The 72,089-nt window shown below is 37.8% G+C and overlaps 1 protein-coding gene, 2 long non-coding RNA genes and 1 pseudogene across 3 annotated transcripts; 3 read left to right on the forward strand and 1 right to left on the reverse strand.

Annotated features, from left to right (window-relative positions):
* The first annotated feature begins 2,363 nt into the window (after positions 1-2,363).
* LOC145822845 (uncharacterized) lies at positions 2,364-21,065 on the forward strand. The gene is made up of 3 exons (XR_014364668.1): positions 2,364-2,545; positions 11,447-11,499; positions 20,751-21,065. It is a non-coding gene; the product is annotated as an uncharacterized LOC145822845 (long non-coding RNA).
* A 1,010-nt stretch (positions 21,066-22,075) lies between these two features.
* LOC145822846 (uncharacterized) lies at positions 22,076-23,117 on the forward strand. Its single transcript, XR_014364669.1, has 3 exons — positions 22,076-22,151; positions 22,696-22,806; positions 23,085-23,117. It is a non-coding gene; the product is annotated as an uncharacterized LOC145822846 (long non-coding RNA).
* A 39,658-nt stretch (positions 23,118-62,775) lies between these two features.
* On the forward strand, positions 62,776-64,008 carry LOC145821952 (wall-associated receptor kinase 5 pseudogene; annotated as a pseudogene).
* Positions 64,009-64,786: 778 nt separating this feature from the next.
* Positions 64,787-65,767, reverse strand: LOC145821953 (uncharacterized). Its single transcript, XM_082918521.1, has one exon. The coding sequence runs from the start codon at positions 65,765-65,767 to the stop codon at positions 64,787-64,789; it is 981 nt and encodes a 326-aa protein (XP_082774647.1).
* Positions 65,768-72,089: the final 6,322 nt, after the last annotated feature.

The following is a 72,089-nucleotide window of genomic DNA, read 5'->3' on the forward strand; positions in this document are numbered from 1 at the left end:
TCACTTCCTAAAATGATCAACTTGATTCATTGAAGTGCACAAATAAAACGACGTCGTATCTCAGTGACATTATTCAAGATACTCAAATGACACATGGAGCCTACGAAATTTGTACTTATGCTGATTAACCATATCTAATTAATCAGATATGCATATTTGATTAATCGTATATCTGATTCATCGTATTGTTCCTTTGGACTTCATCTCGTGTAGTGTCCTTACTGTAGGCTCTACAAGTGTCATCTTTCATGGGGTCCACGTGTCATTTTGGTATCTTGAATAACGTTGTTGAGACGTTGTTTTATTTGTGCACTTCAATGGATCAAGTTGATCATTTTGGAAAGTGATTACCTACAACAATCCTATCATAGACTCTATGCGTGTCATTAACTGATTGACCATATTTGAAATTTGAACATAAATTTGGTTGAAATTTATGTGCCAAGAACATGTGGTGCCAAACTTTGTTTACGTTTTATTGATAATAGATGTTTGGTGCACTTATGATGGCCTTAGAATTGGACATTTCATTTTAAAAACCAAGATACTGTAATTTTGACTATAGAGGAATATGTATAAATTTACATTGTTTTGATTTTGTCATTGGATTCTAAGTTATTTTATTCAAACTTGTAATGTATTTATTGTGTGTAGTGTTGGGAAGTGTTTGATGAGCATCATGCAATGTTAGTGTCGGACATGGTGTTGGACATGACACTTTACCTTATTAGAAGTATCCATGTTACAATGCATAGCTCTAAATGAAATCGTGTTAACTATCATTCTAGAATTAAATAGAACAATGATATTTGAGCACAACATACCTTCACATATGGATATTTATCTATGATTTGAGGCACAAGATGCGATGATTTATGATGGATTAATCAAATGTAAATTGAAATGAAATATAAAGAAAATGGTTAATTAAAGTAATGAAATGAGAAAAGATTAGGATAATTAGAACATTGGATTTGTGATACTTATGCTCTATTAGATTTGGATCTCAACGGTTTCTTGCGTTTTGTTTTTATTTTATTTTTGATTCTTCTTGCAAAGGATCTTGGGCATTCTCTGGCTTGGAGATAAGGTGTTGTAGATAATTTTTTCATCAATATGGGATTTATATTTATTTATTTTATTTAAGGAAAGTGTTTTTTGATTTGAAACCATATGAAGAGTAGTCGTGGAATGTTGGTAGCATAATATAATTGATTATGCTTTAGAAACTTGAGTCTCTTTATTTTTTTTCATTAGTAGCTATTGTTTGTTTAATGAATAATTCTCTATAAGATAATCAAGAAAAGAAAATGGTAATAAGATTTTTTCCTAGTTTAGAACATTGGGATGCATGATAGTATGACTGTTTATAATTTTTATTGAACAATTGATTAATATTGGTCAATCCATCCGATAAATTGCACAATTGATTGGTGTGGAGAATCCTTCCAACTGATTCAATTGGACAATCGATTGGAGTGGCCAATTCTTCCAATCAATTAGTTAATCGATACTTTTGAAATCTGATATCTAATATTTGAAATGTGTATGAATTCCAGATATGAAGTTTTGTTAAGTACTTGGTATATTGTGGGATGAATGGTGATGCTAAACTCATGTAAGCACATTATAGCTCTGTAACTCATATTATCACATATGCAAGCAGTGGTGATTTGCAGAATGGTGGTGAGTTGTGGTGCATAGCTAGTGTGAGTAGTGGTTTGCATAGTAGTTTTTTTTTGTTTTTCTTTTTCTTTCTTTTTATTTATTTATTTATCTTTTTTATTTTTTATTTTTATTTTTTTTTTACTTCAAATGAGTTTTGTTATGGGGTAATGCTCTTCTTTGTCAAAAGTTGAGTATTATTTTTTATAGATTAGCCATGGAAAGTTAGTTTTCTTTTACATTTTTTAAGTGATCTCAGTAATGAGAATTGCCACTTTATCTTGCTATCCTTGAGAAGTGCTCTGACTATTGTGGATTTGGTGCTCCTTCATTTCTAAAGGACATATTTTGTGCTGGTGATTCTTTTGTTTTTGACTTCTTTTGGACATAGGAATTAACATTAAATGAGAATCTTTGGTTATGTAGAAATTAGTTTTTAAGTCATGTAGTAATTAATTGGCAAATTTGTAGCTAGCATCGACATTTGAAGAATGTCCTCATTATGCCTAGCTTTTTGTCCTTCTGCCTTTAGGTGATTCTTAGCAACTCAAGTTCTCTTTAATTTTCCTTCTCAAGTAAGCACCTAGGTTAGGAACTCTCTCCCTTACAATTGTTTATTAGCTCATCACTTTCTTTCTTGAAATGCAATGGGTTAATGAATATTAACAATGAACGGGCTAATGTTTTGAAAATTTCAGGAATATTTGTTTTCTAGACGAGCTTGGTACTATAAGTGGTTGGGCACAAAACGTATCCATATTGGAAGAGTACAGAGCAATTGATTGCACAATTGATTGTGTACCATTATCAGCCAAGTCTAAACTATACAAATCTGCTCCTAATCGATTGCACAATTGATTGTGAAATTGTAGTGTGAAAGGTATTGAATAATAGCATTTTTAGGATATATGAATTTAATGTCTGGGATTTATCTATTGGCCATGATTGAATTAGAAATAGAGGTTAAATTCCATGGTAGAAAGAGATAAAGTTTTGATAGGAGTTGTCATTTTTGTTTGCTGTCTATCTCTTGCTATGAAGCTGGTGAAGTATCATTGACATTTCTTTTTTAATTTTATCTGATTGTCACTTGGGATCTTTGGCTTCAAAGAAGTATTTTTGCTTGCTGGCTATCTCTTGCAATAAAGCTGGTAAAGATTAAAAATTGAGGCATTGAAACATTATCATTGACATTTCTTTTTTAATTGTATCTGATTTGATTGTCACTTGGGATTTTTGGCTTCGAAGTAGTTGTTTTCGTGTTTCTACTCTTTCAATAAGTACAATTTGTTTAACTATAAAAATTCATTGTCTTAGGCAGTTCGATGACTTGTGTTTCTTGAGTTCAATTTGTTATTTATTTTTTTTATTTTGTTTTTTCCTCTTTAATCAAAGAGGAAGAGTAATCCCAATTCAAAGATTTATTATTATTATTTTTTGTAATTGCAGTTAAAAAAAATTAAAAATTGGGCCGATATGTAATTATCGTGTTTACTTGCCATTTCTTGTGCATTTGCATTCGAACACTCGAACACTTATTCGGACCTTCTTGCATGATAGCAGATATGTAATTATGGTGTCCACTCGCCATTTCTCATGCGTTAGGGTTTAAACATTCGGGCACTTATTCGGTCCATCTTGCATAATGGCAGATATGTAATTATGGTTATAGCGATCCCGGTTATCCCTCTACTGTTCTGTTGTTTTCCGGATGCGGTCCCGTGGAGTTGGTAGTTGTACCTATCGTGTTGTCAACCTTTAAGCTCTTTTGTTTGAGTTTTAGAATGTGTTGGGCTCAGTTGTTGCAGGTTGGTAGAGCTTTAGCCCCCATTGTTGTTGCCCAGTTTTTGAACGGTCCGCTCGAGCGGGTCGTATTGCGCTCGAGCGGGGTTTTCACAGTTTCAGTATTTCGTGCCTCTGCAAAACTTCTGCAGAAGTGTTTTCTATGCTCGAGCTGGTTTCTTGTGCTTGAGCGAGTCGCGCTCGAGCGGGCTTGGCAGCGCTCGAGCGGGTAGTACCTTTTTGGTGTAAGTTCTGGGAGGGGAAAATCTACGCTCGAGCGGACTGGTTTTCACGCTCGAGCGGAGGTGCTTTATTCTTATGTCTTGGAGCTCGAGCGGGACTTTATGCGCTCGAGCGGACCTGGTTTTTGTTCTTGACGCTCGAGCGTTGTGTTCTCCGCTCGAGCGGGAGAGTCGTATATCAGTTGGCAGCTAGGCTATTTCGAATCACTTTTTACATCCGCACTCTCTCTCTTACTTTTCTAAAACCCATTTTTGAGAGCTCCTCTCTCTAGAATCTCCCTTCTCTCTAGGGTTTGATCTAGCTAGGGTGTTCTCCTTACCTTTGGTCTTTTTAAAAGTTGGATTGATCGTCGAGGGCTATCTTTTGATCCAAAAATCTTGGTCCTTGGAGCACTTTGGTTTTGGTCTCTTCTCCATCCGAGCTCTAACTTCGAGGTAGGGATAACCTACTCCATCTTATGAGCTTTGTCTTTGAATTTTAGCTTTTTGATATGTTGGGGGTTGTTGGGTAAATTTTGAGAAAGTTTGGGCCTTTGTGTAATTTTACAAAAGTTAGGGTTTTAAATATATAAACCTATATGCATGTTGGGCATAGAGAAATGAGATAAATGTTGGGACATTGATGGAAATGGAACCTTAGGGTTGTTTGTGAATTATGGTAATTTGCCCTAATTGGTTTAATTAATTAATGCATATAATTAATTGAGGAGAACGAAGAATTGAATTGAGAATGTTGAAATTGGGAATGTATGAGACTAAAGAGTGTAGTCGAATCTTTTATTGCTCATCTAGTTGAAATATTGATATATTATCAATGTGTGCATTTGTTTCCTGCTTAGAAATAATTGCTTTGGGCTACCGGTGGAGGGTAGTGTTGATTGTTGTAGACAATGCATGATGATTAGGCAAACTAAAACTCATTAATCGGATGTGTCATAGAGTATGACGGTTGATAGAATACATTAACTTTATGTATTGAACGATTGTGTATATGACCAATGTGTTTATATGCATTATGTGTAGACGGTTGGTAGAATACATTAACTTTATGTATTGATCGATTGTGTATATGATTCTGTGTTTATATGCATTGCTTGTGTAGAGGAGGAGATGGGGGATGTACTCCACGGTTTAGGGGAAGATGGGGGATGTACCTCTAAACCGAATAGGATTGGGAGGAGATGGGGGATGAACTCCGTAGATACAGCTTATATGCTTGTCTAGAGAAGTGAAGATACAACTCATATGCTTATCTTTGTGAAGTGTAGATACAGCTCATATGCTTGTCTAGAGAAGTGAAGATACAGCTCATATGCTTATCTTTGTGAAGTGTAGATACAGCTCATATGCTTGTCTAGTGAAGTGTAGATATAGCTCATATGCTTATCTGTTGTAGTATTGATATAGCTCATATGCTTATCTATTGGAACGTTGATATGGTTCATATGCTTATCTGTTGTGGTAGTGATATAGCTCATATGCTTATCCATTGAAAAGTTTGTTTGATTTGATATAGCATTAAAATGTATATCATCATCGTTTGTGAAGTATGGAAGTAGTTTATGTGTTATTGATACAGCACCAAAATGGGTATCCACCGTAAATTTTGAAAATGTTCTAGTGATGAACTGTAATCTCATCAAAATGTTTTGGCCAGAGTACTGAGCCCTGTTTTCAAACCCAAAGTTGAACAAGAAATGAAAAGTACCTTGTATCATAGACTTGGTTGTCATGGAATTGAAATAAGATGTAAATGGAGGTGTAAGTATCGACCATCTTTCAGTTGCTAATCTTTTAGGCATTGTTTATAGTTGGTTTAGTATATCTCTGCTGGGCTGTGGCTCACCCTATATGGGAACATCATTTTCAGGTACAGGTAGCATGCCACTTCTGGGGACATAGCTTGGGAGGCTAGGGGCAAACTTACTTTTGTTGCCTTATTCTTCCTTTTGATGTATTACTTGTAAATTCAAGCCAAGGGCTTAATGTGTAACCGGGTCAATACTCTCTTTTGTAACCAAGTGTTAACTTGGAAAGCTGTAAGCCCGTAGGGCATTCACTTTGTTGTTAACGTGTAATACTTTTGTAATGAAGCACTCTGATGAATTGAGGAAATGTGGATCTTTTGTATATAAATGAATATTTACATTGATGGTTTTAATGTTATTATTTTAAGGGCGTTACAATGGTGTTTACTTACGATCTCTCATGCATTGGGGTTCGAAATTCGGACACTTTTTTGGACCCTCTTGCACGATGGCAGATATGTAATTATGGTGCTTATTTGTCATTTCTCAAGCATTAGGGTGTAAAACACTCGGACACTTATTCGAACTATCTTACAAGATGGCATATATTTAATTATTGTGTTTACTTGCCATTTCTCGTGCATTAAGATTCGGACACTCGGGCACTTATTCGGACCCTCTTGCATGATGGGAGATATGTAATTATGGTGTTAACTACCATTTCTCATCCATTAGGGTTTAGACACTCGGACACTTATTCGGACCCTCTTGCATGATGGCAGATATGTAATTATGGCGTTTACTTACTATATCTCATGCATTAGGGTTCGAAATTCGGACACTTGTTAGGACCCCCTTCCATGATGGCAAATATGTAATTATGGTGTTTATTAGTCATTTCTCATGCAATAGGGTTTAAACACTTGGACACTTATTCGGACCCTCTTACATGATGGCAGATATGTAATTATGGTGTTTACTTACCATCTCTCATGCAGTAGGGTTCGAAATTCGGACAGTTTTTCGGACCCTCTTACATGATGGCAGATATGTAATTTTGGTGTTTACTTGTCATTTCTCATGCATTAGGGTTTACACACCCGGACAATTATTTGAACCCTCTTGCAAGATGCCAGATATGTAATTATGGTGTTTACTTGCCATTTCTCGTGCATTAGGATTCGAACACTCTGACACTTATTCGGACCCTCTTGCATAATGGCAAATATGTAGTTATGGTATTTACTTGCTACTTTTTCATGCATTAGGGTTTAGGAAATCAAACACTTATTCGGATCCTCTTGAATGATGGCAGATGTGTAATTATGGTATTTACTTACCATATCGCATGCGTTAGGGTTCGAAATTTGGACACTTATTCAGACCCTCTTGCATGATGCCAGATATGTAATTATGGTGTTTACTTCTCATTTCTCATGCATTAGGGTTTAAACACTCGGAAACTTATTCAAACCCTCTTGCATGATAACAAACATGTAATTATGGTGTTTACTTGCCATTTTTCGTGCATTAAGATTCGAACACTCGGACAGTTATTCGGACCTTCTCGCATGATGGCAGATAGGTAATTATGGTGCTTACTTGCCATTTCTCATGCATTAGGATTCGAACACTCGGACGCTTATTCAGACCCTCTTACATGATGGCAGATATGTAATTGTGGTGTATACTTGCCAATTCTCAAGCATTAGGGTTTAAACATTCGGGCACTTATTCGGTCCCTCTTGCATGATGGCAGATATGTAATTATGGTGTTTAGTTAAAATCTCTCATGCATTAGGGTTTAGACAATCGGACACTTATTCGGTCCCTTTTGCATGATGGCAGATGTGTAATTATGGTGTTTACTTACAATCTCTCATGCATTAGGGTTTAGACAATCGGACACTTATTCGGACCCTCTTGCATGATAGCAGATGTGTAATTATGGTGTCTACTTGCTGTTTCTCATGCATTAGTGTTTAAACATTCAGGCACTTATTTGGTCCCTCTTGTATGATGGCGGATATGTAATTGTGGTGTTTACTTACAATCTCTCATGCATTAGAGTTCAAAATTCTGACACTTTTTCGGACCCTCTTGCATCATGGCAGATATGTAATTACGGTGTTTACTTGTCATTTCTCATGTTTTAGGGTTTAAACACCAGGACACTTTTTCGAACCCCCTTGCATGATGGCCGTTATGTAATTGTGGTGTTTACTTGCCATTTCTCATGCATTAGGGTTTAGACGCTCGGACACTTATTCGGATCCTCTTGCATGATGACAGATATGTAATTATGGTATTTACTTACCATATCTCACGCATTAGGGTTCAAAATTATGACACTTATTCGTACCCTCTTTCATGATGGCAGATATGTAATTATGGTGTTTATTAGTCATTTCTCATGCATTAGGGATTAAAGACTCGGACACTTCCCTGGGCCCTATTGCATGATGGTAAATATGTAATTATGATGTTTACTTGCCATTTCTCGGGCGTTAGGATTCGAACACTCGAACACTTATACGGACCCTCTTGTATGATGGCAGATATGTAATTATGGTGTTTACTTGCTATTTATCGTGCATTAGGATTCGAACACTCAGACACTTATTCGGACCCTCTTGCATGATGGCCGATATGTAATTATCGTGTTTACTTGCCATTTCTCATGCATTTGGATTCGAACACTCGGACACTTATTCGGACCTTCTTGCATGATAGCAGATATGTAATTATGGTGTCCACTTGCCATTTCTCATGCGTTAGGATTTAAACATTCGGGCACTTATTCGGTCCATCTTGCATAATGGTAGATATGTAATTTTGGTGTCTTCTTACGATCTCTCATGCATTAGGCTTCGAAATTCGGACACTTTTTCGGACCCTCTTGCATGATGGCAGATATGTAATTATGGTGCTTATTTGTCATTTCTCAGGCATTAGGGTGTAAAACACTCGGACACTTATTTGAACCCTCTTACATGATGGCAGATATTTAATTATTGTGTTTACTTGCCATTTCTCGTGCATTAGGATTCGGACACTCGGGCACTTATTCGGACCCTCTTGCATGATGGCAGATATGTAATTATGGTGTTACTTGCCATTTCTCATCCATTAGGGTTTAGACACTCGGACACTTATTCGGACCCTCTTGCATGATGGCATATATGTAATTATGGCGTTTACTTACCATATCTCATGCATTAGGGTTCTAAATTCGGACACTTGTTAGGACCCTCTTCCATGATGGCAGATATGTAATTATGGTGTTTATTAGTCATTTCTCATGCATTAGGGTTTAAACACTCGGACACTTATCCGGACCCTATTGCATGATCGCAGATACGTAATTAGGGTGTTTACTTGCTATTTCTTGGGCGTTAGGATTCGAACACTCGGACACTTATTCGGACCCTCTGGCGTGATGGTAGATATGTAATTATGGTGTTTACTTGCCATTTCTCGTATATTAGGATCCGAACACTCGGACACTTATTCGGACCCTCTTGCATGATGGCAGGTATGTAATTATGGGATTTACTTGCCATTTCTCATGCATTACGGTTTTGACACTCGGACACTTATTCGGACCCTCTTGCATGTTGGCAGATATGTAGTTATGGTGTTTACTTACCATATGTCATGCATTACGATTCGAAACATAAGTTTTTTGTAATCTGGGTCCCATTATGAACTGATTATATATTTGGATTTTATCTTTTCAATGTTTGGTTGTTGAGTAAAAGTTGGAAAATGAGTCCCAACTGATGTATAGTGGCTAAAATAGTGGTTTAAGGTCCTCAAAACAAATATTACAAATCTGAGTTTTATTTAAATGTTGAAACAAAGTGACTAATATATGAAAGTTATTTACAAAATGGTAGTAGAATTGATGAAAGTTGCTGGGCATGGATATTCTAAGACCTTGGAGGAGGAGTGCCTTGGAGTGCAATACATACGCAAAAAGCGAACAGTAGTCGTGGAATGTTGGTAACAGAATATAATTGATTATACTTTAGAAAATTAAGTCTTTTTTTTATTTTTTTGTTAGTAGCTATTGTTTGTTCAATGAATAATTTGTTATCTAAGATAATGGAGAAAGGAAAATAGTAATAATATTTTTTTCCTGGTTTTAGAACATTGGGAGGCATGATAGCATGCTTGTTTACAATTTTTATTGAACAATTGATTAGTGTTAGCCAATCCATCCAATCAATAGCACAATTGATTGGTGGTGGACAATCCTTCCAATCGATTGGTGAAAGGATTAGTGGTGGCGAAACCATCCAATCAATTGGACAATCGATTGTAGTGGCCAATTCTTCCAATCGACTAGTTAATCGATGCTTTTGAAAAATTTCAGATGTGCAATCGATTAGTAAACTAATTTTGCTAACTTGTAGAAAAGTGATCTTGGATCTTTACAGTGCCTGTGGCTGCCAATATTATGATAAGATACATGACATTAGAATCCATGCATCATCTCTAATTCATGTATCATTACTTAACTAAGGTATATATTATGCCTTTTAAGCAGATTTTTATGAAAATTGTTAATCACAATTTACTAATTATCTAAGTGTTAATGTTGATTTTAATTAAAATTTGTCTTAAATGTAATAAGTATTAATTATTAAATATAAACTATTAAGAATATAGTAATCGTTATTTTAAAAGATAATTATTGAATTAAAAAAAAAAATCATTGGTTAAATTAGTGTGTTATCAAATATTAATATAATTTGTGTTAGTTTGAGAATTTTGGTTGTTCATTATATGCTATTATTTTAGCTTCCAATTACAGTAGAGAGTGAGCAAGCTCTTATAGTTTCATTGTACGGGAGATAATGTGAATCAATGAAGGTCCTGGTTTCTCTTCTTGTACATTTCTCATGAATAATAAATTAAATTGCATCTTTGGGATGTAAAGAATTCAATTAGAGTTCTACAAAAATGTCTTGATTTATATTATCATTGGTTAATTTACTTGTAGAATATGCTAGAATTTATGTTGGTATCTAACATAAATACTTTTTCAGTAGCTTTGAATTTAATTAGATGCATTTGATATGTTTTGTTCAGCCACTCTGGGCTTGAATGAACTGGGTTTGGAGACTGAACATGTTGAGATGTCAATTGGCAAATGGTGGATTATCATGGTATTATGCATTTAGCTCTTTTGTACTTGTACATGGAACCAGTATATTTAGCTATTGGATTCTTCAATTCCCATATCTACTCCTGTACTTGTATAATAAGTGAGGCCTTAACTTGTCTCATTTAGGCAGGATTCAGACTACATATATGAAATGTGATATTTGGTGATGGGGACGAGAGACTAGCTTGCTTAGAGAAATTTCAATGTAAACAGATACTCACATGCATGCATGTATAAATGTGCCTATAGATACACAAAGATAAAGAAATTAGTAGAATATTGATTGTTTGAAAAGCCATGCAAAGTTAGTAATTGAGTTAATCAGAAATTTAGGAAGTTTTCTCTTCAGAGCTTGCATGGATACAGTTCCAATAATAATATGGAAGGCAACTCTCCTTACTTCGTATGCAGGGGGGCAACTAAGGTAAAAGCAGCATGAATACCAATTCAAGGTCACAAAAGCTCCTTGATTAAATTGTGTTGTTTCAGAGCTTGCATGGATATATTGCTGTTTTCTTTGCTCATTTTTCATGACAATGGCTCTCATTTGGACTTTGAAAGCTCACCCCAGATAAAAAAGACAACCACATAGTGCAGGATTTTTCTTTAAGTAATAGGTCATTTGCCGTATGATCAATTGACATGGGATCAACTTTTATTATTCATCAAATTGGTTGGTTTGTTCTGTTATAAACTACATCATCAGACCTTAGAAAGTCAACCAAAGCTTCATGACGTTTTTCTAGATTCAAAATCAAATATTTGTTTTTAGATAATTTTTCATTTCTACTTGCATATCAAGTTCCTAAGATATTCAGGTCTTATTTTGATGATAGGACCTCCCTGATTATATCCCATCAGTACCCAATCCACTTCAGAAATTTCAGAGGTATTTGATTTGACTTTCTAATTTTTTGGCTCACCTTTATATTTCAATTGGCGTAATCAAGCGTGTATTAGAATTTAGCATGAACTTTATTCAACTGGATAAGTATTAATGCCATGTGTCCGCGTTGAATTGATGGGTGACAAATTATAGTGATGGTGAACAAGGTTCACAGACCTTGCTAATTTTAGTTGTTGCATTATGTTGGTACTACATTTCAAGTGTTGCTATACTAGAAGATTGTTTCTGGCATTATGTTTTTGATGCATTATAAGTCATTACTATTGTTGTATCATGGAGTTTTGGGTTTCAGTTGATGAATTAGAATAGGAGTGGCTTGCTTCCTTATGTCTTACTCTTGAATTAGAATATGTATTTCTTGGATGGCCCATCCAATCAGTCGACCAATCGATTGGTGATGGCCAATCAAATGGTCATTTGATTCCATTGGTCATTGTTATTTTGTATAGGATGCGGCCAATCAATTGTGTAATTGTGTATAATGCCCATTTTGTATAATTGATTACTAGTGGTAACCCGTGCTATGCACGGGCAAGTAACAAAAGGTGGTAAACAATACTAAATATGTTAAAAATTAATAACAAAATTCTATGATATTAACTTAGATAAGTACTTAAATAATAGATTTGATTGATCTCAACTAAAAAAAAAAAAGATCAGAGTGAGATTCTATAAATATAAGATAAAAATAAAAATAAATTAAGTTTGAATTTGAAGATAAACTATAAAAATATAGAAAGTGAAAATTAGATAAATCCTAAAAAAAGAATAAATTTAATTGAAAATCAAGAGTAAGAGTAGATCATGTAAATATAAGATAAAAATTAAAAAAAAAAATCAAGTATAAATGTGAAGACAAATTATAAGAATATAGAAAGAGAAATTTAGATAAATCCTAGAAAAATGAGATAGAGAGAAATTTAGTAAATATCAAATGAAGATTGAAAAAGAAAAAAAATCAAAGTTGAAATTTAAAAATTCAAAAATAAGATAAGATAAACTTGATAAGAAAAACAACAACTAATATAATTCTAATAATAGAAGAACTTGAGAGAATAGTAGTTTAAAAATTAGATAAGAGTAAAATGCCACCCATAATTTGTTAAAATTGGTAAAAAAAGAACTCAAAAATAAGAACTGTAGTAAGTTAACATTATATAAGAGTTAAATGCAATCTATAATTTTTTAAAATTTAAATTTTGTGTAGTTAAAAAATAAATATCTATGCTATTTTATTATACAAATTTTAACTCTATTTTTAACAGTTTTTGTATTTTAAAGCTATTTAATTACAAATAAAATTCAAGGATCACTTTTTTATTTTTTTAAAATTTGTTTTGTGTCTATAACCTATAAATTTCAACAACTTTCGTATTTTGAAGCTACTAAATAAGAAAAATAAAAAATAAAAAAATAGCATCACTTTTTTTTTAACATCTTAGTTTTATTTTTGCTTTTATGTTATACGATAATATAATCCTTAATTTTAAATAATAAAGTCTTAACTATAGAACGCGCATGACATAAATATTTCTATGGTAGTGACACGTGAATATAAAATTCAACAATCATAGAAAATAATTTCTTACCTATGATTTTTGTCTAAATACCTAAAACATATTTATTCAAATTAAATTTTAAAATTTTGATCATTAATATGTAATGTGTTTATAATTTCAACACAAACATAGTTGAATACTAATAATTTTGTTTATAAGAAATTAACCAAACTTTTATTGAAGTATTCCAATATTGAATCCAATCTGTTTAAAAATTACATGACATTCAATAATGTAATTGAAATTAACTATTAAATATTAATTAAGTAAAAAACATGTATATTGAGTTTTTGCTCTTCGAATGGATCCAAATGGCCTTATCTACAATTGGTTTTCGTTATATGTATATACAAAGAGTATTATGAGTTGAAAACAAAGTAATTTATTTGTATATTCATTGAGGATTTTGAAATCCAATCTTGTGCTTCAAATATTCCTTTATGCAGTTGACTTTTTACTGGAAAAGAAAAACTTATCATTTAAAAACTTAATCCTACTCACTACATATATGCAAAGAAACAAATTTAAACTCATGAAGATCTCAAATAAAAAAATAAAAATATAGGCAAAAATATTTTAGAGCTACTACATAATTAAGTTTATTTACATCCGAATTTAAATTGAGTGCTCTCCTTATATATTACAAAAAAATCAAACACACAAATTAATATAATTGAAGAACAAAATATAATAAAAAATAAATGAGATTGAATAAAAACTTCTTTCAATCTCGTGAATGTGTTCCAAATACTCTTCTCGATTGGCACAATTTTTCTTAAAAAAAATGGGTGAACTCCAATTGCATCACAAAACATCACTCTTTGTATTGGTCTTTTAGCCCTTTGTTGCCATTGCTACTTTTTTTTTGTGCGTTGCAGTTGTAAAATTTAAAAAAAATGAATAATACATTTTGGAGGTATAAGCGCATCTACTACGTTATTATAATTTCAACAACTAACTAAGATTATGAAGAAAAAAATTAAATACACCAAATAAACTAAAACTAAAACAAACAAAAAAAATCTGCAAAAGAAAAAATAGAGCAAAAAACATAATATGAGATTTCAAATATATATTTGTTTTCACATGAGAAAAATCTTGCATAATTGGTTAAATCACCTGTTTAATTTCTTTGCAGGGTTCTTCTCTTCTCCAATGTTTTTGCCCAATTTCATATTGTGATGGAAGTAAGGTTTTGAGATTTATAGCTTAATTTTTTTTTTTTTTTTGAAATATCTTTGAGTATGATATAAACTTGATGAAGGAATTTGAATTAGAGTCAAACTCATCTTTTATCTATAAATATTTTGAAAAAATCCTATCCATATTATATATATTCATGCCCTAAGTAATTAAAAGTGAAATAAAATATATTAAAAAAGTAGAAAAAATAGGAAAATAGAATGAGAGAAGAATAGATGTGCCACCTAGGAAATAGTTTAATGAGATGTTAGAATTGAGAATTTGGAGTTTTTTAAGAGATTTTTTCCTGTACGTTGTACTTGTAAAATTTTAAAAAAAAATGAATAATAAATTTTGGAGGCGTAAACGCATCTACTACATTATTATAATTTTAACAACTAACTTAGATTATGAAGGAAAAAATAAATAAATACACCAAATAAACTAAAACTAAAACAAACAAAAAAATCTGCAAAAGAAAAAATAGAGCAAAAAACATAATATGAGGTTTCAAATATATATTTCTTTTCACATAAGAAAAATCTTGCATAATTGATTAAATCACCTGTTTAATTTCTCTCCAGGGTTCTTCTGTTCTCCAATATTTTTGCCAAATTTTATATTGTCAAGTAAGGTTTTGAGATTTATAGTTTAATTTATTTTTTATTTTTTGAAATATCTTTGAGTAGGATATAAATTTGAAGAAGGAATTTGAATTAGAGTCAAACTCATCTTTTATCTATAAATATTTTGAAAAGATCCCATCCATATGATATTATATATATCCCTAAGTAATTAAAAAGTGAAATATATTAAAAAAAGGAAAAAAATAGGAAAATAGAATGAGAGAATAATAGATGTGCCACCTAGAAAAGAGTTTAACGAGATGTTAGAATTGAGAATTTGGAGTTTTTTAAGAGATTTTTTCCTGTATGTTGTAGTTGTAAAATTTTTAAAACATGAATAATAAATTTTGGAGGCACAAGTGCATCTGCTATATTATTATAATTTCAACAACTAACTTAGATTATGAAGGAAAAAAAAATTAAATACACCAAATAAACTAAAACTAAAACAAACAAAAAAATCTGCAAAAGAAAAAATAGAGCAAAAAACATAATATGAGATTTTAAATATATATTTCTTTTCACATAAAAAAAATCTTGCATGATTAGTTAAATCACCTGCAGGGTTCTCCTGTTCTCCAATATTTTTGTTCAATTTCATATTGTCATTATAGCGACCCCGGTCTTTTCCCATTTGATTATTATATCCGGACTTAGGTTCCGTAGACTCTGTCATTGTATAATTGTTGTTGTTGTCCTTTATTTTCTCATTTGGAGTCATAGGATGTGTTGGGCAGGTTTGTTTCAGGTTGGTTGGGTTTAGAAATCCAGTGTTGCTGCCCAGAATTTTGACTCTTCGCTCGAGCGATCTCTTTGTTTTGGTCCTTCGCTCGAGCCAGGATAGCTTCGATCGAGCGAGGGTTGCGTTTTGAGTTAGACCTGAGAGCTGAGGTTTTTGGCTCGAGCGAGCTTTTCTTCGCTCGAGCGAGTTAGTTCGTTCTTCGCTCGAGCGATAGTTCCTTAGCTCGAGCGTGTGTCTGATTGCAGACCTGTGGGTTTGAGTTCTTCGCTCGATCGAGTTTTCTTTCGCTCGAGCGAGCTTTTGTGTTGTTGGCTCGAGCAAGGCTCCCTTGGCTCGAGCGTAGATTTTCTGTGTCTGGTCGCTCGAGCGACCAAGTATTCGCTCGAGCGAGCCTGTCAGGTTTAAATAGGCAGCAGCGTGTTTCAGATCTGTTTTTCTTGCACTTTCATATTCCAAAACCCTAGTTACGAGTTCTCTCTCCCTCTACACACCTTCTCTCTTAGGATTGATCTACTTAGGGTGTGTTTCTACCCTAGATCCTTCATTAAAAAGATAGAGTGAGTCGAGGGCTTCCATTTAATCTGAATAGTTAGCGATTTGGAGCACTTTGGTATTTGGATATCATCTCTGTCTTCTCCATTTGGGTTGTTGTCTTCGAGGTAGGGATTTCCTACTCCATCTTATAAGTTTTGTTCTAAGTTTTAGTATTTTGATATGTTGGGGGCACTTTGGTAATTTTGGGGAAAACCCTAGTTGTATTAATTAATTAATTTGTATAATTAATTTAAGGGAATTGGGGAATTTATTGATTAAATGGTGTAGTTGGATAATTTAAATCACTCGCCTATGGAATTGTTGATATATTTATTTCCAAGTTTAGAAATAACTGTTTTGGGCTATCGGTGGAGGATAGTCGTGATTGTTGTAGACAATGCATGTGGATGAGGTATAACTGAAACTAATCACATTAGTTGAGTCATTAATTTTGACTGTTGAATTAATACAGACATTATGTGTATTGATTGTGTGATGTATATGTTATGTGTTTACATACTTTGTTTTGTGTGGGAGGAGATAGGGGATGTACTCCACGGTTTAGGGGAAGATAGGGGATGGACCTCTAAACCGGATTTTGTTTGGGAGGAGATAGGGGATGGACTCCATTAGCATCACTGTTATGTGTGCTTATCTATATTGAAGTGTTATAATGATACAGCACTAAAATGTGTATCAAACTGGAAGTATGAAGTGTTTTGATTTGAGCTTGAGTCTCATTTATTTGTTGATATTGGAGGAATGTGAATATGATATATATATAATTCACTGTGGTAAGTTTGGCCAGGTTCTGAGCCATGATGATAAAGTTGGAAAGTAAAACGTGTCTTAGACAATAGTGTCATGAGACTGTAAAATGGAATAATTGATTATCTTAGTTAACCATCTGTTGAATGCTATTGCTTTATTCATTGCTTATATGTGGTTTAGTATTTTTCTACTGGGCTGTGGCTCACCCTATATGGGAACATCATTTTCAGGTTCAGGTGATAAGCTACCTCCAAGGACGTAGCTTGGAAGGGACTTGGATTTCGAAGACTATCTTTAGTTAATTGTCTTTATTTATTAGTACATGTAAACATCCAAGCCAAGGGCTTTTCTTGTATTGAGTTAGAACTCATCTTTTTGTATCCAAGTGTTGGCTTGGAAAGATGTAAGCCTGTAGGGCATTTTATTCGATGTTACATGTAATGCTTTTATTTAGTAATACTCTGATGAATGAATTAATGAATTGTTTTCTTTAAATAGTGCATGTCAATGACATATATATAATGGGTTTATTTTGAGGGCGTTACAGTCATGGAAGTAAGGTTTTGAGATTTATAGTTTAATTTATTTTTTATTTTTTGAAATATCTTTGAGTAGGATATAAATTTAATGAATGAATTTGAATTAGAGTCAAACTCATCTTTTATCTATAATTATTTTGAAAAGATCATATTCATATGATATTATATATATCCCTAAGTAATTAAAAAGTGAAATATATTAAAAAAGAGGAAAAAAATAAGAAAATAGAATGAGAGAATAATAGATGTGCCACCATATTGTCATGGAAGTAAGGTTTTGAGATTTATGATTTAATTTATTTTTTATTTTTTGAAATATCTTTGAGTATGATATAAATTTGATGAAGAAATTTAAATTAGAGTCAAACTCATCTTTTATCTATAAATATTTTGAAAAGATCCTATCCATATGATATTATATGTATCCCTAAGTAGTTGAAAAGTGAAATATATTAAAAAATAGGAAAATAGAATGAGAGAAAAATAGATTTGCCACCTGGGAAAGAGTTTAATGAGATGTTAGGATTGAGAATTTAGAATATTTTAAGAAATCACTACATTTGGTTATATATATAGTATAGATTTATTGATGTTAATAGAATGAGTATGAGTAACTTGGTAAAGTGACTTGAAGGTTAATCCTTTTGATATCTAGTTTGAATTTCTAAGAGTGGCAAGTAACTGAATTTTACTTCAAAAATTTGCTCAATTTATTTGTTGGGTATCGAAATACCGTTGGGAGGTGTAGGGATTACCACTGGGAGGAGAGTAGTCCAGGGAGTGCTGGGTATCGGAGGGAGAGATAACAATTCAAAAATCTTAGATAATGATTGGTTCGAGAAACCATATTTGGAATAGGGAGATGTGAATCTTGATGATATACCAGTTGTTTTTGTTGGACAATCTTCACTGTATTTAATTAAATTAAATTCTGTTGTGTACTAAACAACAACCAGAATATAAATAAATAAAGAAAAGGAGAGAATTTTGTTTTGATTACAAAAATCAAACTCGAAATAAATTAAAAAAAAAATAAAAATAAAAACATATTTTATTTTGTTACAAAAAGAAAATTAAAATCTGATTTAAATAAATAAATAAAAACAGAATAAAAATTAAACAACTTACTTGGTTAATTTCTCTTGAATAACAATCTGATCAAGTCCAGTGTTTAACACTGTGTCCTTAAGACAGATTCGTCCTCTCCACGGTGCTTTCAGAATCTGGACGTCTATCTCCCAGGATAAAATGATCTATCAACGAATAAAAGCAGCATTACAATTTATTCGTTCGTCGAACACACTAAGTGTTTATACTCTCTGTAACAAGAACTTAATGCAAAATGAAGAATAAATTTATAACAGAAGATGGAGTACGAAAATTGGAGTATTTTTCCAAATGGGGGGGCTTAGTCTATTTATAGATGGATTGGTGGCTTTCCATTTTGAATTAAACAGGTACTGTACCTATTCAATTTGAATTAAACAGATACAAAACTGTTTAGGCACTGTTTGGTTTGAAATTCAAACAGATTTAGAGCTGTTGGGTTCAAAAACCGGAAGGGCCCTGTTTGGATGTACAGGAAAAAAAAACTCGGACCAGATTATTTCTGGTTAATTTGAATTATGGATTTTATTTTACCAAAAAATAAAAATAAATTCAAATGTTTTTGGCCCAAAAAGATTAGTATTGGGCCGAACAAGCCCAACCCAACCACGCACTCGCGCCCAGGCCCAGCCCACCAGACCGACCGGATGGACGGCGGCGCGCGCGCGTGTGTGGTGATTTTTGGGTCCAATGGGTCTAGCCCATTTTGCCCATAACCTCTCCCTCTAAAACACTTGGGTAACCCTTGGGCACACCCCAAGTACCAAACCCATGCCTTGTAAACCTTTTCAAAACTTCCCACAAAATCAATGTGAGACAAGCCATTTTACAACTTTAAGGAATTTCCACCAAAACTCCATTTCCATGGAGCACACTTTGGCTTCAATTTTTCATTCACTCGGTAATGGTTTTGAGCAACCAAATATACCACGTGAATCACAACGCGGCATAGAACGCGTTACCACTTTGACCTGAGTAAATCGACGCTCGGGGCCCACCTAAAAAATAGACAAAACTTGAGAAAAAATTCTGGTTTTGCCCAGAATTTTTCTACCATTTCCAACAGTTTTTACTTACTAGAGATATGGCATTCACATTTTAATAAAGTTTATCTATGAATATCATTTGAATGCATAACTTTTTAACTTTAATGGGAGCATTTGATTTTGTTTTAGTGGTAATGAGTTTCAGTTGTTTTTTTTTTTTTAATTACAATTCACATTGACATATTTCCTTTGGTTGGAATATAGGTTTCTGATGGATACTGTCGAAGCCTATTTTTGATCTATGATGGTGTTATTGATTATTTAAGGAAGTGGAGTTGGGTGGAAACTTGGAAATGTTGGAATTACATAAAGTCTGGATTTCATATAAAATTATTGTTGATGATGAGGAAGATTTTGAGTAATGGAAATATGAATGTTTCATTACGTATTAAATTAAATTGTTGATTACTTATATAATTGAATTGAACCTTAGGCGAATTATAATATTTGTACACTCATGCATTGCGTTGCATTGCATCCTCATGGTCTTGGAACATGTGTCGGATATTTTAAAGAGGTATTTGCGTAGATTTGAAAATGTAGTGTATATTCACTGAGGTGCCCAATTGCCTTTCCGTGCTTGATGCCGGTAAATATGGGGGGATATTGTTGAATATGTTTTGAGGTGCCCAATTGCCCTTCTGTGCTTGGTGGCCGGTAAATTTGGGAAAGTTGTTGGAAACATTTTGGGTGTTTAATTGCCCATCCATGCTTGGTGGCTAGAAAATGTGGAAAGGTTTTGAAAAGTAATGGGCATCCAATCGCCCCTCCGTGCTTGGTGGCCGATAAATGTGGAAGTGTTGTTTTAAAATACGATAAGTGCCCCAATTGCACTTCCGTACTTGGTGACCGGTAAATGTGGGAGTATTTTAAATACATACTATGGGTTTTTGTCACGAAAAAAGATTTTGCACGTGTAATAAAGGTCCAACTTTTAGAGTCAAACATGGGTTAAAATTGTACATAGAGCATTGGTTTTCAAAGGAAGTAAAGAGTCTTGAGCATATGGCATGGCATTGCATTGCATTATCATAATCATAATGAACATTTATATATTGTGTTAAAATTATTCTTACCGGGTGTAAAAGCTCACTCCCTTTTTATGGGTTGTATATTAAAAATTTCAGGTGATGATGATGTACCTCCACCCCGTTAAGAAGCAAATGGAGATCTAGATGGAGCATTGAAGCTCATTTTGATGTTTATTTGTTTATAACTATCGAGCTTACTTCTCTGGGATAGGATTATATTTTTGTTATAATCAAGGCCTTAGCCTTGAAAGATGTAAGCCCTTAGGGCACTTTTGATGTATTCTCTTTCCTTTTTGTTGAAATCTAATGTATGTAATTTTATGAGTACTTATTAAGAAAGATGTATTTGTTTTATAAAATTGTTATATTTAGCCTTATCTATTCACACTTATATTAAGAAATTGGGTAACAATAATTGGTTGGTAATTATAAAATAGGTTACAAATATGGAGGGTGACATTTATCCAATTGCACCATCCATTCTATTAGCCTTTACTATTACGTGTTGCCAAGTTAGAACCAGAACTTATCTACCTAATGTAGTCATGTCTTGCACCAGCACTTTATTTGTCTTGAATACACGCAATTCCCAATGTTAAAGGTATATTGAAGTAATCTATTAGAGCCAAATATTCATCAAGTAGCTGCCACGACAGGGTTTTCTACTGATCTTTCTTGATATTGCCTCCGGATCTACTATTTTCATCTTGGAGGGATACCTTGCTTATGCTTGCTTCTAAGCTCAAAAAAGGTCATGAATAGCATGAAGTACTATAGCAAGATTTTGTTTTGGGGGACTTTATCATTTATATAATTTGTCAACAGAGGAAAATAGATCATCTGCATCGAATGGTTTCAAGATGGGTATATGATACTATATTCCTTTCTACTTAATTTTATTAGAATTCTATTATTGTGTTTTACAAATTCCCTATTGCTTTAAAATTTCTATGCGGGAAGTCACTTTGTGCAAATTATGTCCAAGGTTAGGTCCCAATGGGCACTAAATTGGGTGTACTTTTTTAATTAATGTTTAAATTTACTATCCGAGGGAAAATATAATGATGAATGGATTGCAGGTGCAAAATATAGTTGCAGAAATTGTTGATTCCAAGTTGAGCAAACAAGTAATTCTTCCTTATTCTTGTAATTAATTTTCTATGTAAAATTCATGGCTTGGTATAGTGCTCACACAAGTTAAATTTCTTTTGCCACAATCCTGCAAATCCCTACAGATTACAAGATTCAAGCCGTCCCTCACTTGCATTCCCGCAGTGGAAGTGATGAGCCTTGTGATTGCTCAAGGTCTTAAATTATTCTACTCTTCTTTCTAGCATGTGTTTACCATTAGAGGTTTCATTGCATGAGGTAATTTTTTTTACTCATTTATTTTTGGAGGTAAATCTCTGTTTGTTCATGACAGTGGCGAAGCAGAGTGAATAGAATGAGGTGTGGAAAGACATTTTGAATGCAGAGAGTGATAAAATATTTGTGAAGGTAAATTTCCTTTTGTAGTGTAAATTGCAATTTTTTTGATTCTTAAATACTCACGTTAACACGTAAAGTTTAGGATGAGTGCGGTTCAGAGGTTGGAGAATAGAATCATCATAAACCAAATGTGGCTCATCTTGTTCTGTTGGTCACATCAAAATTCACACATAATATTTTCTTGTTTTGTTGGTCATTATTTTTATTTTTTTACCTGAAAAGTAAAAACAACTGACAAAAAATTGAAGAAAATTTCACAACGTCAAAGAAAAAAAGAAAAAGAAAAGAAAAGGAACCCTTCCCAAACCAAGGCCGCAATTTTTAAAGAACAATATCACTTGAAATCTTTTGTAGGGTCGTGTGAATGAAGACATGTTTTCTATTGCTAAAGTAATTTCTTTTTAGTTACGAAGTGGGTAATGGATTATCAACTTAACCAGGAATCCTCCAATTTAGACCAAACCATCCATCCATTGTTGCTAATTTGTTGATTTGCTTGTGTTTATTATTATTATTATTGTTATTATTAGTATTAGTATTATTATTATTATAGGATATCAACTTCTACATGCAGAAGGGGGAGAATCCCTTTTTTGCTGAGTTGTCTGAAAGAGCATATTTGCAATGAGAAGTTGCCATTGGTTACATGAAGAACAATACAAAGGTATCTATGCCTTCTAGTTTCAGAGTGTTCAAGTTTGAGAAATAGGAAATTTTTGGCACCGATATCATAATCCATATTTTCCTCTAAAAGACTTGAAACTTTTTTTTTTTTGGAAACTAGATGATAGAGCATTCAGATAATGCAACTTAATTCTGACATAAATGATTCAGTTTTTCCTTTGAAACTAGGTCACAATTACCTTTTATAAATTCTAGCTACTTCAAAAGCATTCCAATTTTGTTGCTTTCTATTTTGTACTAAGTTTTATTTTTCCGCAGAAAACTCACAGCCCAAACCCAGATCCCACTGCTGCCTCAAGCACTTCATTCACAGATTTTCCTTTCTTCCTTGTATGCCCTTTAATCCAAACATCAACTCTGGAAATTAGCTCCATTAAAGGGCATACAAGGAAGAAAGGAAAATCTGTGAATGAAGTGCTTGAGGCAGCAGTGGTATAGTGATATTAGCTCCATTATGTATATATTGCATTATAATTTAAACTCATATTAAAGATTGTTTAGAAACTTTTGGACAGTTTTAAGAGCATAAGGATAGGGTTTTTTGGATGATTTAGAACCGTTTGGATGGTTTTGAACTTGAAGATAGTTTTTAATGTCTATAAACATAGTTTTTGGATGGTTTGGAATGTAAAGACAGTTTTTGGATGTTCAGAACGTATGGATAGTTTTTTTTTTTTTTTTTTTTCAATGTTTGGAAACAGTATTTTAGTGGTTGATTGATACTTATATATATGTTTGTGAAGCTTGTTTGTAATGTTTTATTAGATTGTACAGAACATGTGAAATATTACTTGCTGAATTAAAAAAAAAAAGATTATTCATTTTCTACGGCATGCAACAAATGCCATTGTATTAAATATTCAACAACTTTCTATGAACACCATGATTTGTTGCACTTATTTATGGCTAACAAAATAGGTTGTTGTATTAAATATTTAATGATTAACAATGAGCGCCGTGGTTTGTTCCTTGAATTAACAACATGCAAAAGTAGTTTTAGAAAAATTAAATATGATGTACCAGATTTGCTGTTAAAAGGTTTTTAACAGTGTACTATGGCATGTTGTTGAAGTGAATGACTTTCCATGACATGTCATGACATGACTTTACATCGCACGTCACAGAATCATATCCACGGCTTGCATTTTATGTCATTAAAAGTGAGTTTTGTTGTATGTTGACCAAGCTTTTAAAAAGCGACCGCCACCGTTACGTAACGTAACGCCGTTACGTAATGGTTTTAGTGGTTACCGCCACCTGTTACGGCCTCTTTTTCAGTGTGATTGAGATTCACAGGTGTATCGGCCGTAGCGGCTGCCGTAGCGGTCGTAACGGTGTCGTAATGGCCGTAACGGCCTGTTACGCACCGTTACGTAACGGTTCTGAACTGCTTCTTTCGGAAAAAAAAAAAAAAAAAAACTGAAAATGGGGGAAGAGGGATAGAGAGAGAAGAGGGAAGATAAAAAGGGAAGGAGGAGGAGCAAGAAATAGAGTAAGAAGGAGTAGCATAGGAATAAGACCTATGCTATTCTGTTCAGCTGCTATCACTCAACCATTTTGTTTGTGTGCATCTATCTATATATTATTTGAAAATAATAATAATAATAATAATAAGTGTGGTCATTATCTATTTATATATATATAGATATTTATATATATATATATATTTAGGCTATTATTTATTCTTTTACTTTTGTCATTGTTTAGTGATTGATTTTTTTGTAAAATATCTAGAAAACATAACACCTATAATTATATATTAATACATTTTTTATACATGTCAATTTTTTTTTGATTTGTTTATTTTATTTTTATTTACTAGTTATCCAAAAAGAGAATGAATATTCAAGTGATCCAAACACGAACAAAAAAAATTTCTTTATAATTTATTTTTTAATTTTTATATGATTACATTAGCATGTATAATTTATTTTTTAAAACTATTCAAATTAAAAGTTGCATATGCTTCTACAAGTATAATAATTAAAAAATAATAATTTTATACATCTAAGTCCAATAATATTTTTTTTTATTGCCACAAGCATAATATGGATTTATAACATATAAAGTCATTAATTATTAAAATAAAATATAAAAACTCAGTTTTTAGTGATTTAAAAATATGAAATATATTGGATCATATTTAAAAATTTACAAAAATTGATCAATATTTATTTTAAAACCCAATAAATATGATTATGCAAAAAAAATATGCGTATTGGTAAGTTTTTTTTTTTAAATTGTACGAAAAATAAAAAAATTCACGGTTCCAGTTACCACAACCGTTACGTTATGGCTTTTACACCCCGCAACCGCAACCGTGCCACCGTCCCCGTTACGGCGACCACAACCGCTTTTCAAAACCTTGATGTTGACTAAGAAAATAACCTAAAGAGTGGTAACAGAAATCTCAAGAAAATAATTGAGAAGTCCAAGTTCTTTCATAGCAAAAGACCCATGCAATTGTTGAATGACAGTGACAATGGCCCTGTTTGGTTCAGCTTAATAATACAACTTATAGCTTTTTGTAAGTAAAAAATCAACTTATTCTTTGAATGGAGGTGGAGAAACTTAATTTATAAGTTAAAAATCAGCTTATGTTCACAGTTATAAGCTATAAGCTGTTAGGCTATAAGTTATAATTACTTTCCCACAGCTCTACCAAATGGGGCCAATATAGGTGGAATCAGACATTGTTAGCAAGATATCATCTACATAGATGATGAGAATGGTGAGTGCTGAATCTGTCTTCTTAACAAACAAAGAAGAGTCACAATGACCAGAGACAAATCCATGGTAGAGAAGGAAACTAGAAAAGGTAGAAAACCAAGCCCGTGGAGGTTTGCTTGAGGCCATAAAGAGGTTTGTGAAACTTACAAACAAGCTTGGGTTGAGCTGTATCAATAAAACCTTGAGGTTGATGCTTATAAACTTCTTCCAACAGACCATGAAGAAAGGCATTCGATATGTCAAGCTGCTTAATTGTCCAATTAAAGTGTAGAGCAAGACTTAAGAGAACCCTAATAGTGGGTTGCTTGGCAACTGGACTAAATGTCTCAAAATAATCCACCCCCTTTAAGATCTTTTTAAGGTGTAACACCCACTTGCAGCCTATTGCTAGTTTATTTGGAGGAAGGGAAACTAAAGGCCAGGTGCCTTGCCTTTGAAGAGCTTTGGCTGCATGCCAAGCTGGAGACTTAGCTGCCTCTTGATAAGAAGATGGTTCAAGATAAGTAGTAGAGGATGGTTCAATGGAAGTAGTAAAAGTAAAAAGACAAGTGGAGTGAGCTGCTTTAGATCTAGTAGTCATTGAATGGGTGTTAGTAGAAGGCAATGCAAGAGGGAGATCAATAGAAATGGCAGAGATGGGAATAGAGTGTGGGATTGAAGAAGAGACAGGCATTGATGAAGCAACACGATTGGAAGACATCTGAGGCTAAGAAGTAATTGGAGCATAGGTTGGAGAGCTAACAGAAGAAGAAACTTGATGGGTAATAGGACTATGAACTTGTGTACTAACAGAAGCATTTATAAGAGAGACAGAAGCATTGATAAGAGGACTGACAGAAGCAGTAACAGGTGTAATAGGGGAAGTAACAGATTGTAAGGGTGAGGCCTAAAAGAAATAATGAAGCTGGGTTCAAGTAGGAGGCACAGGTATTAAGGAGTGAGAAAAAGAATTTTGAAAGGGAAACTCGGTTTCATCAAATTGGACATGCCTAGACACGTAGATCCTACCAGTGGTAGGATCAAGGCATCTGAACTCTTTTGTAAAGGGTTGATAACCAAGATAAACATAAGGAATTGATCTCGGTTGGAGTTTATGAGAGGTGTAGGGCTTGAGCCAAGGATAGCACCTACAACCAAAAACTCTTAAAATGGTGTAATCAAGTGGTTTGTGAAAAAGTACCTCGAAAAGAGTGCAATTATTCAACTTGGCAAGGGCATCAAACCAATGAGATAAAGGTAGAGAGGAGTGTGACATGAGAGCAATGGCTATCTCAATCAAATGTCTGTGTTTCCTCTCTGCTACTCCATTTTTAGCAGGAGTATGAGGACAACTTAGCTAATGCACTATGCCTTTTTCCCTGAGGAAATTCTGAAAAGGAGTACTTAAATATTTCACTTCATTATCACTTCTCAAAACTCGTAATGACGTGTGAAACTAATTTTCAATGAAAGCCTTAAATTCAAGAACCTTATGAAACACCTCACTTTTGTAATGTAATGGAATAAGCCAAGTAAACTTAGTGAAATCATCTATGAAAAACATATAGTATTTATAGGTTGATATAGAAGAAGCAAATGGGCCCCATACATCTCAATGAATGAGAGCAAATAGTTTATTTACAGTAGAATTAGAAAGACTAAATGGGAGTCAATGACTCTTAGAAATGCAACAACGGTTACACAGTTTATTAGACACATTCTTAAAAGTAGTGTGTGGAAACAACTGATGATGTTTAGCAAGATAATGAAGCTTCTTAGAAGAAGAATGGCCCAGTCGATGGTGCCAAGTGGTAGCAGTAGAGCAAGAAAAGCATGCTTGAGAAGGCAATGATGAAGAAGAGGCAACAGGTGTAGATGCAGGAAGATGATAGAAACCATGAGAATGAAGGCCTTTATAGAGAACCTTCTTGGTAGTCTTGTCCTGTACAACAAAGGAATTTGCATCAAAAGTAATTGTGCAGTGGTTGTCAGAAACAAGTTGATGAACTAAGAGTAAGTTTGATGAGATAGAAGGCACATAGAGCATATTAGTGAGTTTAAAAGGAAACATAGGTGTAGGTAAAATGCCATTACTAGTATGATGAATAGGCAACGCAATTCCGACACCCACAGTTACTTGATCTCCTCCGTGATAAGGTTGAGAAAGAGCCATGTTATGTAGGTTATTAGTAATATGACTGGTAGCAGCAGAGTCTAAAAACCAGTTGGAGCCAGACTGAGAGGATGGAGCTAAACTAACAGAGGAGGATGCAGCATAAGCCTTAGGATTGGATCTGGATGGAGATGTGGTTGAAGATGAAGCTTGTGCTTGAAACGTAGAATCCATTCAGTACCAACATTCAAGAGCTAAATGATTTGGTTTCCCACAAATTTGACAATGAACAACTACAGAATATGGAGATTGAGAATTGTGGTGAGAATTATGATATGACATGTTGGTGGTGGTGTTGTTTGAACGACCTCCCTTGTGATTTCCTCGAGAAAACCTATCATCTTTGCCTCTACCAAACGTATTGCCTCTAAAATTCCTTTGATTTCCTCTATAATTCCCTCTTGTAGAAGCATAGGCAAAAGAGGAAAGTGTAGACGAATTAGCTTGTTTTATTGAAGATTCAATGTGATTGGACTCTGAGCATAACAAGGAACACATATCTTCCATGGTGATTGGGGCTGATCTAGCACTTATGGTCGTTTTAAAGGCATTATACTCTTCAGGAAGACCATTCAAAATTAACAAAACTAGGTCTTCATCGTCTATAGGGGATGCAGCTAAAGCCAGATGATCTGAAATAGTTTTAATTTGATTTATTACCTTTCTTGGAGATCTGATTGAGTTTGTTCTTCAGCTGATGTATATGAGACCTAGACAGTGAAGTGAATCGCTTTGCTAGGATAGACCAGACTTCATAACTTGTTGAACAACAAAGAACAGAGGTGAAGACAGATGGAGACAATGTTGCAGTAATACAAGCTACAGCTCAACAGATGAGCATCAATGGTGATCGATTGAGTGTAAACACGATTCAATTTTGCTATTCCACTTGAATTAAGAACAATAGGAGATGGACATATCTCAGATCCATCGACATTAGCTTGGTTGCATTTATAATGTTCTGGAATTGCTTCTTCCAAATGATGTAATTTGTAGAATTGAGTTTATAAGGAACAAAAGAAGTCAGATTTAGGATGAGCAATGTCAGATTTGAAGGCAAACCAAATGATGATGAAGAAGTAGGAACTGTTGTTGAAGATGAACCAAGAATAGCCATTGAAGGACCTTCATCATGAGGAATTTCTGCTCGTGAGAGCTCTAGAAGCTCTAATACCATAAAGAGGAATTGAGAATTATTTCTATCAATTAACAAATCAAGATTACAATTGAGTTTATATAGGACATACATGTAACTATCTAACTCAACTCTAACAAACTATACTTAACTATAGTTAGGCAGTTACTAACAACATAATAGTCTAATTAATACAACTAGATGATAACTCTCTAAGCTTGACACAATTGTTGGATAATGCTACACGTGAACTGCTTTGCTTGTGTATGCTTGACAGCTGAGGCCCTTGATTACTCTGCAACAATTCATCTGGCTTAGACATAAACATAGGCTGAGATAGCATATCAACCATTTCATACCCATTTGGCACTAGCAAAGAATGCTACATAGACAAAGGTTTTCGGGTTGCTTGTAATGACACCAACTACGACCCTCACAAGCTGTTTTTCGATAGGACTAAGAGTAACTTAGAGATAACAAAGATACTTCTTTCTAGTAAATTGAGCATATCAACCTAGATAGGGTTTGATTGCTATAGTGAAGGGGGTGTTTGGAAAGACAAATTTGATCCCTGGATCACAGTGCCTAAATTCCCCATCTCAAATACCTGAAACAAGTTCACAGCTGTTGACTGTGACACATATGCTGTTATCTAAGGTTCCTAGGGGAAAAAGTATACCACGGGTTGCTTGTCACTATGTGACGGCATTGGCAATGTGATGAACGGCTCTTGCTGTGGCATTGGCTACTGCCAGACAAGCATCTCCATGGGAGTGACGAATTTCCAATTCACTCTCAGCAGCTGCAGCAACCATACTAATGTGTTGGGCTTCAATCCATGCAGTTATGCTTTTGTAGCCAAGGAAATTGCTTACAACTTCTTTTCTTTGGATTTAAAGGACTTTCAAGGAAGAGAAAAGCTTCACGTGGTTTTTGATTGGGCAGATAAAACCAAAAGAATCCAATAACTTATGCTTGCAAGAATAACAACAGCGATTGTGAGGATCAATAATAGTCCCAGCTATCATTGCAATTGCTCCAAGGGATAAAAAAGGAACCCTTATATTCCTCATGGTTGTCGAGGTAACCAACCACAACTACTTAATATATGCCCAAAGTTTTCAATTTCTTCCTTAACATTAATGCTATGATCTGTATAGTCAATGCAATTATGAAATGAATTATGTTAAATATCAGTCGATATGTATTCTGGTATGTTGGTGGGAATGAAAACCACATTCATATCGCCTAGTTCTTGCCACATATCAATTTACATTGATACAAAAGTTAATTCATACCCAATATAGCTAATACAGGGGTTGACCTAGTGGGTACATCTTGGGGCCTGGGAGTATGCCCTCTCCAGGTCTCAGTTTCAACTCTCACTAGGTGCTATTAACTCCTTGAGGCTACACCCACATGCTCCCTCCGAGATTTTCCCGATCTATGTGGAGGGGGCGCTTTGTGTGGGTCCAGGATTAGTCGAGGTCTAAGAAGCACAGACACTTCTAAGAAGATGACGTATCCGTGTTGTGTCTGTGTTGGACACCGACACTCTTTGGACACTTCCGTGACATGTATTTGATACTCTTCATAATGTGTCCTATTTTTTAATTGTTTTTAAAGACTCGGACACTTTTTGGACACTTGGAGGACACGTGTCTATCGATTAGACACAGGTGAAATTAATTATAAATTTGAATAAAACAAAAGCCATATAAATTAGTGTCATATTGTATTTTTTTTATTATCTTTGAATGATATATTCATATATATAATATATAACAAATATATAAAAGTATATATTTCATGCGTGTCTCCCATGTATTGTGTCTTACATTTTTTGAAAATTGGCATGTCGGCATATCCGTGTCGTGTCGCATGTCTGTGTCCATACTTCTTAGGTCGAGGTGTGTGTAAGCTGTTAGGGAAAATCGATGATTCCCACAAGTAAATCAATCAATGGGAATAAAAATTAATGCGGAAAAATTAAATCAAAAGCAACACAAGAAGTTTTACGTGGTTCCCTCAATGTGAGGTACGTCCACGGGATCAAAATCTGATTCTACTATCAACCAAATAAGTTTCCAAACGATTACAAACAAGACACAAATGGTCTCACAAACCACCCTTAGGTGAATTCCAAATAATCACAAATGAACAGAGATGAAAGACCTCACCAAATAGATGAACCAAAATCTTCAGAACCAGAGTTGTAGAAGATCCAAAATAATAAACCCAAATCAATCCACACGCTGCCGCTAAATCCAAAATAAGCTTCCAAGCTTTAATCAGAATCAAAGCACAAAGCATGAAATCAACTATGGCATCCCGCATGGTCACCGAAGAGATTGAACAATGATCCATATTAGCAGCCACAACACTTTTCTCTTGGGAAAAACAATACCAAAAATATGTATTGTGAATCTAGGGTTTTTTTCTTTTTTTTTATCAAAACCTTAGTTGTTTCCAAACTAAATTGGGTTTCCACGAAATTAGATATAATATATAAAAATATATTATCCCCAAACCAAACCAAATTAAAACTCTTTTAATAAACCATTGGATCCCACACTCCAATAAGGAGGTATACCCAACAATTCTCCCCCTACCGACTTAAGTGGAGACATCAACCATACCCGCTAAAGTTCAACACCTCAAATGTTTGTCCCTCGACAAAGTCTTTGTCAACATATCCGAAATATTATCATCCGTGTGAACCTTTTTGAGTTGTAATAGTTTCAAATCTAACACATCACGAATCCAGTGGTATCTCACATCAATGTGTTTCGATCTCGAATGAAAAGTAGAATTTTTACTCAAGTGAATAGCACTTTGACTATCACAATAAAGCACATACTTTTCTTGCTTCAAACCCAACTCTTACAAAAATTTCTTCAACCATAACTCTTCTTTGCAAGCTTCCGTAATGGCAATAAATTCAGCTTCGGTAGTTGAGAGAGCAACACATTTTTGTAATTTAGATTGTCATGCCACAGCTCCCCCTGCAAAAGTCATCAAATACCCCGAAGTAGATTTCCTAGAATCAATATCACCGGCCATGTCAGAATCCATGAACCCATCAAGCATCGGCTTACCATCCCCAAAACACAAACACACCTTCGAAGTCCCTCGAAGATATCTTAAAATCCATTTAACCGCTGCCCAATGTTCTTTACCTGGATTAGAAAGAAAACGACTCACCACGCCAACGGCGTGAGCAATATCCAGCCTTGTACAAACCATGGCGTACATCAAAGAACCAACTGCTGAAGTATAAGGAACTTTCAACATCTCTTCTTTGTCTTTCTCACTTGTAGGATATTGATTTGAACTAAGCCTGAAGTGACCCGCAAGTGGACAACCAACCGGCTTTGCTTTATCCATGTTGAACCTCTCAAGAACTTTCTCAATGTAGCTTTCTTGAGACAACCAAATCAGCCCCTCTTTGCGATCACGAACAATTTTCATACCAAGAATTTGCTTTGCCGGCCCCAAATCTTTCACAGCAAAAGACTTGCTCAACTCTACTTTCAACCTGTTTATCATGGTAGAATTTTGACCCACAATTAACATGTCATCAACATAAAGCAAAAGAATAATAAATTTACCATCCAGGAAATTTTTCACAAACACACAATGGTCTGAAGTGGTTTTAGAAAAACCATTATTCATCATGAAAGAGTCAAATTTTTTGTACCATTGTCACGTTGCTTGCTTGAGACCATACAAACTTTTCTTCAATTTGCAAACAAATTTCTCTTTCCCTTTCTCTACAAAACCTTCTGGTTGCTCCATGTAAATTTCTTCTTCAAGATCACCATGAAGAAATGTGGTCTTCACATTAAGTTGCTCAACTTCAAGGTTCATACTTGCAGCCATGCCAAGTACAACCTGAATAGAAGACATCTTCACAACTGGCGAGAAAATTTCATCAAAATCAATACCTTTCTTTTGCCCAAAGCCTTTCACAACAAGACGTGCTTTGTACCTCAGATTCTTGCCATCATTCTTCAATTTGAAAACCCACTTATTTTTCAGAATTTTTCTCCCCTTAGGCAACTTCACTAAATCATAGGTGTGATTTCAAGTAAGGAGTTCATCTCCTCTTCCATGGCCCTTTTCCAATTACCTTTCTTTGCATGCTCAATTGCTTCTTGGTAGCTCTCAGGCTCCCCTTGATCAGAAATCAACACAAATTCATTGGGAGGATACTTTCTTGAAGGTTGTCGGTCCCTTGTAGATTTTCTCAACTCAAGTTGTGGTGGCGGTTCTTGAGTTGGATGCTCTTCCTCAATTTCAGGCTCAACTTCATTAGGATTAGCATCATCCTCCACATCTTCAATAGGTGGCTGCACATCTCCTCCATTTTCATCATTCACCGAAGATGAAGGAGATGGATCCATGTCAATGAGATCACTAGTTTTTGGCTCCGGTTGATCACCTTTGCCAAAGTCTTCAATTGTTTGGTCTTCAAGAAACACAACATCACGGTTTCGAATAACTTTCTTGTCGACCGGATCCTACAATCTATACCCGAATTCATCACGCCCATAGCCAAGAAAAATACATTGCCTTGACTTACTATCAAGCTTGGACCTCTCATCCTTTGGAATGTGAACAAAAGCTCGGCAACCAAACACTCTCAAGTGCTCATAAGACATATCTTTGCCAGTCCAAACTCTTTCAGGAACATCACCATTCAAAGGATAGTAAGGAGACAAATTGATCACGTCAACCGCTGTACTCATTGCCTCACCCCAAAAGGATCTTGGCAATTTAGCTTGTGAAAGCGAACACCTTGTTCTTTCCACAATGGTGCGGTTCATCCTCTCGGCAATGCCATTTTGTTGATGAGTCTTCTTAACTGTCTTTTGGTGCTGAATACCTTGGCTACGACAATACTCATCAAATGGCCCAATGTATTCACCACCATTGTCTGATCGGATGCACTTCAATTTCTGCCCTGTTTCTCTTTCAAACATGGCCTGAAAATGCTTAAACACTTCTAGAGCTTGATCTTTAGTTTTTAGTAGAAAAGTCCAAACTTTCCTTGAATAATCATCAATGAAAGTAACAAAATAAAGTGCACCACTATGTGTTCTAACTTTTAAAGGACCACAAACATCCAAATGAATCAACTCCAAAACATTTTCTTTTTTAGAAGCAATATTTTTCTGAAAAGAAACTATATGTTGTTTACCCGCCACACAATGAACACAAGTTTTAAGATGTGTACCTTTCAAACCGGGTAGAAGCTCTTTCTTGAACAAAACTTGCAGCCCATTTTCACTCATGTGGCCAAGCCGCTTGTGCCACAATTCGGTAGAAGTATCATCTTCAAGTGCATTAACAACACCTTTACAAATTTTTCCTTGCATTGAATAAAGTATATGAGTCTTCTTGCACTTAGCCACCAAAGAACCCTTTGTGAGCTTCCATATTCCATCACCAAATTTGTTATTGAAGCCTTCATCATCTAGCTTCCCAGTAGAGATCAAATTGAGGCGAATATCGGGAACATGCCTCACATCTTTGAGCAACAACTTGCAGCCCAAATTTGTTTCCAAGTAAACATCACCCATGCCAATAATCTTGGACAAACCTTCATTACCCATTCGAACAGAACCATAATCTCCTTTGGTGTAGGTAGTGAAGAAATCAACTCGATAAGTCACATGAAAAGAAGCACCAGAATCAATCACCCAATTACTCGCTTGGCCCACAAAATTGATACAATCATCTTCACAAACGACCATGAGATCACCATTGATAGTAACTGCTGTTGTGACTTCTTGCTTCTTATCCACACTTTTGTCACGCCTTTTCTCCTTATTTATGAGCTTTCGACATTCTCGCTTCATATGCCCTTTCTCATGGCAATAATAGCACTCAATGTGTTTCTTTGAAAAAGAACCATCTTTTGATTTGTCACGGTTTTGATCACGACCATGAGCAGTCTAACTCCTCTCCCTTGTTTTGCTTCGACCTCTCACAACGAATGCTTCTGAATGAGAGGAACCCGCTGATTTTCTTCTAGTTTCTTTATTCAACAAGCTACTAGTGATTTGGTCCATTGTGACAACTCCATCGGGCGCCGAATTACTAACTGTCACAACCAAAGTCTCCCAACTTTCGGGCAAAGAACTAAGTAGCATCAAAGCCTGCAACTCATCATCAAAAATAATTTTCATAGAAGCAAGTTGGTTAACAATACTCTTTATTTTATTCAGATGTTTCGGAATAGGGCAGCCCTCTTTATATTTTAAACTAACCAACATACGAAATAGAAAAGCTTTATTTGAGGCTGATTTCTTATCATAAAGGCCTTCTAATTTTTCCATAAATCATGTGCTGAAGTTTCAGTAGTGTAGACATCCCATTTTTGACCGTCCTTAAGACTTGGACGTCACCGTTTGACCACTCGGTGATCATCCATGTTCGTGTTCATCCTGAGTTCTCGGAGGTCTTGACCACGTACCTTGTCTCAAGACCTCTCGACTTGCCTGTTTTGTGTTTGGTTTTGCACCAAATACTTGTGCTTTGCTTCTGAGGGGCAGGGAATGGCCTGCTGGCCATCCCTGCACCTCACCGGCCATGGCTTGAGGCCACCGGCCATTGTTTTGTTGCCATCGGCCAAATGTTTGGTCGGTCGGCACTTCTGTTAGGTGTATCGGCTCTTTGTGTGGTCGGCCGGCCATTTATTTGGCCGATAGGATCTTTTTCTGGCTGATACCTCCTTTTTGCCTTTTTCAGGCATGGTGCATGCCAGCTATGCCAGCTGGAGTGCACGGACTTGTCTTCCATACACGTGTATGGAGGATTTGCCCCTTTTGCTCCCTTTGTTGTAAGCTTCATGGAGAGGCTTGCACCCTTTGCTCAAGCTTCTTGAGGAAGCTTGGACCTTTGTCTTAGCTTCCTCAATAAGCTTGGACCTTTGAGGTAGCTTCCTTGAGAAGCTTGCCCCCCTTGACCCTTTTGTATTAGCTTCCCTTAGAAGCTTGGCACTTTGTCTTCCTCTATAAAAGGAAGCCTTCCTCCTCCTTTGAGGAGTTTCAGCAAAATCAGATATATATGTGATATATACACCACTCTCTCTCTATATCTCCCTCTCTCTCTCTTCATTTGTGTGTGTTAGAGGGCCTAAAAGGGTGTTTTGTTCTTAGTTTTGCACTAAGACACCTAGTATTACACCATACTTCGGTTTTGGAGGTGTTGAGAGTTTGTTCTTGGAGTTTTGAGTCGGTTTTGATCAGAAAAAGGGGGCAGGACTTGCTGTTCTTGAAGTGTTCTTCAAGGGTAAACACTTTTGCTTTATATTCCCCAATCTTGCACTAGCTTTTAACCCACTTTGCATGCTGTTTTGAGCTTTGTGTATAACTGATAAAAACTCTGATTTTTCATGCTTAAGATGTTTCATTAAGGTCTCTTTTATGTTTGGGGTCGACCTCCTCCTCTTAGGCCTTGTTTGGCCCTTTTTGTGCCTTCTTTGATAGAGCTTTGAATACTTTTGTACATTGGCCTTCTCACCACTGAAATCGAAGGGATTTTCAGTGGTGAAAAAGAGGTTTTGAAGTCTTGCATAGGGGAGGGACACCCCTCTCCCTTTGTGTCTCATTTGTTCATGTTTTTGACTCATAAGGGTAGCATGCATGCTTAGTTTTGTTTGGTCTTGTTTCAAAGGTTATTTGGAGTTTATTTAGTATGTTTTACCTCTGTCCTATGTTGGTTTGTTGACCCCTTGCATGCATAATATACTTGCCTTGTATTCCTCCATTTTGCCTAGAAATGCATCTTGCCTTTAGACCTCCATGCTTGCATGTTCTAGCTTGACTTCATGAAGCTTTTGGTCATATTTCATCATCCTTAAGGTCTGTTAGGTACAGATTTGATCATGTTTGCCATGTTTGGTATAGCCTCTTTGCATTTTGGCTTGTGAGCCTTGAGTGTGTGACTCATTAGCTTGCATTACCTAGGCTATTTCAGTGATTTGGAATCACTTATTACGCCATTTCAGTCCATGTTTTGTGCTTACCTGATTGCATTTATCACCCTTTCAATGCCTTGAAGAGTTGTGGACTTATGCTCCATGCTTGGGCCTTGGTGTATGCTTCTTTGTTCAAATCATTTAGAGGTCATCTAAGTGGGTTTTGGGGGTTATTTTGGCATATTATAACTCTGTTTTTCATCACATAATCCATGCCATGTTTGGTTGGGGTGGGTGTAGAGCAATGCTCCCTTTTGTGGCTTTGAATGCCCTTTGTTTTAGGCCCATTTCTTGGCATGTTTTGATCATGTTCTATGCATGCTTTAGTCTTGTTTTGGAGTGCCTTAGGACTGTTTTAAGCCATTTTGGTCCTTCGGGGTTTGGTTGACGTAGCCATGGTTTGGACCCCTTTGTTGGCTTCAAGTTTTGGTCATTATTGCATGCCTTACTTGCATAACATGGTTGATTTGGCATCATCCTCTTTACATTTTCAGAGTTTAACATGTTGGTCTAATGTCCATGCTTATCATCTTTTGAGTGTTCTTGAAAGTTACCTTTTGTGCCTTAGCTTTAGGCCCATTGGTGTGCATGTTTGCATGAGCATTTGTCCATCATTTGCATCATCTTTGGCCACTGTTTATGGCAAGGCTGAGGTCTGCCCTTTGCAGTCTAAGTCCACCATTGCATGTTTTGACATGTTGCATTACTTTGGTTTCATGCTTGCATTGTCTCATCTTTGCACGTTTGCACGTTGTTTAGCTAGTCGCATTTCATATCCTAGCTTGCATGATAGATTGCATTGCATTGTATCTTGCATGCTTGGCACATTGCACTTGGCATGTTTGTTACCTTAGCCTCATGTTGCATATTTGACCCATGTTGCATACTTGAGTCACATTGCATACTTGCATTACATTTTGCTTGGTTCGGGGTGTCAAACCAAGAATGAGGAATGAGGGGCATTCGTACTTAAAGTGACGTAACACGCCTCAATCCTCGGTCGCCGATGTCCTTGATCTCAACATGATAGGGTGTGTAGCACTCATGTGTTTTGTTGCATTTATTCACATTGAAATGCATACTTGACTTCTTGGACCATCACCCATTGAAATGCGCGATTGGTGGTCCGAGGGTCGAGTACCAAACTCCCTTGAGCCCATAGCATGATAAGGAGAGTAGCCATGCACACATTGCTTTGAAAATTCCATACCATGCACTGTCTGTCCTCTGCTACTGTCAAAACAGGGCTTTGCAGGAAGAAATGGCCGGCCGACCACTTTTGGGGCCAATCGACCATCAGTGTCCAGCTGGCAGTTCAATATTTGGTCGATAAGCATATTCCCATGGCCGATGGACTTTAATTATGGCCGGTGACACTCCACAACACTCAGGGAGTGATTGAGAAGGACTCTGGAAGCTTTCATAAATTTCAGAGGAGCAAGGCAGTGTAAACAGAGGCAACAGTGGCATGGTACCGGGTTTCCGGGTGAGACGAATCGAGCATGCATCATCCCATCATTCCGAGGCGGGGCTGCGGCCATCTTCCTTCTGCACTTAATTCGTTAATCAATTAGAAGTCCTGTGATTAATTAAGTAGTTAATCATTTATTTGGTTGTGTAATATTTATTCGGACCCTCTGAGCGAGGGCAATCGTGTAATAAGTGTGTGTGAGTGTGTGTATGTCTTCAAACCCCCACTTCTTTCTCCTTTTTATTTACCTGCTTTCAATGGTTAGTATTAGAGCATATTTAAATTAGCATACCTTATGCTATGCATGTGTGCATCCATACATTTGTCTTGCATGCACCGGGCTCAGCGCATCATACTAACTACATTGTATTTCAATTCCAAATTGAATACGTGTTAGTTGTAGCATCATCATATGCCATCTTAGAATAGCCGAGCCTATTGTAGTTGCATCTTGCATGTGTTGCATTAGCCATCTTAACATGAACTAGGATCATGCATGTGATTATTAGCTAGTTTCTGTTTTGGCTTGGAGTACTCGGTAAGCATTTATGTTTTAGCATCCTTGCATGAGTGTAAGTGTTTCCACGATAACATGCTTACCATGAGGTTATGTGCTTATGTGTTACAACTGCCTAAATGCCTGTGGGTGAAGATTGGATTGCTTGAGTTGGAACGACTCGTTAAAATTCATATTTTAGCCTACTTGCGAGTAGCAAATTTCAAACCATTTTCCGAATAAACGGATATGCAATGCTTTGTTCCAAATTAGGCGATCTAGTCTATACTTTTATGTTGTGCGCATCACATAGTAAGATTAGCTAATTAATCGGAATAAGAGCACATAATGTTTTCAAAACTCGATATCATGGTTAGTAGAGGCCGATCTTTGATCGGGCGAGCGGGGGTGCTCACGAAGTGACCTTCTCCAATCGTACCCAAGTTCCCGAGCCGAGGCAACTTTGGTGATGACGGACACGTGGCCTTAGGCAAAGGAGTCAGGGTTTCCTAAATTCCCCCAAAAAATAAATATTTTGGTGGCGACTCTGTATCTGGAAAAACAGACATGTTTGGTACTTCTTTACAAAAAATCTGTTTTCAAAAACGATTTGTCGGATTTGGACTCTTTGGTTCAGATTTAGAGCCGTGACAATTCGAGTCCGAACTGTAGCGTGAGGCCCACGGGCGCGTCTACAGTTTCTGGCGACTCTGTTGGGGAGTTTAGAGAGCTTGACTCGAACTCGTGATGTCTTGTTTTAACTACACTTATGCGTTTCTTTGCATTGCATGTGCATCGGTGCGCCTAGGACACCGTGTTTTCCATCTGCTATCCCTGAGCGGTTAGCCTGAGGCTGCGTGCCATAAGGTTGACCGGTTACGGGCTTTGCCAGTATGGGAACACAAACCCTGGTTTTTTCGAGACACCCTTTTTGACCATTCGACCTAGTGCATATTCGGAATCCATAGTGACCATTCCAAACTAGGACAGGTTGCTACCTGATTATAGGTTGTTTGAAACTGCTGCGTGCATAGTGAAACCCTAGCTCCTGACAAAATAGGACAGGGAAACCCTACCCGAACATAGGGGTGTTTTGGCTCTCATTTACTTTCTATGTGCTTTTAGAGTGTATCTCTACAGGGAATGCGCATGTCAGTTTGCAAGTTCGAATACCAGGCTTGAGGGCATCAGTATCAGTGTCTTTGAGAATTAGTTATATCTGCGGGTATCTGATTCAGTTTTGGGGCAGTGATTTTGGGGAACAGTGATCAGTAGTAGAGTACAGTTATTCAGCTATGCTTGTGTCTGTTCTGATTGGGCTGAAACGCTGCGTGTTTTCTCTTTCAGTTCAGAGAGTTAGTTCAGAATAGCCAGTGTTCTTCGTTGCTGAGGCAAGACAGATATCTGATCCATCAGTCACCGTTCAAGTTCAGCGGACTTATGATGACCCAAAGTTCAGAGGAAATCGTGGTTATGGCCGCCGCATTAGACCAAGGAACCATCTTGCGGGATGAGGCCAATGTTGAAGTACCACATCTGCCCCGGTCGCCTACCGCACTACCGATCTGGGAGCCCCAGTTGTTTCAAGCTCGTGAGCCCACCACGTTCGAATTGATAGGAATGATTGGTGACCTTCAGAGGTCTGTGGCTGATCTCGCTTGCGGAATGTCGGCTTCGCCACCAAATGCACCATATGCCGGGAATTTTGTACCGCAGGAGCCCCCGTTATTGGGGCGAATTGTGGTCGAGCTCAGCCAACCTGAGGCTGTCCCAAGCTATTACCGTGACGTACCAACAACAACCGGGTTTCGCTCTGATATAGCAACCCAAACCCTCGATCAGGCTAAGGGTAGAGGTAAGAACAAAGTGGGAACAGATGCTGATCCCGTTGAACAACTGCTGTGGGTAGCCGAGGTTTGAAAGCCGAGAGGATGAGTAAGCAACAAGTACTCACAGTCATGGCTAAGACTGTGGATGATGCTTTCACCACTCCAACCGAAGGCAGTTCAAGCTAGGCGGAAAATCGAGATAGGCCCGTCATGCCAGAACAGTTCCTTCCGCTCTCAACCCTGCACCGGGAAAAGATCAAATAGCCACGGCAGTGCCTGCCGACCCTTTCGCTAGTGCGTCTAACAAGAACCCTCAGACTTCGAAGTATCTACCTCGAGGGCGCAGAGTTTTTCATGCCCTTTACATGCCTTTGTCTAGGGCATTTCAAATTTTGGCTAAAAAGGGGCATCTTAAACCCCTCGAGCCTCGACCTCTCCTGAAGAATCTTCCTCTCACACATGATGCCGCCTTGTACTGCGCATACCACCAGCAAACCGGTCACAGCACCGACGGTTGTTTCCGCCTTCGCCACGAAGTGCAAGATTTGATCGACAATGAGGTCATCCTCCCACCCACCTCAGCAAAGTCTGTCACTGCTGAATTGTTGGATTTCGAGGATACTGCAAGTATGTGATCAGGGGTTGGATCACCTGCGGGCGGCACTCGGTGTATTTCAGATGTGGCGTTTGGCACGCACTGTTAGGAGCATTTGCAAATGCAGTTTTGTAATTTCTGGCTTGGGTGTCGAGTTAGTTCTTTGTTTTGTTTTGGGTCTGTCTCATTGTCTTGAGTCAGTCTTTTTGCTTAAGGGTCTGTCTTGTTGTGTCGAGTCAGTCCCATTGTATAAAAATCAGGTGATTCCAAGGTTGTTGCCTTGGATATCATTATTTTGTTTTGTAATCATCCTTTTGCTTTCTTTTGAGTCTATCTCTGCTGTGGAACCAGTTGCAAATCAGGAAATCTGAATGAAACAGCTACGGCTATCATGTTTTCCGTGCTTATTGCTACTTTGAGCTAGTTGTGCCAGAGCATTCGAATGAAACGGCGGAACATCTCACTTACTCTCCTGCACCTGGAATTCATTGCATTGACCTAAGTTTTTCAAAACTTTTTTAACATTGTGGTGGTGAAAACGAAAAGGAAGGAATTCCTTGGGTTTTGCAAGAATTTGATCATTTGAGAGAAAGAAAGGCATGTTAAGCCCTTAATGAATGAAATCATGTTTGTTAATGTGAGTACTGAGAAGGATCCTGGCTCGATCCAGATTGGTTCCGCACTATCTTCAGCGCGAGCAATTTGTCACTTTCTTAAAAAATTTTCAAAAACAAAATGTTTTGCGCAGTCCTGCGAAGACCTGTGTGGAATTGCTCTTGAGATTGTGCAGCTTAGGGTCGCTCTCAGCCTCAAGACTTGAGCCCTTGCTTTCAAACCTTGGACCTTAGTTCAGAATGTTCAACGGTCAACTACAACATGAGGCCTGTGTGGCCAAATTTGAAGCAGCCCTCGGACAAGAGGCCAAGAAAGTCAGATCAAGAAGATCAGACTTCATCAGAAGAAGCTTGCGAAGCTAGAACAGAAGCACCCCTCGAACAAGGGACAAAAATGTCCGATATGCTCGAAGAGACGAAGATGGATCATTTTGCAAGTCAATACAACAGCCACCCTCCTGGATACAGATGGCTTCGAGATCCTAAAACCATTTGGCATGGACTTGTTACACTTTTACCCTTTGAGAGGCTTGCTAGGCCGAAAACCCAGAAGGGCGACCCAGGCAAAAGTTAGAGAAAAAAAAAAAAGAATACAAAAAATGCAAAAAAAAGAGAATAAAAAGATTTGAAAAAAAAAAGGCAAAAAAAATGAATAAAAAAAAATGGGAATTGAAAAGAAAAGAAGAATAAAGCTCGCAAGGTTGAAAACCCGCAAAGGGCGGCCTTGGCAAAAGTTAGAGCCTAAAAAGTGAGGGTTAATACACGAGTGTACCTTAACCGGAACTACGTAAGGCTTGATTCCCAAGTTTGGGATACGTAGGCAACTTCATCCTGAAGTCCAGCCACCAACACTTTCAAAGTGACTGTGTCCATATATTGGTTTTGACCATCTTCGTCTTCTCTGTATCCGAGAGTTCGGTTGCGATCATCACTAATGAGGACTGACTACAGTATGCTGCGGCGTTACCCAGACAAGGGGCAACTTTCCCTTGCCATGAGTCGCCATCCAAACCAGGGGCAACTTTTCGTTTGGAACAAGGGGCAATTTTCCATTGCCTCCGATCTGAGGTTGTGCATCTCGAGAATAAGTTCCGTGCTCGTTGAGCAGTGACCGTTTGCAAAAATAGTTTTTGAGAATTTTTTACTGAGGTTGACTATTTTCTCGAAAATTATTCCATCTGTTCCAAAACTGGACCATATCTTGGACCCAAAAAGGAAAATTTTCAGTGCTCATAACCTGACTTGCATGATTTCAAATCAAAAATTGAACAAGTATGTTAATCTAACTCTCATTTTGGTCAAAATTGTTTTAGTAGAAAACCAAAACAAAAAAATGGTCAAAATGATGAACTTAGGGGCACAGTTGAGTCAGGCTTCCTGTCTTTCCCCCATCGCTAGCATACTTGCCAAAAAGGGCACAGTTGAAGCTGTCATTAAAGGGCTGAAAGCTCTCTCAACCTCCGAGCAACGAAGTATCGAGCCAAGTGCGAAGCACGAACCGGAATGGATCAAGATACTTCACTCCCTTATTAGGAACATCGATTAAACGTCACCGGAGGAAATAGCTGCGGGCTAACAGTGTTGGGCATGAGCCCACAACCTCTTGTTTATTCACCGACCATATCTGGGGAGGGATAAAAAATGAGAGAGTAAAGAATAGAGAGGTGTAAGTTGAGAGAAAAGTAAGCAAAAAGGGGTTTTGAGAGAAAAACCGAGCCTGAGGGCCGAGTGATGTGAGAATCACAAATGAGAAGAGAGTGGGAAACAATACCCGGAGAAACTGGCTCCTCGCAAACTAAGAGGTCTCTTGTCTTTTATAACACGTCTGTGTGTCATATCTTTTGTTTTGGCTATCTCGATTATTGTCTTGAGTCGTCTCGAGTGTTACTCGATTTGTTTAGGTTAAGTGCCTTTTTGTTTTCTCTGTTGAGTCCTTTTCATTGTGTTCAGTCGTAGACTCAATACCCGGTTGGAAACCCTTTCCTCAAATCGTTTTGTGCTCAGAGTGCTGTGTCGTTCCCCACATTTGTGCAAAACATGATTTGGTTCTTTCATAAAACTGCAAGGTCCACCCCCGATAAGTGCGAACAGAAAAACCTGGACCTATCTGAAGCTTTTGGGTTCCGAATTGCGAAGCGAGAAATTTTGGAGCATCTGAGTGTGTTTCAACTTTTGCAGAATTCAGAATGAACCGTGTATCTAGAATAGGTAATATGCTGCTGTGGGCTATGAGTTCAAAATGAGCAGTGTCCAGAATGGGCTGTGTGTTCAGAATAAGTAGTGCATTGTACGAACTATGTGTATAGGCTGTATGCAAAGTAAACCAAGTATTGTGTTATGGGCTGTGTGTTCAGAATGAGCAGTGGGTTGTATGAGTTGTTTTGTCATTAGCTGGTTCACTATTTGGTTATTACAATACAAGTGTTTGATTTTCAGACAAAAGATTAATCTCATTTACATTGTTGTGTAATATGATGCGATGCGATGTATGAAATACACAAATGTAAGGCTTTTTCAGACAAAAAGTTTGTTTCATTTCATCATCTTTTCAAGTACAAAGTTTCGAAGAAAATAAAACCTGCCTGCGGCAGTACAAGGTACTCAAGCTACCAGCAAAAAGAAAAAGTAAAACAAAAAGAAGAAAAGCAGCAAAAATCTGAATCAGCATCGATCATCTCAGGCATGAGGGTCGTTCCTCGTCCTCTTCCTGGACGAAGGTCCAGGAGCATCATCGTCAGTACCACCATCTGAGCCCGAGTCTGAGTCATCTCCGGTCTCCTCCTCAGATGCCTCCGCCTCCGTCTCTACCTCGGACTCGTCATCATCTAGGATCGGTGCTCGAGAGATACTCCCAACATGAGTACGCCCCACTTTGGTGCGGGGAAATACTGTGCCACCTCGCCCTCCTCCTCGAGCGGGAACAGAAGGCCCAGCTAGAGCACCTCTTGCAGCCGGAATCTGGAATGGAGGCTGAAAAAGTACAAATGGCAAACGCATCAGTATGCTACGCAAAAGTAGAGTATGAATATCAAGTACAGTGTGTGAGTACAGTGTATGAATACCATGAGCAGTGTATGAATACAGAATGCAATGACTGAGTGCAGTGTATGAATGCCGTGAGGGCCGTATATCAAGTGCTGTGTTGATAAGTGCAATACATCAGATTGTGTAAAGTTTGAGTCGATGGTCAGAAAGACTTACCGGGATACTGTAAAGGGCCAGCAAGTCTAAGCTCCGCTGGAGCATCCCCATCATGGAGGCATTCAACTCCAGGGACTGGTGAGTGTACTCGGAGGAAGCCTGCAAAAGTGTTAGAAGTATCAGTATTCTGCGGAATATTAAAGAGAAATGAAATGAAATGACTGTATAAAATACAGTAGTGCATACCAGAGGCAAGTCGTAGAAACCGACTAGCTCGTGATCAGCCGGAGGGGGAGCGAAGGGGATCTGATAAATCTCCCCACTCTGCCCTCTGTATGTCATCATCATGGGCAACGCTGGCCATCCAGCTCCCCGCCCTCTCCGAGGCCCACTCCTGCCACGGGCTCGAGCCATCCTAGGTGCTCCTGCCCCTGCTCCCGCTCCCGCTCCAACCGCTGGCGCCGCAGGCCTCTCTCTCTCAGCTCGACGGCCACTGCTCAGAGGCCGCATGATGTAGGTCTGGACGTACTTTGCGTAGTCGCCCTCGCCCCTGAAGTTCTCCGCATCCCAGCCGATCGTGTAATCAGCCATCTGCTCAAGGGAGAACCTCTCAGTGTCCCTCATGTGGGTAGGAGGTGGACCCGGAGCTATCTTCTCTAGTAAACCTAAGGTCTGACGCAGGAAGCGCTCGCCCAGGTACCAAGCCCGACAGACCGGGCCCTCCAGCAGAATCCTGAACCTGGCAGTCTCCTCAGCGCTAGCATACCGCTCCTGAATTGCGACTGGCAACGGCGCCCAAGGCTGCCAGGTGATCTGTAAATGACACACAGTTGGTTATCTACTGTTATCGAAAGGATAATGCAAAGCGAAGCTTGAAATAAACTCTAAAGTTGAACATACCTCTGCGGCGGTGATGGTGTCGAAATAGCGGCGGAAGAATATGAAAGACTCCCGGGGTCTCCGCACGCATCTTACTTCAAAGCGACGGGAGAATGGAACGCCGAGGGGGTCTCCTCGTCCGGCACTGGGGCAAGCCTCGGGAAGTAGGCATAGACTCACAACTGCAGAGAAAATATCAGTATGCTTATCAGATAAAGCAGAATACAGAATAAAGCAGAAATTACAGAACCGTGTATTGTGCAGTGTGTTGTGAAGAGTGTACAGTGTGTGCAGTATACATTCAGTGTAAAGCAGATTGCATGTTTGCAGTATGTGCGGTGTATAGTTGGTTGGCATCAGATTGTGCAGTATATGAAGTGTATTGTGCAATATGTGCAGTGTGTAAAGCAGATTATATGTGTGCCGTGTGTGCAGTATATGACTACCGTGAGGCAGACCGCAGTGTGTGCAGTGTACAGAATACAGATAATGTAGAGCAGAAACGTAAAACAGAGAAAGAGGATGTACCTCCCAAGCCCGCCAGTAGCCTCCGGGCAACTGTCCGCTGAGGCGAGAGGATGAACTCATGTAGCCGTACAGTGTGGCCAAGCCAGCGCCACCCCAGTCATAGCGGTGGATCCGCGTGACGTCCACTAAAGCGCTCAGCAAACAGAGGGGCACAGTGTTCGCCCGGTCGGCGAAGAGGGTCGTCCCCAGCAAGAACATAAGGAAGTCGCGTGCATACCACTCCACCTCCTCCTGAGCCATCGGCGCCTCCTCAGCTAAGGCTGGCTGAATCCTGAAGTGGTCCTCGAACCACGAATATCTGACAAATCCTGGACGGGCAAGAGGCGGTAGGTCGCCAAGCAAGTACATCTGTGCGGCCTCCCACTTGTCCATATCCGTATCGAAGGGGATCGGATCACCCCCTACCCCGATGCCGGTGAGCATCGAGAAGTCGAAGGGAGTCATCGTCATGTCTCCCGTGGCGGAAAAGTGGAAGGAATCGGTGGTGTCCCACCACCTCTCCACCAGAGCAGCAAGGAGAGGCCTGCTCGCAGTGAGGCGCGAGAGTCCCCTGTAGAAAGTGCCGAAGCCGACCTGGTCGACGATGTGGCGGACTGCGTCAGGCAGCTCCAAGTGCCATCCATGGGCGATGACATTCCCATACCCTCGGAAGGCATGGGAATCCCCCTGTGGTCAAAACAAACATTTGCGAAGCAGTGTTACAAATACAGCATTGAAAGCACTCAGAATTGATGCAAATACAACGTGTGTGCGCGTGTTCAGATTCAAACAGATATCGGGTGTAGGTGTGCTCGCAGTGAACTACAGCATGTGATGTATCAGTGTGTCTGAGTGGGTCAGTGGAAAATACAACGTGTGTGCGCGTGTTCAGATTCAAACAGATATCGGGTACAGGTGTGCTCGCAGTGAACTACAGCATATGATGTATCAGTGTGTTCAAGTGGTTCAGTGAAAATGCAGCGTGTGTGCATGTTTTCAAGTTCAAACAGATATTGGGTATCAGTGTGCTCACAGATGAATTACAGTGTGTAATATATCGGTGTATCCGGGCTAAACAGTTAAAGAACAGAATCAACTATTGCAGTTATGTTCTACATTGCGGAAAATAAAACAGAGGGAAGACTGTACCTCAAAAACGTCGTAAGACAGATGTGACTCTGGCTCGCGCAGAAGAAGCTCTCGTGGCACGCCCCTATCAAAAGTCCTGAACTGGCGAAGACCATCAGGAGGTAGCACGTGAATCGCCGGCCTATAGGTCGCCGGGTCGAACGGTCGGACACTGAGAGGCAAGAACTCGGCCTCAGGGTCCATCTCCTGCTCTGGAGGAGTCCCACCTTGTGGAATATCATCCGCCATGCTGAGAATGGTGTGAAAATGGCCGAAAGTGTGAAAACCGGGTGAGGAGGTGAAAAGTCAACTGAAAAGTCAACCTCGGGAGGATGAAAAATGACCGGAAAGGTCGGGGTGCGAAAACGGCACAGAGATCGAGGTAAACTTGGGGGAAACAAACCCCAAGTGGTGGAAATCGAGAAAGAAACACCGGATTTGAGATTTGTTTGGTTCAAAATGTTCAAAACGCGAAGGAGTTCGCGAATCGAATGACGAAACGGGCCTGAAAACCAAGGAAAAGTGAGGGTAGAAGGTTGGAAAATGACCTGGAGAGAGAGGGGAGGATTTTTCGAACAAGAGGAAGTGAGAAATATAGGGCTAGAAGCCCTATATTTAAAGACCCGTGCCGATTTTACCAAACTGCCCCGATTCAGGCATATTTGGCCGGTCGGCCACATTGTTGGCCGGTCGGCCAAATACTTAGCCAATGGCCTTGTTTTGTGGCCGATGGATGGCTGGTGACCTCCCCAGATGGCCGGTGAACCTCCTACACCTTTGTTTGGGTCTTTGATGTGGTTTGGGGCTCCATTGCTCAACGCAGTGCAAGAAAATGCATTTCCAAGGCTTAACCGGTCTCTGTGCCGTGTCTTCTGTGCGTAGCACTCGAATACGTGCGAGGTGTATCCTTTTCGTATCCTTTGATATCTTACGAGATTCAGTAACTGCTTTGAATGCGTCGCATTACAATGTTTTACCTTGTTAACGGTTAGCATACATAGGTTGCATTGTGATGCTTATCTTACTTGCATTCTTATGCATTTTAATATCGGTTTAGGAGACCTTAAATCCTGTAAAGGTGCAAGACCTTTGGTGTTTGTCGTGCCCGAACGGCTTTTGGTAGGTTGCATTGTCATGCTTATCTTACTTGCATTGTTATGCATTTTAATATCGGTCTATGAGACCTTAAATCCTCTGAAGGTGCAAGTCCTTTGGTGTTTGTCGTACCCGAACGACTCTTGGCGGGTTTTATCCTAGGTTGCATTGTCATGCATCCCTTACTCGCATTGTTATGCGCTACTCATGTGCATTGTCATGCATTTCAAAATGAAATGCGTTGTCACGCGTTCAATTTCATCTGCATTATCATGCATTTTCAAAAAAAAAAAAAAAACAACAAAAACAAAACAAAAAACCAATAGTGCATATGTCATGCATACATTGTAAATAGGGCATATGTCATGCATTACACTTATATAGTGCATATGTCATACATCTCACTGTAAATATTGCATTGACATGCATTTCATTGTAAATATTACATTCCATTGCATTCATTGTGTTGCATTGTAGCTTGCATGCATTCACTGCACACCTCCATCTACAGCTTGCGCCTTTCCATATTGAGCTTGGTCTGGTATGTGCCTGTACTCTTCGCGTTGAAGCACGGTTATGATATTATGTGTACACACCTAGTGTTGAGGGTGACGGCACCGTTTTCGTATTAAACGTGGTCTGTATGTGTCCATGCCTTTCCTAGGCAAGATACGGTTTGGCCGCGTGCCTTATCCATTGTAAATATTACATTCCATTACATTCATTGTATTGCATTGTAGTTGCATGCATTCACTGCATCACCCCCATTTTCGGGTTACGCCTTTCCATGTTGAGCTTGGTTTGGTATGTGCCCGTACTCTTCGCGTTGAAGCACGGTTATGATATTATGTGTACGCACCTAGTGTTGCGGGTGATGGCACCGTTTCCGTGTTAAACATGGTCTGTATGTGTCCATGCCCTTCCTAGGCAAGATACGGTTTGGGCCGCAGGTCTTATCCACTGCATCCATTGCATTTTAGCTAGTAAATATTGCATTGTACATAGCTTGCATTGTCAGGCATCTTTCCTTACATGCATTGTAGTGCATTCTTCCTTACTTTGCATTATCATGCATTTCCCTACTGCATCATTTAGTATATAGGTTTCATTGTCAATAGTGCATTGTCATGCATTCATTGTATTGCATTGTGGTTGCATGCATTCACTGCATCACCTCCATCTACGGCTTGCGCCTTTCCATGTTGAGCTTGGTCTGGTATGTGCCCATACTTTTCGCGTTGAAGCACAATTATGATATTATGTGTACGCACCTAGTGTTGAGGGTGACGGCACCGTTTCTGTGTTAAACGTGATTTGTTTGTGTCCATGCCTTTCCTATGCAAGATATGTTTTGGTCGCGCGCCATATCCATTTCATTCATTACATTATAGTGTAGTGTTTTGCATCCAGTATTTAGGATCACGATCTCTCTTGAGCAGAGCATTCCCCACTTATATCATCCTACCCAATTACTTGTATCTTGTGTTCCGTCTACACACTCATAGTTCTGCATGTGTACGCGCCTATTCCACTGCTGGTATTGTGGTTTGAGGGTGTCGGCACCTTTTCTATGGTAGACGGACTTTGCATCTCCATCATCTTTATGATATTTGTGTAGTTTTGAACTGCTTATGGTTTGATCATGTTTCAATTGCATTGCATATCATTTGCATTGTTTATATATAGTTTTGTATATATTGCATCATCATTTTGCATCCATTCCGCATTGTTATGCGTTGTCACACATAGGTTGCATTGTCATGCACTCCTTCACTTGAGTTGTTACGCAGCTTAGATTGTATTGTTATGCATGTTGCTAACGATATCGTACCTGCTAAGTTTTCTTTCTCTTTCAGGCACGATATTGTATGTACGGTTCATTTGAAGCTGGTGCAACCAGACGAGCCGCACAAGTATTGTATTCTCCGTGTGAGACGTATCGAGAATTGAATTATTCTCTTACATCCTTTTTGCATTGTAATGTAGCTTGGTTCTTGCTTAAAACTGTTGCATGTTATGCTTCGTTACAGCTTTCTTTGCATGATCATGAGTTATGTTCGGCTTCTTGCATTGTCAGTTGCATTTTGCCCCCGCCTTCGGGCGCATATCTTTATTGTCTTGCATGTTTGTCTAAGTCTTCGGCCTTGTCAAAAATGGGTCGTCTCTGGGCTTTGACACTCACTCCCGTCATTGTTATGACTTTCGAGTTCTGTCAAAGAGGGGCAACTGTAGACACCCTATTTTTGACCGTCCTCAAGACTTGGACGTCACCGTTTGAACACTCGGTGATCATCCATGTTCGTGTTCGTCCTGAGTTCTCGGAGGTCTCGGCCACGCGCCTTGTCTCAAGACCTCTCGACTTGCCTGTTTTGTGTTTGGTTTTGCACCAAATACTTGTGCTTTGTTTCTGAGGGGTAGGGAATGGCCTGCTGGCTATCCTCACACCTCACCGGCCATGGCTTGAGGCCACCGGCCATTGTTTTGTTGCCATCGGCCAAATGTTTGGTCGATAGGATTTTTGTGTCAGCACTTCTTTTAGGTGTATCGGCTTTTTGTGTGGTCGATCGGCCATTTATTTGGCCGATAGGATCTTTCTCTGGCCGATACCTTATTTTTGCCTTTTTCAGGCATGGTGCATGCCAGTTGTGCCAGCTGGAGTGCACGGACTTGTCCTCCATACACGTGTATGGAGAATTTGCCCCTTTTGCACCCTTTTGTTCTAAGCTTCTTGAAGAAGCTTGCAACCTTTGCTCAAGCTTTTTGAGGAAGCTTGGACCTTTGTCTTAGCTTCCTCAAAAAGCTTAGACCTTTGAGTTAGCTTCCTTGAGAAGCTTGCCCCCCTTGACCCTTTTGTATTAGCTTCCCTTAGAAGCTTGGCACTTTGTCTTCCTCTATAAAAGGAAGCCTTCCTCCTCCTTTGAGGAGGTTCAGCAAAATCAGATATATATGTGATATATACACCACTCTCTCTCTATATCTCCCTCTCTTTCTTCATTTGTGTGTGTTAGAGGGCCTAAAAGGGTGTTTTGTTCTTAGTTTTGCACTAAGACACCTAGTATTACACCATACTTCGGTTTTGGAGGTGTTGAGAGTTTGTTCTTGGAGTTTTGAGTCAGTTTTGATCAGAAAAAGGGGGCAGGACTTGCTGTTCTTGAAGTGTTCTTCAAGGGTAAACACTTTTGCTTTATATTCTCCAATCTTGCACTAGCTTTTAACCCACTTTGCATGCTATTTTGAGCTTTGTGTATAACTGATAAAACTCTGATTTTTCATGCTTAAGATGTTTCATTAAGGTCTCTTTTGTGTTTGGGGTCGACCTCCTCCTCTTATGCCTTGTTTGGCCCCTTTTGTGCCTTCTTTGGTAGAGCTTTGAATACTTTTGTGCATTGGCCTTCTCACCACTGAAATCTAGGGGATTTTCAGTGGTGAGGAAGAGGTTTTGAAGTCTTGCATAGGGGAGGGACTCCCCTCTCCCTTTGTGTCTCATTTGTTCATGTTTTTGGCTCATAAGGGTAGCATGCATGCTTAGTTTTGTTTGGTCTTGTTTCAGAGGTTATTTAGAGTTTATTTAGCATGTTTTACCTCTGTCCTATGTTGGTTTGTTGACCCCTTGCATGCATAATATACTTGCCTTGTATTCCTCCATTTTGCCTAGAAATGAATCTTGCCTTTAGACCTCCATGCTTGCATGTTCTAGCTTGACTTCATGAAGCTTTTGGTCATATTTCATCATGCTTAAGGTCTGTAGGGTGCTGATTTGATCATGTTTGGTATAGCCTCTTTGCATTTTGGCTTGTGAGCCTTGAGTGTGTGAGTCATTAGCTCGCATTACCTAGGCTATTTCAGTGATTTGGAATCACTTATTACGCCATTTCAGTCCATGTTTTGTGCTTACATGCTTGCATTTATCACCCTTTCAATGCCTTGAAGAGTTGTGGACTTATGCTCCATGCTTGGGCCTTGGTGTATGCTTCTTTGTTCAAATCATTTAGAGGTCATCTAAGTGGGTTTTGGGGGTTATTTTGGCATATTATAACTCTGTTTTTCATCACATAATCCATGCCATGTTTGGTTGGGGTGGGTGTAGAGCAATGCTCCCTTTTGTGGCTTTGAATGCCCTTTGTTTTGGGCCCATTTCTTGGCATGTTTTGATCATGTTCTATGCATGCTTTAGTCTTGTTTTGGAGTGCCTTAGGACTGTTTTAAGCCATTTTGGTCCTTTGGGGTTTGGTTGACGTAGCCATGGTTTGGACCCCTTTGTTGGCTTCAAGTTTTGGTCATTATTGCATGCCTAACTTGCATAACATGGTTGATTTGGCATCATCCTCTATACATTTTTAGAGTTTAACATGTTGGTCTAATGTCCATGCTTATCATCTTTTGAGTGTTCTTGAAAGTTACCTTTTGTGCCTTAGCTTTAGGCCCATTGGTGTGCATGTTTGCATGAGCATTTGTCCATCATTTGCATCATCTTTGGCCACTGTTTATGGCAAGGCTGAGGTCTGCCCTTTGCAGTCTAAGTCCACCATTGCATGTTTTGACATGTTGCATTACTTTGGTTTCATGCTTGCATTGTCTCATCTTTGCACGTTTGCACGTTGTTTAGCTAGTCGCATTTCATATCCTAGCTTGCATGATAGATTGCATTGCATTGTATCTTGCATGCTTGGCACATTGCACTTGGCATGTTTGTTACCTTAGCCTCATGTTGCATATTTGACCCATGTTGCATACTTGAGTCACATTGCATACTTGCATTACATTTTGCTTGGTTCGGGGTGTCAAACCAAGCATGAGGAATAAGGGGCATTCGTACTTAAAGTGACGTAACACGCCTCAATCCTCGGTCGCCGATGTCCTTGATCTCAACATGATAGGGCGTGTAGCACTCATGTGTTTTGTTGCATTTATTCACATTGAAATGCATACTTGACTTCTTGGACCATCACCCATTGAAATGCGCGATTGGTGGTCCGAGGGTCGAGTACCAAACTCCCTTGAGCCCATAGCATGATAAGGAGAGTAGCCATGCACACATTGCTTTGAAAATTCCATACCATGCACTGTCTATCCTCTGCTACTGTCAAAACAGGGCTCTGCAGGAATAAATGGCCGGCCGACCACTTTTGGAACCGACCGACCATCAGTGTCCAGCCGGCGGTTCAATATTTGGTCAATAAGCATATTCCTTTGGCCGGTCGACTGTAATTATGGCCGGTGAGACTCCACAACACTCAGGGCGTGATTCAGAAGGACTCTGGAAGCTTTCATAAATTTCAGAGGAGCAAGGTAGTGTAAACAGAGACAATAGTGGCATGGTACCGGGTTTCCGGGCGAGGCGAATCGAGCATGCATCATCCCATCATTCCGAGGTGAGGCTGCGGCCATCTTCCTTCTGCACTTAATTCATTAATCAATTAGAAGTCCTGTAATGAATTAAGTAGTTAATCATTTATTTGGTTGTGTAATATTTATTCGGACCCTCTGAGCGAGGGCAATCGTGTAATAAGTGTGTGTGAGTGTGTGTATGTCTTCCGACCCCCACTTCTTTCTCCCTTTAATTTACCTGCTTTTAATGGTTAGTATTAGGGCATATTTAAATTAGCATACCTTATGCTATGCATGCGTGCATCTATACATTTGTCTTGCATGCACCGGGCTCGGCGCATCATACTAACTGCATGGTATTTTAATTACAAGTTGAATACGTGTTAGTTGTAGCATCATCATATGCCATCTTAGAATAGCCGAGCCTATTGTAGTTGCATCTTGTATGTGTTGCATTAGGGATCTTAACATGAACTAGGATCATGCATGTGATTATTAACTGGTTTCTGTTTTGGCTTGGAGTACTCGGTAAGCGTTTATGTTTTAGCATCCTTGCATGAGTGTAAGTGTTGCCATGATAGCATGCTTACCATGAGGCTATGTGCTTATGTGTTATAACTGCCTGAATGCCTGTGGGTGAAGGTTGGATTGCTTGAGTTGGAACGACTCGTTAAAATCCGTATTTTAGCCTACTTGCGAGTAGCAAATTTCAAACCATTTTCCGAACAAACGGATATGTAATGCTTTGTTCCAAATTAGGCGATCTAGTCTATACTTTTGTGTTGTGCGCATAGTAAGATTAGCTAATTAATCGGAATAAGAGCACATAATATTTTCAAAACTCGATATCATGGTTAGTAGAGGCAGATCTTTGATCGGGCGAGCGGGGGTGCTCACGAAGTGACCTTCCCCAATCGTACCCAAGTTCCCGAGCTGAGGCAACTTTGGTGATGACGGACACGTGGCCTTAGGCAAACGAGTCAGGGTTTCCTAAATTCCCCCAAAAAATAAATATTTAGGTGGCGACTTTGTATCTGGCAAAACAGTCCATGTTTGGCACTTCTTTACAAAAAATCTGTTTTCAAAAGCGATTTGTCGGATTTGGACTCTTTGGTTCAGATTTAGAACCGTGACAGTTCGAGTCCGAACTGTAGCGTGAGGCCCACGGGCGCGTCTACAAGTAGCAACATGATGAAACACACTGTCATCAATCCATTGACGGATAACACCAACGACTTTTCGATTGAGCCGCTTCTATTCATCATCTTTCATACTTTCAAGTTTGCCACTATCACCCTCAATAGGCCCATACAAATCTTTACAAAATAATATGTCCTCCATTTTAGTTTTCCAAGTTACCCAATTGCTTCCATTGAAGCTAGACATATGACCCACATTCCTCTCCATTGATTTACACAAATAAATAGACCAAAATAAACCGTAAGCTCTGATACCAGTTGTTAGGGAAAATTGATGATTCCCACAAGTAAATCAATCAATGGGAATAAAAATTAATGCGGAAAAATTTAATCAAAAGCAACACAAGAATTTTTACGTGGTTCCCTCAATGTGAGGTACGTCCACGGGATCAAAATCTGATTCTACTATCAACCAAATAAGTTTCCAATTGATTACAAACGAGACACAAATGGTCTCACAAACCACCCTTAGGTGAATTCCAAATAATCACAAATAAACAAAGAGGAAAGGCCTCACCAAATAGATGAACCAAAATCTTCAGAATCAGAGTTGTAGAAGACCCAAAATAATAAACCCAAATCAATCCACACGCTGTCGCTAAATCCAAAATAAACTTCCAAGCTTTAATTAGAATCAAAGCACAAAGCATGAAATCAACTATAGCATCTCGCACGGTCACCGAAGAGATTGACCAATGATCTATATTAGCAGCCACAACACTTTTCTCTTAGGAAAAACAATACCAAAAATATGTATTGTGAATTTAGGATTTTTTTATCAAAACCTTAGTTGTTTCCAAACTAAATTGATTTTTCACAAAATTAGATATAATATATAAAATATATTATCCCTAAACCAAACCAAATTAAAAAATTTTAATAAACCATTGGGTCCAACACTCCAATAAGGAGGTATACCCAACATAAGCTGGCCTGGACATCAGGTCATCAAAAAAAAAAAGAAAAAAAAAAAAAAGCATGTGTCAATTCAATTCATAGCCGATACAAACAGTTCACAATTGATGTTAATAGTTGACAATTTTAAAAAATTTATGACTGCATCACTTGGAATTCTCAATATTGCTATATTGTGATCAATAAAAATTCATATACGGATAACACTATTTAAGACTTTGAATCCAATTAATTGATATTTAGTAACTATTAAATATGAAATTAAAAACTCAAACTTGCTTGTTCTATGTTTCAGATTGTTAGGTTTTTATTCTTGGCAACCCCGTTTGACAAAACTCCTTTAAGTTGTACTTGTTTTCGCACTTTTTATTTCAGTGAGGCTATGAGTGTTTAGATGCGAATCCAACCCGAATTGTGCCTTGCAGAGAAGTTTGTGATATTAATACTTTCAAGATTGCCGCTTTGCGGATTATGACGGGGATCGAGCTGCCCGGTCAGCTCGCGGGGGTCTAGGGGGTAGCGCCCCTTGGCGAGTCCGGGGCAACGCCCCCGAAGCAAAATGAAAAATTACATTCGAAGTTGCCTGTCCGCCCTTGCTCGCTCGAGCGAAGGAGTTCTCGCTCGAGCGAAGGCTGCGTCTGGCAGAAAACCTGAGAAAGATGATTTTACGCTCGAGCGCAGGTTATTTGGCTCGAGCGAAGCCACTTATGGAAAACACGCGTTTTTGGTTCCTCGCTTGAGCGAGAGAGTCTTTGCTCGAGCGAGCATCGCGATTCAGATTTCTATAAGTACGTGATTCAGTCAGATTTTAGTATTACTGCTCCAGATCTTCTTCTTGGATATTAAGGTTTATCTCTGGAGATATTTTGCTAGTTTTCTTTGGTTTTGATTGAGTATTCAACTCATGGTTTTAGAAGTTTACATCAAAGGATTGTTTGTTTAATTCTATACGAAAGAGAGAGCTGTTCTTCGGTGGATTCTGAAGAATACGAGCCTGAAGCTTTGGTGGATTCTGGAGTGGCTCATCGTCAAGACAATTCCGAGGTGAAGACAAGGTTGGAAGAGACACATAGAGGTTGGTTCAATTCGGGCGTGGATTCGCTAGGTAATTGAGAGTATACCTATGTAATTTCTTTATATCTTCTTAGTGGATTGTTTTGTGGCTATTGCCCGTGGTTTTTTTTTATCACAATTGGAGGTGTCCAATTGTGATTTTTTCACGTAAAATCGTTGTGCCGATTTTTCTTGATTGTTTGATTGGGATTATTTTTTACTGGTTAAAATTGATACATAATCACAAATCAACATCTAGGGGATTTCTAGATTTTTCAATTGGTGTCAGAGCGGGTTGCTCGTTTGTTTTTTAAAACTTTTGAGCGAGATCTTGTTTGATTTGTGACAATGGATTCAATTCGTGAGGGAAATTCTATGGTTCGACCACCCCTACTTGACGGATCCAATTATTCTTTTTGGAAAGCTCGGATGAGATCATTTTTGAAATCTATAGATGAAAAAGTTTGGCAATCTGTCATGAATGGGTGGACCGAACCAACAATTACCGTTGATGTAGTAACTTTCCCCAAACCAATTGATAAGTGAGACACAATTGATTACCAAAATAGTAGCTGGAATAGTAAAACTATCAATTCTCTCTTTTACGCTGTCACACCTGAAGAGTTTAGTCGTATTTGCAATTGTGAAGTCGCAAAAGAGGCTTGGGATATCTTACAAACTATTCATGAGGGCACTCCTTCTGTTAAACGCTCAAAACTTCAAAGGCTCACGTCTAGTTTCGAAAACCTTTCAATGAAAGATAGTGAGACCTTTGATGAATTTTATGTGAAGTTGAGTGACATTGTAAATTCCAGCTTCAATTTAGGTGAAAAAATACCAGAATTCAAAGTTGTGGGAAAAATTTTGAGATCCTTGCCCGATCGGTTCCAACCAAAAGTTACGGCTATTGAGGAGGCTCAAGATGTTGACAACCTCAAGCTGGATCACTTGGTTAGAAATCTCCAAACTTATGAAGCACATAGGAATTTCAAAAAGAAACAAAAATATGCTATTGCTTTTAGTAGTGCTCATAGAGTTGGAAAGGATTCTGATGAGGATTGTGAAATAGATTCCAAGATTACGGCTGCTTTTGTTAAACAATTTAAAAAATCTTTTTTGAAAAAGAATTCGAATCTTTTGGAATCTACTCATACTCATAAATCTAAAGGCAAAGATAAACTCAAAATTAATTCTATAGCCAAGAAGGAGAAAGGAAAGATACAAGGGAACTCTGAAAGAGTCCAATGCCATGAATGCCAAGGATTTGGCCACTTTGCTTCAGAATGCCCCACTCTTTTGAGGAAGAAGAAAGCCTTCGCCATCACTTGGGATGATGAATCAGAATCTGATGAAGATGAAAGTGACAATGAAAATCAAGGCGAAGAGGGACATAAACAATTCCTTGCTTTCATGACGGCTTCCAAAACTGAAGGACAGAGTATCCGAAGAGCCCGGTTGAGAATGCCACTGATGATGAATCCTCGGGAAGTGATGATAAAGAACTTGAGCAAGCTTATGAAAAGTTGTATAAGGAATCTCTTAAGTTATCCAAATTGAATGACAAACTCACTATAAAACTCAAAGCATGTGAAAATGAGAATGTCAAACTAAAGGAGGAAATTTCCAAGGCTAGGATTGATGCCATCAAGATAGCTAATGATCGACAAGCTCTTTGTGCAAAACTCTTGACTTGTGAGATAGAGAGAAAGGAGCTACAACAATCTATGCAACATATGAAGAAAAAATTGAAACTCTCGAGATGTGTCAAGTTGCTTTGGAAGAACTAATGATCAAGAAAGAGGAAGAACTCAAGTGTGCTATGGCTACCATTGGTCTTTGGAACAGGGGATCAAAGACTTTGGACAATATCATTGGGTCTCAACAAATTTGTTCTGACAAGAGTGGCATTGGCTTTGGTGATAACAAAGAGAAAAAACAGAGTGCATTTACATCTCATGATACAAGAACTCAAGGGCAAGGAGAGCACAAGGTTCAACGAGAGGAAAGACTTCTCAATCTTCCTAAAGTTGGTAAGGTCAAAGAAAAGAAGGTATACCCTGTACACCCTGTTTTTATTTGTCATCATTGTGGTATGCATGGTCATATTCGCCCTTATTGTTATAAGTTGCATAGGAGAGTGTCTCAAAGAGATGGAAGAAATTTCAACATCTCGTGGGGTAAGAGACACTTCATTGGTTGTAATAAGGTTAAGGGTCATATTAGACCTCATTATTTTGATTTGCTTGAGACCAATCGTGAACAGAGGTTTTGTTTATCTAGTCCTAGGAATAGGAAGTTGGAAACCAAGTCGAGACGGGTTCTCATTGAAAGCAAAGGGAACCACAACATCAAGACACCACCTAAGAACCGCAATGCTCACAACTTTGTTCACACTAAAGCGGTGTGGGTAAGAAAAATTGACTTTTGTTAAGTTGTTTATTCGATTTTTTGTGTTTTTTTTTTGGGGTCATTTAATGCGTGGTATCATTTAGTTTGTTCTTATTCATTTTTGTCTTACTCTTGTTTAGAAAAAGAAAAAAAATCAAAAAAAATGAAAAAAGATTTTCTTAGTATGGTTTTGCAAGCTTGAAATTTTTGAGTGGTCCTTGGTGCATATTGGAATTGATGAGAATATCCATTACATGTTAATATGTGTGTACTTTTTGTGGTCATTACTCATTTTGGAGTGTGTGTTCTTTGATTAGTATGTCTCATTCTGTACACACTCTTGGATTAGCAAATTTTGGAGTCTTCTGCCTTAGTGATCATTTTTTTCTATGGACTTCTGGCATTGTATCTTTTGCTTTTCTAGAGGAATTGACATATACTAGCATATCATGGGTGATGTTGAGTCTCTTAACCACCTTCCATCTTTTTGCATCTCAACGGCTTTCCTCTTTGTTCTTTGTAGTCTAGGCATGAGGAAAATGCTACCTCAGAGTCACCAACCAGGCCATCCTTATTATATCCATGCTTCTCTGGTTCGGTTTCCATACTCTTGAGCGTGTCAGCTGCCAATGAGTGTGCAAAAGAAAGAAAAAATGTGCAAAAGAAAGAAACAAAAAAAAGATGTGCAAAAGAAAGAAACAAAAAAAAGATGTGCAAAAGAAAGAAAAGAAAAATATGTGAAAAAAAAGAAAAAAAAATAAATGATTCATTGATTGAGGGGGAGCCTCCGCTTTTACTCACCAAATACCCCTCGATTCCTAGTGGTTTGACTTACCGTAGTTGTGCTTAGATTCTCTTGTCAGAGGTCCAGCTATCAGATCACTACTAGGATTTGAATCTTGTGTTTGTCAAACTCCAAGAGTCACACACACACTTTTATCATGGGAACTATGCTTTTCACATAATGCATCACTTTCTTTTATGAGGAATCTTCTAGAGGCAGTGCACATTGTGTGTTAAAGTAATTGTGCTTCTTGGATATTCTTGTGTGTTTTAAAGTACTAATATGAAATTCCTTGCTTGCTCCACCTTATTATTTTTGTTGTTTGCTTTTTGTTCACTATTTTCAGTGTTTGTGGTTGCTTTTAGTGAGGGGGAGTTTGGTTTATCACTGCAAGAGTTTGTTAGCATGAACACTTTGATCATCATGTCATTGCTTGTGTGGTTTCTGATCTTGGTTTAGTTGATTCAGCTTCCTTTGTCAATTCATGACAAAAAGGGGGAGTGATGTTGTCCGGTTCATGTGTCCTAGGATTTCATGTATTCATGTCTTAGGATTTCAAGTTTTCATGCCATGGGTCGGTCGGGTGCATATGTCCTAGTTTTCATCTATTCATGCTACATGTTTTTAAAATCTCCAAGTCGTATTTATTCTTGTTTTCTATCTCATGCTTCAAGATAATCTTGGCATATGTTTATTTTTTTTTTTCATATACTCTTGTGGGACTAATAGTTGTTTTGGAGATTGTGGTACTAATAACTGTTTTGCAGATCATGACCTTGAGAAAGAAGTTGGCTTTTGTTAGCTGTAATGGGTTGGGGTGATTAGGATTTTATTTGTTAGGTGTGTTTTGTCACGGCATTGCCAAAGGGGGAGATTGTTAAGTTCTTATTCTTGGCAACCCCGTTTGACAAAACTCCTTTAAGTTGTATTTGTTTTCGCACTTTTTATTTCAGTGAGGCTATGAGTGTTTAGATGCGAATCCAACTCGAATTGTGCCTTGCAGAGAAGTTTGTGATGTTAATACTTTCAAGATTGCCACTTCGCTAATTATGACGAGGATAGAGCTGTTTAGTCAGTTCGCGGGGGTCCAGGGGGCAGCGTCCCTTGGCCGATCCAGGGCAGCGCCATGGTGGGGTCGAGGGGCAGCGCCCCTGAAGCAAAATGCAAAATTGCATTCGAAGTTGTATGTCCGCCCTTGCTCGCTCGAGCGAAGGAGTTCTCGCTTGAGTGAAGGTTGCGTCTGGTAGAAAACCTGAGAAAGATGATTTTACGCTCGAGCGCAGGTTGTTTGGCTCGAGCGAAACCACTTATGGAAAACACGCGTTTGTGGTTCCTCACTCAAGCGAGAGAGTCTTCGCTCAAGCGAGCATCGCGATTCAGATTTCTATAAGTACGTGATTCAGTCAGATTTTAGTATTACTGCTCCAGATCTTCTTCTTGGATATTAAGGTTTATCTCTTGAGATATTTTGCTAGTTTTCTTTGATGTTTTGATTGAGTATTCAACTCATGGTTTAAGAAGTTTACATCAAATGATTGTTTGTTTAATTCTATACGAAAGAGAGAGCTGTTCTTCGGTGGATTCTGAAGAATACGAGCCTGAAGCTTTGGTGGATTCTGGAGTGGCTCATCGTCAAGACAATTCCGAGGTGAAAACGGGGTTGGAAGAGATGCATAGAGGTTGGTTCAATTCGGGCATGGATTCGCTAGGTAATTGAGAGTATACCTGTATAATTTCTTTATATCTTCTTAGTGGATTGTTTTGTGGCTGTTGCCCGTGGTTTTTTTTATCACAATTGGAAGTGTCCAATTGTGGTTTTTCCACGTAAAATCGTTGTGTCGATTTGTCTTGATTGTTTGATTGAGATTGTTATTTACTGCTTAAAATTGATACATAATCACAAATCAACATCTAGGGAATTTCTAGATTTTTCACAGATATTGACGAGTGCAATATTTTTAAGCCCTTGCAGCATGACATGCATCAATTTAATAGGAAAATACAATTGCTCTTGTCCAGACGGCATGAAAAATGGAGCAGGTTGCAATCCAATTCCTGTTCCTGACCACAGGCTTCCATTGATTAACATTGCACTAGGTAGGTACACTGTACACCCCTGAGCATGGTATTAACCATAAAATTGTCAACTACTTAAATTTTCATCAGTATTCAACTGATCAATGCTTGTGATTTTGAATCTATCTCTAGTTTAGAGTACATAGTCTGCCACTTATTGATGCACAGATTAGAAACAATTTGAACATGATATATCTCTAGTTTCCTTGTATTCTTTCTTGATTACACTTTACCCCCTCAATTTAAATTTATCCTAATACGCTTTATTTTCTGGGTTTGTAACTTTTACTTTGAAACTTGAATTTTGGATATTGACATTTTCTTTTCCGTGTGAATCCTTGCAAGCATACGCATAAGCAGATCAATGCTACTTGTCTGTTGCTCATGGCTATATTTGGTATTTAGGCAAAGGAAGATCATCGATCTTAGAGAGAAATTTTTTCAACAATGTTGCAACAACGTTCCAAATGTGAAGGATCAGTTCTGTCGGCTAAAATCGTTACTGCAGATGATCTCAAGAAGGCAACAAACAACCACCACGAAAGTAGAGTCTTAGGTCAAGGAAGCCAAGGAACAGTATACAAAGGAATATTATCAGATAACACTATAGTTGCCATTAAGAAGTCCAAAGTAGCTGATCAGAGCCAGACCCGAATTGAGCAATTCATCAATGAAGTCATAATTCTCTCTCAAGTCAACCATACGAATGTTGTGAAGCTTCTAGGGTGTTGTTTGGAGACACAAGTTCCTTTACTCGTCTACAAATTTATTACTGATGGAACTCTTTATGACCACATACACGCTGTAGGCCACAACACGTCTTCAATAACATGGGAGAATCGTTTAAGTATAGCAATGAAATCTGCAACAGTCCTTTCATATTTCCACCCTGCTGTTAGTACTCCTATCATTCATAGAGATGTTAAGTCCACTAACACACTCTTAGATGACAATTACACTGCTAAAGTATCTGATTTTGGAGCTTCAAGATTGATTCCCATAGACCAATCTCAGTTAACCACATTTGCTCAAGGGAGACTTGGTTACTTGGATCCAGAGTACTTCCACACAAGTCAATTGTCTGAAAAGAGTGATGTTTATGGCTATGGGGCTGTCCTTACGCAGCTACTAACCGGCAAGAAGGCGCTTTCCTTTGACAGGCCTGAAGTAGAAAGAAATTTACCTATTTTGTTTCCTCAATGAAAGAAGATCACTCATTTGAAATTGTTGACGAACAAGTAATGAATGAAGCGAAGGCTGACCAGCTAAAGGAAGTTTCTATTTTAGCAAAGAGATGCTTAAGAGTGAAAGGCAACGAAAGGCAAACTATGAAGGAAGTGGCAATGGAGCTAGAGGGATTAAGAATGATGGAGAAACATCCATGGGTTGATGATAACAAAAACTTAGAAGAGACTGAATATTTGCTTGGAGACCAACTCTCAGATACTTACGGTGGTGGCACTAGTATGAGCAATTCAAGAACTTGACAGTTGACAAACCATACCGTTTCACCATTTGATGATGGACGCTAAGGTGTTAGTTAGGCTGGTCTACATTAGATGTTCTGTCGTAATGTTTTCATTTTAGCTTTGTTAAATAATTATTGTGAACTGTTTTGAATCCTCTGATTATATATGTCGAGGTTTAAATAATAATTCATCCGAAATACATACATGTAGTCTCTTGTTCTATGTATACTGAGTAATCATCAGTCATTCCTCTGCATATGAATGATTTTTATTATGTCAAAATTTCTTTAAAGGGTGTACAATATATGGTAAACTTGGTAATTCTGCGAAATAACTATCCTCAAAAGGTGGGAGAGCTAATAATAAAACAACATGGAATTCGTGTTGTCATTAGAATTGCTCTCAAGACTCGTTTAATTTGGTCTATACAAGACAGACACACATATCCATCCAAACCAAACCCAACTGGATTCCAAACTCAAAACTTTTTTTTTTTTATCAGCAAAAAAGACTTTATTGATGGAAAGGGAAATTTACATCAATAAAGAGGAGCTTGGAGCTATAACAAGCTCCAACCTCCTAGTTGGTGAGAAACCAACGCGCAAAACAAAGCAAAAAACCAGAAAAATAAATCAGACAGATCAGTCAGCCCTTCCAAGAAGTGGAAAATAGCAGCCAAGACTAAGGGACAACAGACACAGAGCAAGCAGAGCAGCTAGGAGATAACTGCTGCAAAGCACCCAGCAGAACCAGTAGTGCACAATTCTAATTATATGCCCTCCAAAACCAACAGTGCACAATTCAAACAAATAGCCAGCAGAGGTCCATATAGAATACAACTGTAAGCAAGCCGAAACATACTTCACTGTACCGAAACACACCAGCAGAACAAGCAAACTTCACTGTACCGAGCAGCATACAGATCAGAGACAGAGCAAGACTGGCTTTGAGGCAGTACTGCTGCAAACCAAAAGAAAAACTCCCGACCTTCAGCCTACTCCTCTCCGACAGAACTTGATTTGTTGAAAGTTATACAAAAACTCATTGACTGAAAAGGGCAGCTTCACATCAGCCGCTCGAATCCACATAGCAGTCCTAGTTTTGATTAAATCACACAGACCTAACAGATCAGGTTGCACCTCAGAAAACAACACCTCATTCCTGTGTTTCCAAATAGACCACAAGGTAGTAATAGGTATCACATTCCATACGTTTCTCTCAAAGCTATTGCCTGAAAAACCAGCCCAAAACTGTAAAACTCCATCCACTGTTGCTGGCATGACCCACTGAGATCCCCACCATAAAAATATATCAGCCCACACCCGCCAAACAAAGGGACACCACAACAAAACATGATTAACCGACTCCGCTTCAGCTTTGCAAAACACACATTGAGTATTAGCAGCAGCCGGGATGACACCAATCCGTTGTAGGTAAGAGGACGTTTTTAACCTTTGACGCCAAGCTAACCACACGAAAGCTTTTGCTCTAGGGATAGAGACATTCTGCCAAATCATCTTAGAGATTGTACCAAAATCTATAGATTGTAGGCTGTGTTCACACCACCTATAGACAGATGATACACTGAAACACCCCGATTTTTCAGCCCCCCAACATAACACATCAACCTTATCAACTCTTAACGCCGGAGTGTTATTTACCAGATTGACCAAACGAACCACCTCTTCCTTTTCCCAATCTCGGAGCATTCTATTGAAGCTTACCTCCCAGTCATGTAAGCTCCTTCTTAGTTCAACCACCTGTTTAATTGTTTTCAACTTATCAGGAGAGATACAATATAATCGAGGAAACTCATCCTTTAAACATCTAACAGTAGCCCACTTATCCTCCCAAAACAAAGTTCTAACCCCATTGCCCACCATTATGCAAGTATTCCTGACAAAGAAACTGTGCAAAGCAGGGGTGGAAGTTGCCACCGAGGGAATATCCTTCCATAACCGGGAGTGCATCTGGGTGGTTTCCGTAGTTGGATACCACTTGCTACCTTGGATGTTATATTTCCCACATAAAACTCTCTTCCACAACAACTTTTCATCACCACCAAACCTCCACCACCACTTAAGTAGCAAGCATGCGTTCACATCCCTAAGACTCTTGATGCCTAGCCCTCATTTAATAACACTTTTAGTAACTTCAGACCATTTAACCATGTGAATCTTGCTCTTAATGACGGATCCACCCCATAGAAAAGCAGCTTGAATTTTGTCTAGCTCTTTAGCGACTCCTTCAGGCATCTTAAATAAAGAGAGATAATATACCGGGAGGCTAGATAAAACTGCTTTGATAAGAGTTAGTCTCCCTGCAAGAGATAGAAACCTTCTTTTCCAACTGGCCAGTTTGACTTTGACTCGATCCACAACAGGCTTCCAGGTCTTTAACCTTCCTGGATTGGCCCCAAGAGGCATCCCAAGATACTTAAATGGAAGCTTTTGACACTTACAATTTAGCCTACCGGCGATTTCCTCCAACCAGACATCTTTAACTCCAATGCCAGAAATCACACTCTTATGATAATTGATCCGGAGCCCAGACATCACTTCAAAGCATCTAAGAATCCTCTTAATATTCACCACTGCCTCCCATTCTGCCTCACAAAATATAATAGAATCATCCGCAAATTGAAGATGGGACACTGACACCTCGCTCGCCCCAAGAACAGCACCCTTGAATAGATTTAACTCCCTAGCCCTAGTCAACAAGATGTTAAGGCCCTCAGCTACCATATTAAAAAGGAAAGGGGAGAGAGGATCCCCTTGTCTAAGGCCTCGAGATGGGCTAAACTCCGATGTGGGGGAACCATTCACAAGAACTGAGACTCGAGTATTCGATATACACTCCTGCACCCAAGTCAGCCATTTTTCTCCAAAGCCAAAATTCTTCATCATAGATAGCAGAAAGGACCAATTAACTGAGTCATAAGCCTTTTGGAAATCAAGTTTCAGTATAATACCACGCTTTTTGGTCTTCTTCCACCAGTCAACAATTTCATTGGCAATTAAGATCCCATCTAGGATACTTCTACCACCCACAAACGCTGGCTGTTCTTCACTAATAATTCTAGGCATCACCATCTTTAACCGGTTAGCCAAAACCTTAGAGAGAATCTTGTAGACAGACCCGATTAAACTGATCGGTCGGTAATCCCCAAGACTAATAGGATTGTCCTTTTTAGGCACTAAAGTAATGAAAGAACTGTTAATCCCACCCACCAATTTCCCATACCGATGAAAGTCCTGCATAAACTGGATTACCTCTTTCTTTACAACCTTCCAACATTTCTGAAAAAACAACATATTAAATCCATCCGGCCCCGGAGCTTTATTACCGTCACAACTTCTCACTGCTGCCCAAATTTCAGCTTCAGAAAATTCGGCCTCAATGTGTTCCACTGCTGCTATGTTACCAATAGACTTAAAACTTCCCACCAATTTTGGCCTTGAACTCCACACTTCCATGAAATGCGCTTTGAAAAATTGGAACACTTCATGCTTAACTCGGACTGGTTCATCATAGACAATTCCATCAAATTTCAAAGAGCCAATTACATTTCTATTCTGTCTGCAGCTTGCCATAACATGAAAAAATCTGGTATTTTTATCCCCTTTCAGCGCCCAATTTTGCCTTGATTTTTGAAGCCAAATCCATTCTTACATTTTACTTAATTTCCACACCTCGTCTCTAATTTCCCTTCTACTCGACTCCTCCCCATTAGATAGCTCTCTAGTTTCAGTTAACAAATCAAATTCATGTAATTTCTCCTCTGCACGATGTAACTTCACAGATATTGCTCCAAACTCTTCACTGTTCCATCGCTTCAAAACTTGTTTAATCAGCTGGAGTTTTTTGAGCATCACAAAACCACCCCACCCAGTAATCTGTGACTCTTCCCAGGCCTCCCTTACCACTTTAGAGAATGAAGGATGAAGAAGCCAGGCATTTAAAAATCTGAATGGTATAGGACCCCAATCCCTTTCATCCTCCAAAAGTAAAATTGGGCAATGGTCAGAAACAATTTTAGGCAATCCCCACAGTTTGATATTGAAGCTTTCCAAACTCAAGACTTTGACTATACATATCAATAGTTTTCCATCAAATGAATCAGTCAGGCTATTGTAGCTGCAATGAAAGGACCAATCCTAATAGTAGTTTAATTTTATTTTATTTTCATAAAATAAAAGAGGGTAAAATCACACTATTCATCTTTATAATTTTTGTAAAATTTCACTTTAGTTTTCTTAATTTCAATTTTAACAATTTAAGTTTCATATTTTCATTTTTGTTCCAATATGATCCCTCCATTTGTTGTTGCTATTTTTAATAGAAAAAACCAATATGTGCAACTCACATGTACATTTTAGCAAATTCCTGCTCACAAATTAAGAAAGTTCTAGGTGAATGTCATGCAGATCAGAAGGAAAATATTGTGAAGCTCAAAGAAAAGTGGCTTTCTTGTGAAGGAACTAGGAAGTAACTTGCGAAAATTAGTTGACGCTTAATTTTTGTGGTGATAGCAACCCTAGTTCTTAAAATGGGAAGACGTGAGTAGTACTCTGACAAAACTATCGTGAGGGACGGAACCAAAAATTATGTCTAGGGGGTCAAGATGTATGCATAAAAAAAATGAGTTAGTTTTGATACATTACTAACAAAAGATATTTCTTACACATGGGTTGCAAAAACATTTAACAAATCATTATTTTTTCGTTCTTTTTTAAAGTTTTTAACTATTAATTAGATCTATTTTGTTAGTTGACATAATTTAATAAATAAAAAGTATACATACATCTTTGCTTTTCAAAATAAAAAAATAAAAAAGAAGTGACATGTGTCTCCTGTATAATAAAAGTGACTATATTATGTGAAATAGTGGGAGATTATCTTAATTACTATACATTGTGAAAAATAATAAAACAATAGAAACTTCATAAGGTAATTTGCATGAAATTATGGGACAATCCCATTATACATTCAATAAATATTAATCAAATATAGGAATATTAATGTAATTTTCAAAGAAGTTGGGGGGCTATTGCATCCCCACTCCCTAACTGGATCCCCCAGTCATGTCGCGTTTTGAATTAGAAAGCTTGTTATTAGTGATTGCTGTGAGAACCAAACTGATCAGCAGAGATATTTAGGTGCCAATAAAATTTTAGATTTAAGTTAATGAAATAATATTGACATGTACTACTTTAAATTGTACTATTCTACTAACTTTACCGTGTGGTAACCACAAAAAATAAAAATAAAATAATAAAAAATAAAATAGAAAGTTGCGTAATCAAAGCATAAAAACCATTTCCAAACTAAGAAGAGTAAGGAAAGTGAAAGAAATTGTGGATATAGAAACCTATATATATATTTGTGATCATTTAATTTCCCAAAACTTCGAAACTAAAGTGCCTTTCACGGATTATTTTTTATATTTAAAAAAAAACACAAAAATGAAATATGTCATTTGAATTTGAAATAATCTAGCCAAATTAGAGGTCTAATTGATAAAAATATCTTAAATTGTCAATTTTATTCAAATTTTCGGATATGAAACTTTTAGGACTTTGATGAATATTTTTATTTTCAGATGAAAATTTTACGGATTTCAAATTTTTTGTCTTGTTTGGGTATATTTTTTTTCTCAAATGCTTCAGCAAATTTTAAAATTGCCAGTAATTATTGGAAACAAAACCTAATTACAACCACAGAAAATGCTTCCACCATAGCTCAACCTTATTTCTAGAAAATTACGTCCACAGCAAAAAGTAATCTTTGTCCTTGCCGGTTGGGATGTTAAGGGGAGGCCATTCAAGAACCGGATTCGAACTCATGACCTACGATTCTTAAAGGGGCTGATCACATCTGCTAACCCTTTGGGCCATGATTGTTTTGTGCAAGTGATGCCTACTTAGATTTTACAAAAATTATTAGATAATCTCATAATACCTTGGTATATACACAATATCTACAACTTTTATCATAAGAACATTAATCTTACAAGTGAAATCTCACTTCTAACTCATTTAGTAACAACCCTCAAAATTTCTGCCAAGTGGTTGATTTGTAACACCACCTAAAATTTCGAGACATTTGGCAAAAGAAATTCAGATAATATTTAACGCAGTTATTACAATTGCTCTTACAGAAAATTGGCAATTCAGAATCGCTCTAAGTCTCCGTTCAATTTTTTTTTCAAACAACACTACCCTAGATTCCAAAATCAGTAAGATATTCTTTTAATTCTGCACATCAATAATAATTTTCCATCAATTCAAATGACTCAGGCCTCGTTTGGGAACAGGCTAATTTAGTAACTTTTTGGCTATTTGGCTAAAAAGGTAGGTAAAAAAAACTTGTATGTTTGGGATGACTTTTTGGCTAATTACGAAAAGATGTGCAAAAAGTAGAGAGAAAAGAGAATCTTTGACTTTTTGGTATGGGTTGCTGGCTTTTTGGCTAATTTAGTAACTTTTTGGCTAATTGGCTAAAATAGCCTCTTGCCAAACGAGGCCTCAGTCAACTATTCTTCAATAATCTCTTTAAGAGTAGAGATAGTAAACTTCATCTTAACTACTTTAATAGATATGTGAGAAAATCAAGGTTAAATAAAAAAATTTTAAAATGCAAAAAATTAATATTTAAATATAAGAAAACCTATATGGTGTATGATATAAATGAATGTTAAACCTATGGTATTTGAGTCGCCCTTGAGGTATCCTTGGGGTTGGGAGATGACTATTTTGTGGCAACATTACCACTTGATTTAATAAATTCTATGCAATTTTATAAGATTGAGTTACTCTCATTAACCATCCCTTTGGTATGATTTTAATCATGATTGTCAAAAAAGAGTTTGGTGGGCTTTTGTGGTAAACTTTATAATCACTATAAGAAAAAAAGGTTACTTAAGTTGACTTTTTTGTGTCGACGGCTATTGCCATCACAAAAATGTACTCCCTCTGTCCTAAAATAATGGTTCATTTTGGGGAATCTAACTTTTTTTGGTAGTACAATTATTACACTTTAAAAAAGTTGATTTTTCAAAATTACCTTTTTGATAGTTTATTTTTTGGGAATATCAATGTCATAATTGTATTTTTTATATTGTTTATTAATTTAAAAGAAGGGCAAAATATGAAATTTATATTATTTTTGTACTTAATTTTTGAAGATGGACTAATATTTTGGGACAATGACAAATGAAATAAGGGACTAATATTTTAAAACGGAAGAAGTACTATTAGTGTTGACAAAATAAGATGGTTGCAACAAATACGTTATAGTATTATTATTTGAGTTGTAAGACAATGTCGTCCCAAAAACTTTATTTTTTGTGTTGGCGAAATTTTGTAGTATCAAAAAATGCAAAAATATATATGTATATATCAAAATGACATAATTTTATGTACCTAAAAATTAAAAAAAAAAATTCTTCAAATTTTCCCTAAATTTCTCCCACATTCCTCTCTCTCTTGCCTATTTTCATCTATTTTTTGCATCTGGATTTGGTGCCATCGCGAAAAACAAACCATTTAAATGATCAAAGCTACGTCGTTTTGGAGACCCTATATATTCTTCTTTCCTTTTTCTTTTTCTTTTTTTGCCCTAAATTGAATTTGTTCCTAAACAAGCACTCTCTTCCCCATCTGTGGGTGACGTAACGGAATATATCACACGAGATTAGATATTGTTCTAGCAAATGAAAAAAACCTTGAATCCACAAGAAAGAAAGAATTCTCAAGAAAATGAATATTATGGCATTAAAAGTTATTTTGCTCCAAGGCATACATGCTTATTTATAATTAAAATAGACAGAAACTTCCAAAAATAGAGAATTTGAGTTGAACCCAAATCTGCACACTAGGAAACAATAGAAACATGCCAAAACAGATGGCTCTAAAAATTGCCTTCTCAGAATAAAGTTATTTTCAAAACTAAACTTTTCTAAAATGATAAAATCATAATTTGAAGGTCTAAACAAAGGAATTTGGCTAAAATTTACCGTTCATCATTACCGGGATGACAATGACTTTGATTTAAAGCGTCGTTTCTGATCAGACTACCAAATGTGAGATAATTCCAAATTTGTCACAAAAGTGTCGCTATTACCCTCAATTGGGCTTCTTCCTTGCCTTTTGTTGGTCCAATTGTTTCAAGAATTCCTCTGCTACTTGTTCTACATCAATGGGTCATCGATCTCAATCCCTAAAGTCGCTCTGTATATCTTTACCACCATTGCCACCACCACCGGTGTTTCTTGCCAACACATCTGACTAT

The sequence above is a fragment of the Camellia sinensis genome, chromosome 3 (assembly GCF_055761805.1).
Source record: "Camellia sinensis isolate YWXY chromosome 3, ASM5576180v1, whole genome shotgun sequence".
Lineage (NCBI taxonomy): Eukaryota > Viridiplantae > Streptophyta > Magnoliopsida > Ericales > Theaceae > Camellia > Camellia sinensis.

What these genes read in the sequence shown, in the direction of transcription:
- LOC145821953 (XM_082918521.1), bottom strand. Translation starts at nt 65,767, where the DNA reads ATGCACTCCCGGTTATGGAAGGATATTCCCTCGGTGGCAACTTCCACC.